Source organism: Coloeus monedula, assembly GCF_965178545.1.
Source record: "Coloeus monedula genome assembly, chromosome: 17".
NCBI lineage: Eukaryota > Metazoa > Chordata > Aves > Passeriformes > Corvidae > Coloeus > Coloeus monedula.
In genome coordinates, this window is record NC_138797.1 from 13,035,884 (window position 1) to 13,107,322 (window position 71,439).

Genomic DNA, 71,439 nt, shown 5'->3' on the forward strand with positions numbered 1-71,439 from the left:
GCTGCCTTTTTGACTTGTGTAGTTTGTAAGGTTCTAAATCTCTCTCAATACCACACGAGGAAAGGTGTTGCTTTTGTACCTCTGCAAGTTCTGTGGGAAAAATAAGGTGCAAATGTGGTTTAATTGCAGCTCCTCTATGCATTCTCAGTCTGACTGTTGCTAAGGCAACTTGTGATTGAGAGACATAAGATAAACAAGAATCTCTCCAAAAAGTGACATGGAATGAGCACAGTAAAGAAACAACACAAGTTCCTCCTGGTGTGGTGCTCTGACCTTCTCTTTAGCAGCACAGATAAACATTGTGCTAAACTAAGGCTGGAACCCGTTACCAAAATGTCCTTAGGACAGTTTTACTAAATGCCAGTTGTGCAAACACAAGCACTTCATTTGTGGACACAGGTACCCAGCTTGGCTGGGAAGCTCCACGTGTGCTCTTGTAAACCCCTTAGCCGTGCTTTGCTTGGTGCTGGAATGGGAACAGGCTTTTGGATATCACAAAACAGCACATGGAATAGAGATGGAAAGGGCTCGTGCTCACAGGAGAGACCTTCCAGCCAATATGGGAGCAACACAGACTATTGGGAGGACCATACCTGGCTCCTGAAGCAGAAGTTTCTGCTGCCAAGAACATTCCTCTGTTTCTACCAGTTGTTCAGCTCTCACTGTTTCAAGTATTTGAGAAAACAAACGATGCCATGGAAGGTAGAAGAAAACACATTACATGTGTTCAGGAGCAGTGACTGCTCTTCACCAATCTCTGCATTTTTGACCTCAGTTGCTAAGTGACAACATTTAAGGCAAGATAAGGCACCCACTCTAGGGGCATTTGCAGCCACAGACAGGGATAATTATAGAAAAGGTGTCAAGTCAGTATGGGGAGAGCATCATGCCCAACAGATTTGTTTTCTTCTTATTACAGGAGGGGACAAACCACATAATCTTCTTTTGGAAATACTTGGCCTGCTGCTTAAGGGAACATTAGTTAAATACTGGAGATATTTCTGTGCTGCCACATTGTCAATTCTCAGCTTCAGTGGCAGCATGGTGGCATTTGGAATACATACACTGTGCTTTTCTGGTCCTGTGTGGCCCAGCATCAGGGAAGCAGGAAAACCAAACCCAGAGTGTCCATTAGCACAGATTTTCAGAGGGAGGAAAAACTGTCACTTCTCTATTGAATTTTGTTGGGGGAAAGAAAAAAGAAAGGTTTTGTGAGCTTCAGTTTCATTTACACCACTGTGGCAGCCTGAACTCCTGGTGATCCACAGGCTGGTGCCAAGGGCTGTTTGACCCTGCCTGGGGATAGGAGCCTTATTTTAATCACTGAGAGGTTGCTGGAGCAATGTCACAGGAGGGCCAAGCAGTACCAAGCTCTGCTGTATATCAGGCTGTGGTGTTTACCAGGAGAAGGAGAACCTTGCAGTGCGAGCAGAGTTTGCACTGAGTAGTTTTTGGGGTTTTTTTTACACTGACTTTCATCCTTCTATTTCTGTTTGGCTTTCTCTATTAAAGAGAGCCGGAATGCATTTGCCAGTTGGCTAGAAATCATTTCAATGACTTCTGCTTCAGTCAGTGGGCTAAATAATCTATTGACCTGCATGGGATAAAGAGGTTGCAAAAGGCTCTTTAAAACAAAAATCCTGTTTAGATATTTGTGACAGCCAGGGGAGAGGAGATGGATGAAGCAAATGGTGAGAGGACCCTCAGCAAGGGGATGCAAACAGCCCTGCAAGCCTCAGGTCACCCAGGCTATCCCAACATGAGGCACATTTTCATTCTCCAGTGAAGCCTTTCCCAGTGCCTCTCTAGGTGAACAAGGATTGATCAAACATTTTGTGTTATCTGCAGCAGAATCTCACAGATGTTTCCTCACAGAAACCTTAAGCAGAACACCAAATGTTTCAACATCACATACAAAGCTGGTCTGGAGCCAACCCTTTACGGTGGTGCTTTGTGTTTGCCTATAGTGTTGCATGTGCCTGTCAAATCCGCTTCCTGTTTTGGATATCAGATCTGGGGATGGAGAGCTTCCAAATGCTGGCCTGGTCCAAAGTAAGCTGTGCTCCACAAAAATAAAAACAATAATATCAGAAGAAGTATTAATACTCGGATGAATAATTGTCTCTCTATTATTTCCTGACTTGCAAGTTTACATGTGTTCCTAGGAGGGGGGCAATTTTAAAAGGCATATGTTCAATTCCTGCTGGCCAAAGAGATTAAAGTCTGTTTCTCTCACAGCCTTTACATCTCACATGTCAAAGTGATATCCAACAAAATACACATTTAAGAACCATCCTCATCCCTTCTGATATTCATACAACAGGCTTCAGATTAGGTTTGTGGGCTTGCCCACTGCTAAGTCTGCTGAAGACAAAGGCAATGCTATTTTGCTATCGTGGAAGGATTTCAGACAAATGGGAAAAGTGGTAAAGTGCTGTGAAACTGCTTGTGAAGGATGGTTCAGGAAGAAGAACCTTGGTGGGATACCCAGTCTTAGGAGAAAGAATGCGACAGCCTGATGGAAAAGAAAGTTGTGAGTGTGGATGCCCATAACAAACAAAAAGCTGGTGTGTGGATGCCCATAACAAACAAAAGGCTGGTGTTCTAAACACCAGGCCTACAGCCAGTGCCTCCTTGGCTTTAGTTTAATCTTACGTCTTCAGGAAAAATATTTCCCAATTTGCAATCTGGATTTATTCATCAGGGCTGATCTGACAGGAAATTTAAAAAAAAACAAAAAACAATAGAATAAAAGTATTTGACTAGTCGAAAAAAGTTTAGACTAAAAAAATGATCGTTTCTCATTTTTAAAATAATTTCTAAATCAAATCTGAGTTTTGTGGTGATTTCTATAACATTGAAGTTACAGGTTTATGTCACGAGGACAGTGTTTGTAAGACACTGAGTTCAGACAATGTGCACACCTAATTTAGAGCAGTCATCACCTTAACTTTGTTTTCAACAAGTTGGATGAAACTAATCAAAATAGGACAGAAAAAAAGTGAGAATCTGAAGCAAACCAAAAGCCCACTGGAGGAAGAGCAGCATCTCCAGGATGCAGGTGAAGCAGCAGCGTCACTCTGTGTCTCTGTCCCTGTTCTCTCCTTGGGCTGTGCAGAAAAATGATGGCAAAAGGAGCCAGTGGCAGCCCTGGCTCAGCTCGGGGCAGAGGGAAGCCAAGGAGCCATTACCAGTAGGAAAGATGACGTGGGGAAGTGGAAACAGCCCACCAGGATGGAGAAGTGTCTCCACAGGCAGACAGGACCTGCAGGAATAAATCTCTCTGCCCTCCAGGAGCTGCCCTTGCCCGAGGGGACTGAGTGTATTTTATCCAGACGTGTACATTTTCCACTCTGTCCCTCCCAAACGCTGCTGTTGCCCAGCACACTTCAATGTACATGGAAAATTATTTTCTTCCCAGATGTTCCTACTTAGAGCTCAGTAACTGCCTTCAACTGTATGAACATCACATAAAAAACACTAATAAAGAGACTACAAACATGAACTTGTGTTCCATTATGCTATGGTCAACTGGTGCTAAAAATCTAAACATGAACTGAGATCAGCACACACAGGACTTACAGGCACAGTTTCCTCAGATTTTGTTTTTCTAAATCATCCACAAAACTCTGAACTCCACTGATTTTTAGATTGTTTTAGTGATTTGACCTGGTGGTTACCATCCTTTTGAGGCTGAGCATGAAGTACAGGTACAATTTGCATGTGATCAGTGCAAAAACCATCTAAAACAATTAATATAGTAACACTTAATAGTTTCTAGTTTTTTTAAGGATTTGAATCATGTGTGGACTAAAAAGGTGGTGTCGGTTGTCCTGAATGAGCACTGCTGCCCTGGCACAGTGTGTGTGTGTGTCTGCCCTCAGAGAAACCCCCTGCCAGGGCTGTCCTCGTGTCATACTCAGGGACAGATGCTCATTTTCACACTGCACATCATCTCTGTGGCCTTTTAGGGAAAATTAAACTCCTGACAAAGTAATCTGGCACCTGTTTGGTGCCCTGTGTGATGGGTAATGTAAACACACCCTGGTATTTCAGAGGGGTTACCAAGCAGGTACAGTTTAGATGATTTAACTCACATCATCCTCTCAGTGCCCATAAATCAGCCCGAGTATCCCAGACTGGGATTATCAGTGACCGAGTCAGCAAAAGCTTTTAGGAAAGGCTTGGTTAACACTCTGTTACCACCTCACACCTGCAGTGGTTAGAAGTTCCATTATCCCATACCCTGGTCTGGTTTATTTATTCATCTGAGCTAAAAATGCTCTTTAGCAATCTCACCCCCTTGTTCCTAGAAAACAGAAATGATTCAGTTGAACTCTTCTTTTTTTTCCTCCCACCCCTGTGGTTCAGAATATTTCATGACAATGAACTCGAGGAGCCAGAGAGGTTTTATCTGTCTGCCTTGTACTTTGCTTTGTGCTGTCCAAGCCAGAAAGACTTTCTATTTCGTGAGCATTCTGAATCACAGGAATTTCTGCTTCAGTTCTCGCTTTGGCTCTGCCCTTTATTCTTTTTTTGTATGTCATTTGATCTGTTCCAAGGCCAACAAAATCCTTCTGGATGACAGATTATTTATCCACAGGTACGTTTTTCTTACTACTGATGAAGTTTTTCTTAGTATTGAAGTGAGTAACCTTGCAAATGAGACATTTTTAAAGTACAATGAATGTCCTTCAGCCCAGTGTTAGAGTGGATTAGCAAGGATATAAGACTTGAAACGTTCTGTTCATGAACTATAGACAATTCATGGACTTGAAAATGAGAACTAAATTGAGTAAAAAGAAAAAAAATATTTATTCATCCTAAAGTTTCACTGGCTTTCAAAGCAAGATTTGCTTCCAGAGTTTCAAGCCATTAAGAATCTGTTGGAACCATCCTCTATACTTAAAAAGTCTGTAGAGTCCTCTGAGAATCATTATAGCCTGAAATTCCAGCTAATTTGGATTCTTCCCCCCCCTAAGTAAGAGTAGCTGTCAAATATTTTCATTATTTGGATTTTTTCCCTGGACCACTAAATTACATTGTGCCTTCAATGCAGGAGAATCATTTGTTCTGCCAAATATTGTTGGGATTGAGGGTGGTTGGCTCAGTGCACTTTGATCTCATCCATTTGCTGCTTCATTACTGCACAGGTCAATCCTGAAGATAAATTTCCATTCATGCAGAGAGGAATGTTTTCCTCTCCAACTGTGATGCATGTTTGCAGTCAAATTAAGTGATGCTGAATCTGGTTGGTCTTAATTTTTGTTATAAATCCAAAACCTACTTTTTTGTTTGTTTGTTTGCTGTAAAGAATATGACCTCAGCATCCAACCTTTGATTTGAAGGTTTCTCTCAGCTTTGTAAAGGCTCAATCACACAGCTCAGGACCATTGTCCTGCTTCTCCTGCCACACCACACAGAGGCCAGAGTAAGAGAGACACTTCGTTGCCTTCAGCTGAGGGCTTTGCTCCACCACTGGAGACATGAAGGGAATTCCCTCTGATCTACGGACATGGATCAGCTGGAGCAAGTCCAGAGGAGGCCATAAGGATGCTCAGAGGGCTGGAGCTCCTCTCCTGTGAAGACAGGCTGAAAGAGCTGCGGTTGTTCAGCCAGGAGAAGAAAAGGCTCCAGAGAGATCTTAGAGCCCCTTCCAGTGCTCAAAGGGGCTCCAAGAGAGCTGGAGAGGGGCTTTGGACAAGAGTGCATAGTGACAGGACAAAGGGCAATGGCTTCAAGCTGAAAAAGGGCAGATTTGATTAGATATTGGGAAGAAATTCTTCTCTATGAGGGGAACAACCTCACACCTGGAGTTGGTTTCCCAAAGAAGCTGTGGCTGCCCCATCCCTGGGAGTGTCCAAGGCCAGATTGGACAGGGCTGGGAGCAGCCTGGGACAGTGGAAGGTGTCCCTGCCCATGGAAGGAGGTTTGGAACTAGACAGTCTTTAAAGTCCCTTCCAACCCAAACCATTCCATGATTCCCCCTTCCTTCATGGAGGACTGGTCCAATCCTAAATAATTCCTCCACAAGTATTTCAGACTCATGGTCTCATTGCTGGCAGCCTCCCCTACACTAAATTCTCTCTGGTGCCTGGAACAGCTGCTTATTCCTCCAGCTTGGGCCTTTGAGATGTAAATAGTGTAATCCGACTTCAAGAGGCAAGGAAATATTAGCAGAATTTAATGTAAATATTGTATAAATCATCCCAAAATAGCACGGCCACGGGATCAGCCAAAGACACTAACTGAAAGTTAAACAGACTAAGTAAATATAGACTAAATATATTCCCCTCCTGGAATTGCCACTGGAATGGATCCAGACAGGAAATAGGTTAAAATGCAGTCTTGTGGCAGTGATATTAAAAAGCCATTGGCCCATTTGGTGACATTTATAATGAATTTTATGTACTCCATACATTTTTAAGGCATGCCGAGTTAAATATTATCAGATCTATAAAAAGATTGTGGAAAAAATGTCTGGTTTCATATGGGTGGACGTTGCCTGGAACTCTCTCTGTGGGTTTTGTGTAAGAGAAGCGTTTGAAAGAAAACATGAAAGGGAAAAAGACAAAATCCCTGCACAGCAGTTTTGGAAAACTATTGCTTTCCCACCCAGAGCCCAGAAGACATCACATACCAAGGCAACAGAATTTCCAAGACACAAATCACAATGGGGCCTGAGGAGTAAGATGTACTAATTCCATCATGACATTACACATCAATTACACATGAAAATGGAGAAAAATCAATTTAATTTCCTCGTGTGCCTTTGTGCAGCTTCAGGGTCAGTGCAGTGTAAGTACAGAAGGAACCTTTGCCTACATGGATGCTTTCCCAGCTGTAGGAAATGTGTTTAGTAGTAGCTTTGTGCACAGGTAACTAGAAAATAAAATGTGCTCTGACTCACCTGGAACAACCTTGGGATACAGGTGATTGTCTTCATGTCCCAAAGACTATTTTCCAAAAAATTACTTTGTCCAAGAGTTTGTCCACATTACAAACAGGCTGGGATGTCCGTGCCTCCTGCTCTCACACTGGTCCCAGGAAAGCAGGGGGTGTTGATCCCTCCACACTCAGCTCAAAACCAGAGGCTACAGATAAGGTCCAACACACCCAAAGGGAACCCAGATCTCTACTGCACCTTCCCGGGGTCAGAACTGCCCAGCAGGAGTTAATCCCTAAGTATTGTTTTGCTCAAGTCCACCTTTCTGGAGCACCAGGTAAAACTCTGGTGATGTTGTCTGCTGCCAGTTCCCAGTTCAGACAAGCACTTGGCAGTACCAAAATGGGATAAAATACACTGCTGGCTTAATTTCCTCCTGGCAAAACACAACAAAGCCAGAAAAGACCTTTCCTGCAGTAAGGTTTACAAGTGGAACACATCACAGACAGGTTTTTCCCTGACTGAGCACCAGCTCCTCTTTACTTTAACAAGCAAACCAGCAGATCAGCCTTGTCCTCCCAAGTCTGCCAGACAGTTCATAGCAAACTGCTGCCCACAGGATGTAGCTGTCACAAGATAAAGAGCAGGGATGGTCTGTACCGTGGCAGAGACACTTCTTAACTCACCTGCTGCCTGTGTCAGCTTCCACTGGGCCATCCTGGTACAGCTCCAAGGAGGAAATGAGAAGGAGATCTCCTGAAGGGGTGCATTACCGTGTGGTTGCCAACCTCCTCTTAGAAGTGCTGGACCCACAGCTGCAGGGATTTAAGCTCTAAGACCTACAAAACAATGCAGAGAGGTACTTCTCTGGCTCTGTGACCCTGCTCTGGCTCCTGTGTGTGCTCAGGAGGCAGCTGAGGAGGGGGACATCTGGGAACCTGGAGTTTGGGGGGTCCCCAAGTTCAGTTCTTTGACACTGAGGTGACCTTCAGTGCCTTTGAAGGGTTGGTCCAGGGCTCCCCACAGTAAGGAGGACTCAGGACCCAGTAGTTTTGCAAAGCTCTGCAGGTGCTCCCTGCCCTGTGTGGGACTGTGTTTAAAGTTGCTTAAGTGGGGCCAGAATACACTTCAAGTGCAGTCACCTAAACCCAGAGGTCGGGCTCTGGTGTCTGGAAGTGTTTCCTGTAAATAACTGCTACTCTGTCACACGGAAGGGCCTGGGGAGCTTTCTATGTCAGTGATGGTGGGACACATGGTCAGGGTGGCTTCTGGAACCTGCTCACCCCAGGGATTAGCAGTGGTGGCAGCCGTAGAGACAAATTCCAGCTCTACTGCTGAACATGTGTTTATTTCTTACTTTGGTAACGACCCCACATATTAATTTCTATGCATTTGCTATTTATAAGGCAGTTTTGGGATCTCCCTTTTCCAGATTGCTTCCAGGTCTCACACCAGGATACCTCAGGGCAAAATCAGGAGTTAAAATTGCCCAGCACCCAGAAGCAGATGAGTAAACTAAAGAACTAAAATTCTACTCATTAGGAGTTAAGAAACACTGTGAGCTTAATGGGAATGATCCTAGTGTGAGCTCTGTGAAACACAGAGGAAAGACAATAATTTGGCAAATAGAGCTCACAAATCACTGTCTTGTGTAGGTCGAAAGCTTGTGCTCTGGAGAATAGACCTTTTATCAAAACAGAAGGAAATAATAATGTACATGAGGAACAGAAAGACATTTTAATACAGATTTGAAAGAAAGAGCCTTGATTTTTATTTTGTATCTCTGATCCAGAGGAAGCATCAGACTTTTTTATTATTAGGTGTTGAATTAATTTATTTTACCGTCCTTTGGCAAACTTCATCTGGTTTTCAGTTTTTGATTTCTCAAACATCCCATTTGCTTTTCAGGTGCTTCTTAATAGATTTCTTTAATATAAGGTACTTAGTTTTAAAAACAGCTTCTACTAAGTGCCTTCCAAATTAAACACAGCAGAATGATATGCCCTGAGACATAGCAAAGTTGAAGAATATGATAATCAGCCATCAAAACCCAACTTCTCTGTTACCATTCAGTGAATAACATCAGAACTGAGCCTCGTGCCACAAAGCCACAGGCTACTTTTTATGTAAAAATCTGGCAAAACGCTACATTTCAAAATTAGAATTTATTAATTTAAAGAATGCTTCTACAAGATGGAGATTGAAGATGATCTCAGAGCACTGAAATTAGAACATGTTGCTATTTGCTTCAATGCTGAGTCTGTAATAAAAATAACTTCATCAACACATTTCCCATGGCAGTTTTTGGTACCAGATCGTGCTTTATACCAAGTGTTAAGAATGACCAAAGGCAGAACTCATTTAGATACAGATTTATTAAAACTCAAGTGGACTGGGGAGCCAGAACAGCAAGGGAGAAACGAATACAGGAAGTAATGAAGTTCTGCGGTTGGTTTTTTTTTGTTACTTTTTGTCTGTCAAATAGGGCCACCCAACCAGAATGAAGTATTTTTTCTCCCTTCTGCATTAAGCTTTCCATGCAGTCTTTAATCAAAAAGACTCTTGGTGTCCCTTGTTGTTGGAACTCCAGCTAAAACCAGCACCAGTTCTCCAGAGATCCCCTCAACAGAGAAAGGGACAATCCCTCACGGCTCAGCTTGACCTGATCTGCAAAGCAGCCACGGGGGTGCTGACGCTGCTGGAGCCCGGAAATGTTTCCAAAGGCTGATGCTGGAGTCCCAGGACAGGGACTTTGGTCTTTCTGTTCCCCACCCTGCCACTGCCATGACATCAGCTGGGCCCAGTCACTTCCCGTGGGTGTCCCAGCCAAAGCAATGCCTGGAAGTTCCTTGTGGCTTGTACAGAAACCCACACTGAGCATCCCTGACTGCTGCTGAATCAAACAAATGAAGTGAATCAGAAGTTCTGCAGAACTGCCCCAAACAACTCAGTGCAAGCTGTTCCTCTCTCAGCTCTGAGTGCTGGGAAAAGGAATGTGAACAGAGTAATGATGTTGTACACGAAGTTTTGGAGCACTCAGGAGTTCTCTGAAATATAAATTACACCACAAACACCACATGGGATATGTAAGCTTCTTTAATAATAATAAATTTATAAAGTGGCAAGAAGCCACTCTGCTTTGTAAACCCATTTTACTCAATCACAGTCCCTCTATTGTTTTCCTCATTTAACATTAATACATTCTGTAATTTGTATGTGAAACAATTACATAGAGATATGTTCTGAACCCTTTTTGCCGATTTTACTGGTCAGAAGAACATTAAAACATGCGTAAACAGCACCTTATTAAAACTATAGGCCTTTTCTTGTTACATCTCCTTTGCTGCTAAGCCAAGCTGTCTCTGAATGAGCCAAGTCTGTCTAAAGAGCTTTTTTACCTTGTCCTGTGTTCTGAGATGTAGTGGGGCCTGCAGAAACGTCTGATAAAACCTCACATATAGTAAGTAATTCAGAAGGCTTTGTAAGCAATAACTGCAGTTGCTTCTTCAGACTAGAGAGAGCTTCTCATGCATGAGTGCACTTAGTTAGGTTTTGTGAGGAGCTCAGAGGAGGACGTGGCCTCTTCCTGATATAGTTAGTTGAGCCTGGACTCTGCACCACTGATATTGTTCAGCAACTGCGTGCACCAATAATTTAAAAAAAAAAACCTAACTAAACAATACATCAGGCTGTTTTTATCAGAAACAAGTAATAAATCTTATCATGATAGTAAAAAAAAAAAAAAAGGCAATTTCTGACATGGGACATTTTCATTGCTTGAGAACAGATCAGTGCAAAGTGAGGTAACCCCACACCTGGCAGGGCTGGGGCTGCGTCAAACCAGGCGCCGTCTCTTGGAGTCCCTCTCCATCTCCTCAGGGGGAGAGTCTCCATTGCACCCAAGAGGAGACACGAGGTTCAGCAAAGGGTCTTCAGAGGCCCCTCCAAACAGGGACAGCAACAAAGCCACGCCATAGCCAGTAGCTCGTTCACCCTAGAACAAAACCGAAACCACACAATTCACACTTCAGATTGTAGGATTTGAATTAGTTTTCATGTGGCTACTCACTCTGTGGTGGTCAACAGCCACAGCCAATCCCTGGCAGGCATGCTCTGTGCTGTTGTATCCTCACTGCCACTGGAATCTGTCCCAGCTGGATTAAACCACCACATGAGAACAGAGCTCCCACTGACTTGTGGGTGGATAGAGGCCAGCATTGTTCAAGGCAGGGGATCTCCCACCCAGCCTGAGCATGGATTTGGAGTAAGAGCTGAATAAACTGTGTTTAAAAAAAAAAGAGGCAGGTGGAGTGAATTGTCTTGGTTTTTAGGAAAAAAAAGAATATACACAGGTTCCACCAAAGGGAGGAAAGGAAATCCCCAAGAGGGAACATATTTTTGGAAGGGTGATCAACTCTGGTCAATCATCCTAAAACAACATGGGTGAGAACGGAAGGCTGGGATTATTGCCATGAACAGAGAGCAGGCAAGTTGTCAATGCTCACAATGATAAAGATGTCACTGATTAAAGTGACTGCTAGAATATTTTAAAACCAAAATGAAAAATACGAAGAGATGAAACTACCAAACCAAGAAACTCGCAACAGAGACGAGTCAGTGCTTTTCTAAAGGACCCCTCTCCACCTATTTCTGTCACTCTGAGCTGGATGGACACAATCCAGAGCCCCTGCAGCCATCAGCAGGCGTGTTTCCCCAGCCTGTGTGCCCAGGGAGGGTCAGGAACACTCACGGCGTGCACGGGAGCAGCGATGTCTATGTGCACCCACACCCCAGGCCAGTCGAAGCCGATGTGAGAGGCAATGAAGAGCCCAGCACAGGAGCTGGGGGTATTGTCCCGGTCCTGCAGGAGCAATAAAAATAGAGTTGGTCTTGCAAGAAAAGATGTCAGTGGTTCATTCTGCCTACAGGAAAGACAGTTACGCAAATCTCAGTCAAAGCTTAAAGAATGGCCCTAAAACAGTCTTACAAACCAACTTTACTGTAAATCCTTGACTTAGTTCCTGGCAGTAGTGTGGCCCTGCTCGATTCCTCTTCTGCCCACACTCCTTTCTGCAGCGTTTTTGGACTCTCACTGCACACTGGAATTCTCAAATGCAGCAAAAGCAGCTGCACCAATTCCAAGGCCTCCGTCCTCAATTTCCTGGTTTCTGCACTCCCAGCCAATAGTCTCTGCTGGTGATGTATGATCTGAGGAATGCCCATCTTGATTCCCTAAAAGGTCTCCGTCCAGGAATTCAGCATTCATGTAGGACCATATTTAAAAGGCAAGCAGCCCAAAGATACCTTTGCAGCAGGTCACCCTGTTTAAAACTGACACTAAATACAGCCTGCAAAGCCCCAGGTGAAAGACCCTGAAGACCAAAACAATATGGGCCATTTCTAAAAGGTTACAGCCCCTATGAAGAGCTTTCAGCCAGCTATGAGCAGGACAGCTCACTGTCTAAAACCACAGGTTTTAATGTAACAGAGAAAATTAAAAGAAAAAATAAATCTTACTGCTACAGAGTTCTTCATATCAGCTACAGCAGAGGTAAATTCACTGAAGTGGAGCTCAGGGCAGTACACCAGAGGATGGACCAAGTCTCCACAGTTCCTGCCAGCTTTAACACAAGCCTTTTCCCACTCTTCATTATTGGTAAGGACAGCAGCATGGTATTTTCCTGTAGCAATTCCCTGGTGAGAAAAAGGACAAAATCAGGAAGAAGTCACCCTCCACTACTGCTCGTCAATAGAACCTTCTAAAAATCAGGAACAGATGCCAGAAAATAATGCTGTTAAATTTGTAGCCTTGTAACACTCTGTGTATGACTTACAATGGAAGCCATTTCATGAACAAGAAAATCCTGATCACTATTAACAAATCAGTTCTGGGAATTATAAATTGAATTGCAAACATGGAGTACCAGCCCACTTACATCAGCTGCTGATGTCATCAGAAGAACACCATTTTAAATTTAAGTATGCAAAAGCAAAAAGTTGCATAAAGAACAGAAAAGAAACTGAGTTATGAATGTAAGACTGTTGTACCTGAGCTCCAGTAAGAGTGGCCATATCCAGAATGATATCAGCTCCAAGGTCTTTGCAGGCGTAAGCGACTCCATCAGCCAGGATCAGGCGACCTTCTGCATCAGTGTTATTGATTTCCACAGTTCTGGGAGGGAGACAGGGCATTTCAGACTGGAGTGCTTAGGGCTGGAAGTCAGGATCACCTGTCTGGACTAGAACACTTTAGAGAGCAGCCTCAAACCTCCAGTGCTTTTCTTTTTTGACTCTGCAAGTCTGTAGGGCTGCTATTCCCCAGCTCCAACCATCCAGACAGAGGACACAAGGAAAAGGGAAATGACACTACTGCCCTCATGGCAGGGTCTGCTTGTTGAGCCTGTGTGATGCCTTGCAGGAATTCTAAAAATTACTGCCAAAGAGGTAACATCTGTCCTTAAAAGAGACTCTGATCCCCTCGTGGCCTGTCTTTGCTGCTGCCACACAATGCAGCAACAGATGGACACAGAAAACTGCCTGTACTACAAAAACCACCTAAATCTGAGTGCTTTAAGGGAAGTTCAGCTTAGGATATACATGTATTTTGATGTGTATTTACATACCCTGCAGGAAACTCTAAGCACACTTAAAACTCACTACTATGGATGTATGAAATACTATTATCAATATTTACAGACAGCTTCACAATCTGCATGGCTCTCAGATGAACAGAAAATGATGTTTGCTCTGTTTATGGGAAGAGAATAGATACAATCTTACTTTCCAGAGTAAAGAACATGAATGTCATCAGGTCTCGTTGCACGTGGTCCCACTGCGTTCTCAGCCAGACAAAAAACAGCGTGAAGATTGTCCTTAAACCCCTGTAACAACCAGAGGGGAGAAATGGCTTTCAATTCACATCAAGCTCATTTATTGGGACTCAAATCAGTGAGGGATTAAGACTACTTGACAGCAATGCTATGATTTTCATAGGAAAACTGGTAGGGTTTTTGGACAGGTGGGTGGGTGTTAGTTGGGTTTTTTTAAATTGTCATCCCTGCTAGGAGGCACACAGCATTTTTAACCTGTTGGGTTTTTTTTCTTTTATTTTTTTTTCTCCTTAGCCTCCTCTCTTCTGGTTTATCTCATAATGTTTTATTTTGGTTTAAAGTCAAGTGCTTATGTGGTTATGGATGGTATTTTAAAATGGATGATGATTCTGTTATTTATACAGCAGTTGTATTGTGTGGAGGGATTCTAGGAACAGACAGGGAGACAGCAGCATTTAACAAATGAAAACATTGTTCCTCCTTAACTGGGATAGTTAACAACACCAAATTCTAGGGGAAAACCTGGGCCAGTTTTGCTCTTAATCTCTTGATAAAAGTCCATGGCTAAAGAAATCTGGGCTTGCTGAATCAGCTCATGTTCTGAAGTCTAAAGGGCAAAGGCATCAATCAAACCCTTTCAAAATAATGGGCAGCACTTAGAAGCCAGAAAGTCATTTCACTTTCTAGCCCAGCTGGTGGGCAGACAGCATTGCAGGGGAGACAACCTTCCATCCATAACCCAACTATTCACAGTATCCCACTGCATTGGATTTTTTTCCTCCAAGAGAGACATGTTGTTAACCTACTGTCAAAAAGTGAAAATCTATTTCCAGTATCAGTTGCCTTTTCCCAACTCTCATTCTGCCTGTAGTTCCTCAAAAGCAGGATTTATTATGCTAATATGCAGGATCATGTTAACAAGAAAGAAATCAAAAATTTAAGTCAATGTTTTTCTCTTCTCCCTTGTGTTGGAAAGCTCACAATGGAGGAAATGCATCTTTCTAGGAAAAATCACTTGTTTAATTTTGCCATCCAAAGCCTTTAAAATCATGTTGTGTAACTGCTGAACAGCAGGCAGGCAGATATTTTATGAAGAAGGAAAATAACCTCTGCCCCTCTTCCCACTGAGCTTTCTATCCAACACACATTTCCCACTTCAGTCTCTATGACGAAGCATAGCTCAGTGAAACCTCTTCAACTTTTTTTTTTTTTTAAAATGCTTTTAAGAATAAAAGAAAAGTCTTGAAACAGTAACAACAAATTCTTCCCACTGTCTCTCTGAACACATTTTCTGCAGAGATGTTATTTACAGGTCTTCTCACACGAGACTGTAAAATTAAGCAGTGAGTTCATTCTTTTGTTTTTACATATAAAGGTATATAAAGATTTCTCCAGGCTCAGTTTGTCCAAACACATCACTGCCAGTTTATTCACTGTTGCAGTAATTGTGTATGAACTGACAGATCACTTGTGCTCACATCTACTGTGACTGTGAATGGAACTTCTCTCAGTGCAGATAATCACACACAGAACTATGCTGGAAACAAGGACTGAGCCACTGAAAGGATGTCCCCCATCCACAGCTATCCCAAAGTCTCCCAAAGCACCGTGTAAGTTCCAGCTCTTGCCCCTTGCAGACCTCTGATCTAACTTTCTGAAGGATTTAGTTATGCAAGGTAGTTGTTCTGCCCGAGATGCAGCTCACAAATCTGTTTTCCATTTTAATTCCCAGAAGGTAACTGTGAAGTTTACAATCTTTCCACATCAAACATGCTGTTAGGGCCAAGGCACAGAGCTACACTACTGAGAAATGGGAATTTGGCACTGATCAGCCCCTGGACAAAGCATCCATCAGATCTATGCATTAATCTGCAGCAGTAAATATTTTTTGAACTTTGGATACTCCTTGGAGGCAACAGCTGCTCTGTCAGCAAGACTCAGTCACTGGATTTGTGGAGAGGGCAGAGTTTTATTGGCAGCAGCCACTTTCCCCCCGTTTGCATTATTAAAAGTGCAAGAGGAGTACTTTTAATTCTTCGTATTTCGATACCTGGCTTCTTCTCAGCTTCCCCACTACTTTCTGACCACAGAGGCAAACCAACAAGCAGCTCCTGATGACACTAGAGCTGCTACTTCCCCACTAGGTTAATATTAGACCTGGCACAGGAATTGGTATCCAGGAAGACTTCATATCCCAGAGTCACTCGTTCCCTTCTTTGCTAAGGTGACAACAGCTGCCCCAAATCCCACAGCTTAAACAAAATCAGCACTGGATAACTCAAGTACAGAGCTGATTCAAGAGACTAGAAACCATTCAGTTCACAGAACAAACTCTGAAATTCAAGGAAGACCCTTAAAAAAAAAAAAAGCACTCAGGGAATTTCTCACAATTCTCAAAATCTCAGTAAAGATGAAAATAATTTCCTGATACAGCAGAAAGAGCAGAGTGGCTCAAGCTCACTAAAGAGCAGTGGCAGGTCAGAACTTCAGGATTAGACAGGCCTCTGTCTCTGGGAATTTATCCAAGCTCCTTGGCAGTGCTGGGATACACGATATCAATTAACACATTTTACTTACTTGCTTTACAGTGGCTTTGAAGGCACCCAAAATAGCAGCTGCTCCACCACAGTCTCGTTTCATTCCAGGCATAGTAGTCTGTTTAAACAGAACCACAGAATTTTTTTTGTCTTTGAAAGAGAATTTCACAGTACTGCCTGCTAGAACCAGGGTTTCTGGTGCTTCTGAGACTCTGGTTTTGACAGTGCTCAGCTGTCAACAACACAAACAAGGAACGTGTGCCTCTGCTTATTGGTGGATCTGGTCTGGGAACTGAAAAGTACTAAACTGGGGCTGCTAAACTGTTAGAAAAGTAAAAAGAAAAATGTTGTTTATAAGTTTCACACTGAGTCTAACTCCAACAGGTTTTCATTCTATCTTTGAAACCAGAAATTAAACATCTTTGTTCCTACTTTCTGCCTTTCAGCAGGCAATATTTAAAGGGTTGCTATTTGCTAATTTTTCTGTAGTGGTCCTTGAATCCCATTTGGTCTTCTCCCCTGATAGTTTGTGTCCACATGGATGACAACAGATCAAGCACTTAACTCAATAAAAAAGTACTTTTGTTTCCTACAGACATTATCTGAATTACTTTCAGCAGAAAACAACAGTGTAAGCAAAGGCAGCAGCAGCAGAAGTGTTTCTGTACCTTTCCCTTGATGCTGAGTCCTCCAGTGTCGTACACAATACCTTTGCCCACCCAGGCAATGGTCTGTGTGGCACCATCTGGAGTGTGACTGAGAACTGCCAGGGCTGGAGGATGTAGAGCTGCCTTTCCAACTCCATAGATCCCTAGAAAACAGAGAATTAAACCACCTGTGGGGAAGAAAGACTGTGGGGAACCCCTGTGGGTCTTTTCTGTAAAACATCTTGGAACACTATGGGCAATAAAACAGTTTCAAAAACGTGCAAATAAAACATTACAACGGAGATGGCAAAACATTCCAGTCATCTGCTAGGAAAAAAATGGAATACTCAACAAGATATACCTCCAAAGCCTCTCTCTTTCAGCTCCTCATCTCGGATAATGGTAGGAGTAATCCGAAGATCCTTGCCAACTTTTTTGATTTCCTTAATAATTAAAAAAAAAAAAAAAGGGACATTGTCAGTCAGTCATTGGGACACATTTGTGCCTTTCCACACTAATGGGTACCCAATTAAGGGGTTTTTGTGATTTTTTCATGTATACACATACAAACATTCACAATTTTGGGAGTGGTGCTGCTTTTCCAATGGCCTAATTCCACCGACACATCCTTGACTTACTATGGCATGAAATATAAATTTGACCTTTAGGCCCTGCCAGTAAAAGAAATCTTCTGAGGTAAAGGACAACTGTTCACTCTGTTGGATCACGATGTAATAGGACAGGAATAATTTCATTCTTAACAGCCTTCCAAATCTCTACGATAAAGCTCATTTGGAAATATGTCAACTGTCCCATAATTTCAGTAACTCTGGTCACCATCAGGTTTAAGACAAAAATCCAGTGCCATGACCAAATGAAGAACTCATGTTTTCAGCTTCCCAGTGCACTACTCCAAGCTGTGAACTCTGCCTCCTTCCAGCTTTGCACAGTTCTAGGAAATGTGAAAGGCCAAAGGAAGAGCCTGAGCACCCCTGGTTTGCTGTGCTGCCCACTGCTGACACACAGTTTTCACTGAGAGACAGCAGCACTCGGGTTTGATTACTGCAGTCCAGACTTCCAGCTAGCAACTCTTCCTCATCAGGGCATCACCAACCTCCAGGAAGTTATCAGTGTTCATCTCATTGCAGGGGGTGTCCACGATGCGTGCAGCCAGCCGGACCCCTTCGGTGGCACTGGCCAGACACTGCAAACACAAGGGAGGACACCTGAGAAGGGCCTGGGCTTTAGCAAAGTTTGCATTTATCCCTCTGCAGCCAACACCAGATGTGTGGTTCCTTTGGAGCATGTTAATGCTTAACTGCCACCACCTCAGGCACTGCACAGTTAAACAGTGTCAGCCAAGCTAACCATTACTTTTTCTATGGGGCCAACTTATTTTTCCACGTGCTCTAATTTCTAAGCAACTGTACTCCTTTACCCAGCAAACTGATATTGCAAAATTAGTATCCTTCCCCATTAACAAAAGGAGACCAAGAAGGCAATGTGAGGTGGAGGAAAGAAAGATAAGAGGCAGCTAATTCAGGAAGTCACAATGAGCTTATGGGCTGCTGGGGTTGGAAACCTGCAGAGATTGTGTAATCTGCAACATGGGAAACTGCACAGTTTGTACAGGACAGGCACAGTGGTACAGGGCAATAAAGATTGCTGCTGTGAGACATTCTATATGGCAGGCCCATGGGGAAACTGCAATATTTCATGTTTATATAAAACATACACTGTTTCCTGATTTCTGTGGTAAAATGGACTGACCCTCACCTGGACTGAGCAAAAACTTATCTAAGCAAGAGTGGACAGAAGCAAAATGGTCAAGCAGCCAAGGCTGTTTCCTTAGAGAAGGATCCTCCTGGCAAAAAAAAAAGACCATGAAGACACCAGACACCAGGCTTCAACTTTTAGCTCCCATGAATTAACAACTTGAAGCTGTAAGACCTGGAGGAAGGAAACTTTGTGCAAGCTTTCCAGTACCCACACTACACTGAGGACCACACACAGCACATGGGTGAGTCAAGATGGGTTTCAAAGGAATCTGAGGTGTTGGACACTCACTCATGCTGAGGTATCTGAAGTTTGGCTTGGCCAGACCAGCCTAAGGACTCCATACATTTGTATCCCAGCACACTTCTAAACCCTGGCTTGCTTTGGAATGGTGCCCGACTCTCTGCAATTACTTCTGATTGCTTTACTGTCCCTAAAGGGATAAGGACCTCGGCAGCCAAGCCCTGTCTGGAGTGATTCCCTGTCAGGGCCATGCAGGTAAAAGGAGGTACTCTAACCCCAAGGCCAAGCCCCAGGGGAGCAGCACGACTTCCAGAAATAAGCTGTGCCTGTATTTGTGTTTCCAGAGTGCTCCAGAGAACCTGGATAATGGCAGCCCTTAATAAGTGCCTTGTAAAACTCTGACAATCCCTGCTAGTCCTCACCGTAAAATACCCTGGACAATGCAGTAGGTGTGAAATACAACATGCCAAGGGAGAGGTTTAGATAAAAATGTCCTACCACATGCCTCTTCCATGCTCTGCATTAGCTGTCTGGTGCTGGTTGAATTTAAGGGGTGCAAACTCAGCTAGGAGGAAGCCAATAATATTTTTGGCATTGACATCAAGGGGAAAAACAGGAGGTAGAAATAATTACAGCTTTGTTTTTAAGTTAAAAATAACCCAAGCGGTTTGGAATCTACCTATCTGAACGAACTATTTTTGACACCAGCTATGCTTTTTCTGATTTGGGGCATGGAAAAATGGAGTGATCAAGAGTTGTACTCTCAGCATGTCTGTCTTTGCCACTTTGCTGAAAACTGGGCTGGCACCATTTTCTGGGGCCAGATCAGTTCACAGAGTAAGGACCAAAACATACTGAAAAAAACCCCATACCCTAATGCTGCAATTCTGTGAATTTCAATTGCAGCAACACCATGTCCTTTGTCAAATCCATTGCCAAAACTTGTAAGGGATTTCTGTAACCTCACTGACTGATCAGCTAAGGGAGTATCCATCTGTACTGAAGCATAGAACTTGGAACACTGAACAGGGAGTTCCTTAACAGATTAACTGCAAACCTTGGAATACCTTTTAAATTTATGGATCTTGAAGAGGAATGACCTGGCATGCCAACAGTTACCTGATGTGGAGTTTCCTCTCTGTAACAGTCAAACAAGGGAAACAGTCTTTGATTTTCTGCCACCGAAAGATGACTTAAACGTATTTCACTGTCATGTACAGCTCATCTCCAAGCTGTTTTGTTTCTTAGGGTCTCGTTTCTGGCCACAGTTCTGCCAGAAAAACTCAGCCAAAGAGGTGCATCAGACAGAAATAGCAGAGGCCATATGTGATCCCTGTTAAGCAACTTTTAGTGACTTCACTGTGATATTCACCTGCACAGTAACAGCTTTTGCCTGGGTAGAAAAAGTGAGAAGCCCACACACTAAAAGCAATGTAGTATTAAAGGCTGAGAATACACTATTTGCATCTGTGATACACATGAGAGAGGAGACATTTTCTTTGTGCTGTTTGTTTGGTGTTTTCCACCCCTGAAATCTAAATTCTGAATAACATCTTCAGCATCTGCTGCAGTAATACGTTCAGTATTTCTACTCAAGAGATGCTGTGAACTGATCAACTTCAAGGAACCTTGAGCTAAGATAATTATACAACACCTATTCCAGAGGCAGCTTCAGACAGACGCATTTGCACATGCAACAAACTGAACAAAAAGATGACAGAAAACCCCCAAAATCTTACTTTAAGTGTTGCCACTTCCATTGGTCCGTTGTTTTGGCCAACCAGGAAGAACTCCACTGTCACAGTTTTCTTCTCTGTGCGTCTGGAGGCGCTGGACCGATGTGTGAACAGGGGGAAGGCCCTGGCCAGGGCACACGCGGAGGCAAAGACTTCGGAGCGCTCACACACCATCTGAAACACCAGCAAGCAGCAAAACTCATCACACAGCACCAGGGTGTGGAAGGATACACTTAAAAGGATCTGTTACCTGGGGTATTACTGGGGAAGAGGGGGAAAAAGGAGGTGGGTGGGAAATAACTGAGCCCTGAGTCAAGACAAGCTCATTCATCATGTTTTGAATGGATGGAGAGGCAGAGTAAAAGTACCACAGTGAAATGGTCCAGTTCATTTCCTGCATGGAAAAGAATTACACTGCTGGAATTAGTTCATCCTTATAAGGGAGCTGGACTGCTTTAATTACACCAGTGCAATTAACACAGGTTAGACTACAGATCAGGACCAAAAAAAGCACAGGAGTCACCAATACGTGCTCAAAACAAATGAAACAAAGACAGAAATTGTATGAGAAAGTGGTGGTAGAAGTTGTATGAGATTGTGGCTAATACTAACCCAAAAGTTTGTTAACAGGTAGATCACTTTTCCGAAGTTCATTACAGAAATTACCAATGGAAAGCAGTTTTAGTTAAACATTTTCAAAGGGTAAAAATTAAGTAGTTATTACTCTTGCAAATAAGTTTTCCAACTGAAGAGTATTAATTTAATTTTGTCACTGACACTGACTGTATGAGTCTACTCTAACAACCCACAAATCTGGTATGATCTGGAAAAGCCATAGAAACAAATAAATTCATCAGGCTCATACAGAAGATGACCAAAGCAGTCCAAGAGCTTGTCCTGCAAAGGACTCACACTGGAGCATTAGTTTGCATCAAGACTTTTGAAACTCACTGAGCAACACAAACAAGGCACCTCTCATGGGTTCTGTGACACAGACATAACACCCTTCACTAAGGCTACAACAATCTCCTGAAGCATGTGCTAACATCCCAAATCCCAGTTTGGAAAAAGCCACTAATAGTTCCTTTTTCATGGGCATTCCTGGTTGAAGACGTTCCATACATATCCAACCTTAATTCCCTCCAGCTGCTTGAGCATGCACAAGCCATTACAGTCAGGTCTTGCCTACATGTCAGTGCAAAACCACTCATGTCAGTATAATTATATCAGTCAAACTTGTCCACCTCCAGTCTCCTTGGAGACACCTACAACCCGGAAAAGTCGAGAAAACAGTCACTAGACATTTCACCAGAAGCAATTCAAGAGCCACTTACAACAATGCATCTGTTGACCCCTCCTGGCAGGCAGTTCCTGACCAGGCGGGTGATGAACTGAGCTGCGGATGGGCTGTTGTGCCGGCTGACCCTGGATGGCAGTGCGGCCACCGTGGCATAGTTCAGGTACAGGGGACAGCTGTCCGTGGGGTTGGGATTCAGAGTGCCCAGAGCAGACTGCCAGATCTGGGGAGAAACGAAGGATTTAAAGACAAAGACCTGTGCCAGGCTTTCCTTTGCACCTCACTCCTGCTGTATTTAGGCACTTTTTAATGACAAGGGTTTAGGTGTTGGAAACAAAGAAATTGTGTACAACAACCTCTGGAGTGAAAAGAACCAGGAAATTTGACAAACCTGTTCATTAACCAGAAAATATAAACGTACTTTCCATGACAAGCATCTCCTTTAAGCCGTATGAATTACAATTTAAAACCACACTGCTTAGTGCACAGGCTGGTTCAGAGCTTTCTTAACTTGAGACAGTTCTCCTAGTGATAAATAGGACGATTGATTTACTAGCTTCGAATTATTATTTCACATAGCAATTTAATTAAAAACAAATAAAACCAAGAAGGGTAAATATTGTCTTAAGAGACTGGGGAGTCCTGTATAAAATCCCCTGCCAAACATCCAGCGACCTAAAAGCCGCAATGCAAAACGTTTATCATTCTACCACAAGCCATCACCACCACTAAACAAACAGGTCCGCAGCTCCCACCGCAGTGGCTGCGGGCGGGGAGGGGGCTCTCAGCGCTCACTGCAGCCGTCCCCCGTCCCCTCAGCGAGTGCAAAGCGGCCTTCCCCCGCCGGGGTGGGCACAGGGGGCGCGGGAGCGGCTGCGGGGCGGCCCCGCCGCAGCAACAGGCTCGGGCCGGCCCGGCTGGGGGGTCCCCGGGGCACAGCGGCGGTCAGGGCCCGGCTCAGGGCCGGGGCGGCCGCCGCACCACGAGGCCGCTGGGCCGGGCGGACACGCGGCGCGGGGGCCCTGCGGGCGCTGCCGGGCTCTGAGGGGGCGCGGACCCGCGGCGCGGCCTCACCTCCTCGGTGACCCGCGGCTGCAGCTTCCCCCGCAGCTGCGCCCAGGGCAGGCGGTGCAGGTTGTGCAGCTGCCCCAGCACGAGCAGCGGGCGGCTCTGCGGGTCCGCCTCGCCCGCGCTGGCCTGGAACTCCAGCTGCACGTTCGCCATCTTCCTGCCCGGCCCGGCCGCGCCGCCCCGCCCCGGGCCCGGCCCCGGCTCCGCGGGGCGGGGACGCGCCGGTGTCGCGGGAGCGCCGGGCACGGCCCCGGGCAGCGCCGGGCACGGCGAGAGCAGGCTGCCGGGCACACCGCTGAGCAAACAGTGCTGTCCGAGCGCCTGCTTTCACCGTACACTTACATGCTGGGTTGGAATATAAGAAGGTGTTTATTCTAATATTTTTGTAGTTGCCAAGCGCAATTAATGTTTGGTCAGCAGACAGTTATCAGAATCTGCTGAGCAGGGAGGACCCCACAGAGATCGAGTCCAACTCCTGTCCTGCACAGACACTCCAACAATCCCACCCTGTCCCTGAGAGCGTTGTCCAAACGCTCCTGGAACTCAGACAGGTTTGGTGCTGTGACCATTCCCTGGGGAACCTGATGCTCATTGATCTGCAGCCAGGGGAGGCCGGCAGGTCTGTGCAATCTTCCACCTATGCGGGAAAAGTGAATGCTGATGCATATAATGGAAATACATCTAAAAGAAAGAAAAAACAAAAAACAAACGAAAAACCAGGCTGAATTCCAGAAAAAAAAACTTCCTTAGAGTAAGGTCTTCGAAGGGACATCACAGAAACTTTATTGAAAATGAAAGTTGTAGGAACATCTGTTGCAGAGGTCGGTCGTGCAGCCTCACAGACGGGACAGTAACTCAATACACAGGCTCCAACTTTAACGAGTCTCTTTACTGAGCCACAAAAAATACACTGCTATGGGGTCCACTGTCATCCCAATACGTAAAATCAGGGTGGGAGTGAGACTCTGCAATTGCTTCAGGATTGAGACATTCCAAAGATTCCTCCAGGCAGTAATCTCCCAATCACTGAGTTCAAAATCTGCTGTTCCTGCTGCTCTAAGAGTCCAAAACCAGCACATTCCCTGAATCCACAGCATCTGAAAAGCAAATAAAATAGTAGGAAACACTCACCTATTGCGATCCTGTTGCTGCAGTTAAGGGCAGCAGAGGAGGGTCCTCCTGAAGGGAATGGAGTGAGGAAATCAATTTTATCTACAGAAACTCCCTGTGAACATCCCACCAGCAACAGCTGCAAACGTTTCTATTTGTCTGAGCTTCAGCAGGAACTGCAGCAAGGACCTGTCTTCCAATTATTAATCCTCTACAAATATTCACAGAATTAAGCCAGTAAAATATAATCTTACACAATCCATTGTAATTAATATGCAAAATTATAATGAATTCCCTGTTTTAATGAATTTTGTTTAAGAAGGCTGTTTGGTTTGGATTTTAATAGTAAACATATATTTTTTCCAACAAAATCAGTTTCACTGTTACCTATCCAAGAACTTAAAATTTGCAAGGCTGTACTCAAAGCAGTTTCCAAACACTTAAGCAAAAGAGTTAAGACTCCTTTGTGTTGTGGTTCATAAAAGCAGACCTTATATCAATGCAATCTAGGCAGTGAACACTACATCAAGTATAGATACTCCAATTTTTAGCACATTCCAAAAATCACCAAGCAGGAAACCAATTCTTCCACATTACTTTTCAGTTTCTAGAGAAAACTCGCAGTAGAAATAAATTTGCCATTACAGTGCTTTTAAGACTGTCCTTTTGGCATATAATTAATTTCTGTTAACAAGTTGCAGCTCATTTTTTGCACGCTTGCATGCATTTTAGTGTGTACAAGCCAACAGCTTTACAGGCCATTCCTACCAGGTGAGGAGACAGAGATGCTCTAGCAATGCTGTTCTGTTCCTTTGTAAGGAATTTGAGTATATTTCCATATAGGCTGAGAAGAATCCAGCAACCATGAAGAAGCCGCAGCCTGAGAGAGGGTCCCAGCTTTGTTTGCAGCAGGGCTGGGCAGAAGTGCAGGCAGGAGGCTCAGGCAGCTCCTGGAATACCTGAGGAGGCAGCAGCTGCTGTGGCTTTTTGGGGCTTTCATTGCCCAAAGGCACAGGCAGCACCCCTTTTGTGGGGATACTCCCACAAAGCACAGCATCAGATCTGATTTAACTGCTGATGCTTATTCAGACTGACTCAGAATAAGCCACACACCTGCAATGATTTAGAAGCCTGTCCTGAGTTTTCTTCCTCAATATAATCAAGCTTCAATAAATTCCAGCTCAAGTTATGCAGGACACTTGACAGCTGAGTTTAACCTCACTAAAAATGCATTTCCTTGTACAGAATTTGGGTAGAAAGTAGGTAGACAGTGGGCATAACTCATGGGAAATAACTTGACAATGCAGATGACATTGTGCTACAGAAGTTTTTTTTTTTAAAAAAGATACTTCACATCGCTGCCACTTTCATTTATTATGAAGAACAGAAATATGTTAACATCACAAAAGTATGCTTCAGTAATTTAAATAAAAAAAGAATAATTGCCCAATTAGGTTGGAAGTGTTTTATTACTTCTTTGAATCCATCTGCCATGATAAAATGTCAAAAGCACCGGTCAAGACAGAAATAAATAACACAATCTCCTGTTAGAGAGAAAGTTGCAAATACAGTATATTAAATTATAGCAATTTGCTGCTTCACAACAAGTGATGCAGACAGCACGAGGGAGACAGTAGTTTTACTCACGATCATTGAAAAATCTATCACCAGAACAGGGGAGCTGCACACCCAACACAAGCCTCATTCTTCCTTTCACCAATTTACACCATTAATTCAATGTAGAGTTTTAACTGGCAGTTTTGGTAGTTCAACATCCCCTTTCTCTAGAGGTAACAAGACTGGTACAAAGCTTTTCATAAGCCCCACAAAAAGCCAAGGCTTTCACGTTTTTGCAGTCTTTGCTTTCAGGTCCATTCCTGAAAAGGGTCAGTTTAAAGCCATGTCTCAGGTCCTCTTTAGCAAAGAGTAAAGAAACTCAGGGTAAGCAACAGATGCAACTTCAATATCATAGTGTTTTGAAACTGCACTTCTGGGGCTTGGAGCAGAGCATCTCTGCAGGTCTATGGGGAGCACTTGTGTAAGTAAAAAAATGAAGGAAGGTACAGTCCCTTTGGGAAAAAAAACCCCCAAACATATAAAAAAGCAGTATTAAAAATATTAAGACAAGGCCTGAATTAAATTAAGAGTGTTCTATTACTTATATGCTGCCCTAATTTCTGTTGTACGGCCTGCAGCAAAGTTTTCCACTGAAAAAATAGTGAAAACCCCAAATTCTCCTCTGAAGGCCTGTAACATGTCACTTGCATGACATCTCTCATGGTCAGTAAAAGACCATGAACACATCCTCTTCCAGGCAGACATTTGAAAGAGAATCTTCTGTCAGGGAAAATGGATGTAATATCTACTGTAGTGAAGCCACTTCTTATACAAAAGACATAACCCATATGGACAAATGCACTGTAAAACAAACAACTTATACAGCAGCTACAGTTTGAAACATCCAAGACCCACTACAGCAGGCCAGAGAGATTCTCTTTTTGGGTTTCTATTCCATTTTTTCAGCTTAACATCACCACTGCTTTAATGTAATGTCTGTACTTTAAACTAAAAAAATTATGCATGAAAAAAAATATATGATCATCCCAATGAAGGAAAATCATTCCCATGATTACTCAAGCTCAGAAAATTTTTTAATTAACTCAACATGTTAAATTATGGCAGTGATTACATCTTGTTATTTACAAGATCAAGTACCACTGATTCTTAGTAATGCTGCAGTATCTAAATTAAGATCACAGGGGTTGGATTACGTTCTGGTTGCTAAAAGCTTTCCTTTTTAGCTATCTATCCAGTTCTTTGGAGTTTTTGAGTCTGGAAGAAAGGGCATTCAATCAAACAGTTTTGTGTCTCAACAAATTTTACATCTAGATCAATTTTTGATATCCAGTCCCACTGACTCGGTAACATTGTTTAAATTTGAAGCCTGTAACAATCATGACATAAGAATATAGAAGACAACACATTTTTGTTCACAGTAACACACTAATTACTGTAGTCACTGGTAAACTTCAATTTTTAATTATTCTTAAGTACTGTGTTTCCAAATACCTCTGCATAGGGCGCCAAATTTTTTTGTGTGGGAGCATCAAATTTCCTGACATTTTCCATATAATCCTTACGAACACCTCACAGGTCACCAAACTTGTACTTTGAAGAATTCTACAGAAACATTGCACAGATGTTGTACCACAAGGGCTCGTACGTTCAAAGGCAGCTTTCTGGAGTGCAGGTCCATCCATTCACATTGGGAAAAAAGTTCACAGAAACTCCAAAAATGAGAAAATGAAGCAAAACCTAGTGTGACTTTACACCAATAAGAACAACAATAAGGACAATTACTATAACAAACAAAATTAAAATAACGAGCATCTTCCGATTCTTCTTTTGATATTGCTCTGCCTATAAAACAGAGAAGAAAGAGTTAATAATTAGATTTCTGCAAGGCTGCAGTACAGACTCTTGTTTAGTGTAAGTGAAGTCCATGTGTTTCAAACTGTTCTTTGATAACCTGACATCTCATACAATGTATACTGCAGGCAATTCCCACACAATAACGCTGCTCTGCACCGTAAGCTCCAGGGAAGGTAAATGTGCACTGAAATCACACCCACCCATGTTAAAGAGAAGACTCAGCTTGCTGAGATAAGATTCCTGGATTGTATTTGAAGGACATTAAAATTCACAACAAAACTTCCTTTTTTAATAGGCATATTTGTTGTACCCGGTCAGCTGTGCATTTTCATTTAATTAGAACTGAAAGCTTTACTTTTGAGTTGGTTCTCAAGTTTTCTGCTTCATTCCTTCTTTCTTCTAACCATATTTTCTGATCCTTCTCCTCCTTTTCCCAGGGGAATTAATAGGACACAACAGAGAGAAAACTCTCCAAAAGCCAAATGGAAGTCTACTAACAGAAGCTAAACAAAACAAAGCTTGTATTTTGTTTTTAATTAATAAAACTTCAAAATAAAACCAAAACAAAATGACCACAAAACTCTGATCTGCTGAGATCAATGCTTTTAAAACTTTTCAGGTGTTCATAGCAAAAGCTTCACATTAAAGTAAGAGGTTGGACCTGACATCTAAGTGTCAGATGGTAAGAGAAAACACTAATAATTATTTTTTCTGCTCACATGATTGAGATAATGTTTTCCAACTAAAATCTGCACTGAGGTACCCAATAACTATCCCTATTCCCAAGTGCCTGGCTCTCCAAACAGAGACGGAATTGCAGACAGGTGCCACCAGGTCAGCAATATAAATATCAAAGCACATTGGTTGGATGCCCAGAAAGTCATTTAAGAAATTAACTTGAGGCATCAAGCATGACATTAACAGAAATTATATGGAAAGCTCCTCCTACAGTACAGCTGGACATTTCATACTCTACAGAAGTAATTTCTAAAAGGGACAATGTACAAATGAAAACTGACTGAATAACTTAATAGCTATTTAATTATAAAAGATTATTAGAGATGCAAAATGGCTTAAGTATTCCATCAGCTTACCTTATGCAGTTGTTTTAGACCGTCTTCAGTTTTCATACATGACTGTTCAATATTATAGTCAATTCTATCTAGAACTGTTCCCTAAGTAAAATGGAGAAAACAAGCACCAAATTGAACCTAAATGAACTTCATAAAGCAACTATTATCATAAGCAGCAGAGTCATTAACAACACCCACAGCAAACAGCTCATGAACTATGTAAACAATGAACTTTTACACAAGAACAGGTTGGGACTTCATTAAGCAACTTCCTTGCTCAGTTCCTAATGGCAGCTCTGTCACCATCTCACATCACATCCCTAAAAATCATCTTAATTCCAGACCAATTTTGGCTGACATATTTAATGTAAACTGAATCTCTGGGAGAAATAAGCAAGAGAACTTTGGCTCCCTATGGCCTTTTTTTTTTTTTTTAAGTCTAACACACATTACCAGTTGAATTATTATTCATTTATTTTCATTAACTCAACTTGTGGCATATTTCAAGCAGAGGAAACCCAAGCATGAAGAAGTAAGTTAGGAAAAGTGAGTCTGGAAGCCTTAACACTATATGGAATGTCCCACTTCTTGTTAACACTGTGCTGTCAATGTACCTGTTCTACTATCATTGCTCCCAGGTCCCTAAATATTTCATTGAGATCGGAGATTGACTGCACAATCTGACGGATTTCTCGTTCCCTCTCTTCCACCATCAGTGTGTTTTGCTCCACCAATGCCAGCTGGTCATCTGTAAAACCCTGTTGAAATACAAGATTTACACTTTGAACTAATATTAACAGTATGAAAAAATTAGAAAGAATTAAAAGGATTACAAGATTTCATAATTCTGACAGATATTTATAACCTGAGAAAATGCAATTCATATTGAATTTGTGTGATAACATCTTAACTTACTCTATCATAAAGTGTATCATCCTCCCCATCATCCATCAGTGGGACTGAGGTGTCAAAGAAGTGTTTGGACCTTTCTTCTCTATTCTTCATACCTGTAAAAGACAAACTATGTTTGAGCATGATATTTATGAACACTATAATCAGAGCTGAGATCTGAAGCACCAGACAGAAAAGCACAAATAAGAAAATCTGTCTAGTAAATTATGTAAATCACAATATTCAAATTTTAACTGTCAGGCTTACTATTTAACAAAAGCATAACAAATTCAACCAGCCTTGCAATACTGATTAAATCAGTGATTTTTAAGTTGTTATGTTCCACAAAGTTAAAAAAATTAGATAAGTTAAGAGTCTTAGAGAGTGATCACTCCAGGCTATTTTGTAACAAATTCTCTTAGGAACACCCCTTGTCTGAACTGTGATCTTCAGTTCCACCTGTGCCATTTATACCACAGGAGGAAGAAATGTCAATGCTAAATTTGAAAACCAAGTTTTTGTGGGCTTCTTTCAAGATTAAAATAATCTGACGCATCTTAAAATAGAATCAAACAAAATTTTAGAGTCTTAAACAGAGGTTGTTCCACTTCCAATTTGTTTATGGATGCAGAATTCTAATTTATCACAGACTAGCTTATAAGCTTTATCTATCACAGCCTGCCATCTGCAGCAGGTGTCATGGCTGAAAACCAGTGGCTGCTTCACCACTGTAACAGAAGCAGCTTTGCAAACCACAACTGGAAAAGCAAAATGCATTAAAAATGTGGATGGATGAAATATTCTGTTTTGTTGATACACTTAACTATGACATTTCTTCTTTAGCAACATGAAAAAGAAATAGATCGAAGCAGTTTGAACATGGGCTGTGAACCAGAAACCCTCAAATTCTAACCTCTCGTTAGTCCTGTGTGTATCACTTAACCCTTCTGTGCTTCAGTTTTCCCAACCAAGAAAATAAGCACACCTCAGTGAGTGGTTTCCAGAGAAGGGGCCCATGCATTACTGTTACATCTCTTATGCTTACGTTTGAGATAGTCAGACTGTGCATGCCTAAAGTTGGTGGAGAGGTCCTGAAGGGACTGTGCTAAGGAAGACACTACATTCCTGAGAACACGTGCTTCTTGTTCTGTACAAGTACGTGACCTGCTCTGCAACACCTGGACTGCTCTCTGACATCTGTGGAATAACTGAGAAAACAATTCCATTAGTGGACAAACATACAGCAGCACACACCTTAAACATCACATTGCAAAAGTGCCACATTGAAGATTAATATTATGGTTTCTCCATTTTTTAAAGGGATTTTTTAATTTGCTCTGTGCAATGTTTAAAAAATATGGAAACAGAACATAAATGAACAAATAACTTCAAGATAACAAGGCAGCAGAGTAACACAACTGCCTCTGACCAAAGACTTTGCTTCATTACAATTAGCTAGACTGCAAGCCTTAGAATAGATATCTGCATTTCTCTGAGGTATCTGTAAATCTGATTTACCTCCCATTCCTATTCCAAGTAGAAAAGCAAACGCGTAAGGGAAAGAACAGGGAGGTTTAAGTGACTCGTTGGGAAGTTCAGAGCAGAGCCCAGGACTTCTGGCTCACTCCAATACTGATCATAAAATAAATCCTTTGCTCAGAGCAAACCACTGCCTGATCCTAATGCATTAAAGATGTGCCAAACTGGAGGTTTAGGATGCAAAGCACTCTGTACCTGTGTGATCTCTTGGGTTGTTATTTCTATTACCCGTTCCTCTTCACTGCTGTCATCCAGTGTGGGTCTGTTTAGATGTTTATCATGAAGACTGGCTAATTCTTTCATCTTCTGTTTAACCCTGGCAATATCATACTGAATCTAAAAAAAAAGCCCAACAGGAAGAAAGGGAAGTAATTCATGCTTCAGGGGAAAAGGTTCTGACAAATGTTAGACTAAAATCACTGAGAGAAATCTGTAACATAAAAGGCAAACCAAATACCATTAAAAGCCACATAAAAAGCTAAGAAACTGAATACTCTTAATAGACTCTGAGTTTGCTACTAAACCTACTTGTTAATCTTAGCCAAGACTGCTGTTTTCAAATATGCTTCATTAAGATGGAATAATATTTTTATAATTATACAGTACCAAAGCAAGAAGATTTAGCCAACTTCCAAAAATATAAATGAAAATTCAGGTCACACCTTCAACTCCATCAAACATTGGATGGCCTCAACTCAACAGGAGAAGTAAAATACCATGCTTTCAACCAAGTAATTAAAGATCTGTAAGGTTGATTATTATAGCAGTAAAAAGGAGCCTAAGCATCTTTTTGCACAATGGGTTCTGTCCACACAAACTGATAAGCCAACATGTGTTCTGAGAGTACATTTAAAAAGGATTTTCTGAAAGTCAAGAATAGCTTCACACTCCAAATACTAGAAAAAGTTTTTAATTGGATGCTTCCAGAATCATTCCTTTGCATTTGCCCAAATATTTCCAGAACTTGCACGGCATCCAGACTGCACAGGCAGGAAAATTCTCCTGCTAGAAAACACTAATATTTCCTGTTTTCGAACACTGAATGCTCATCTCCACCACTTTAGGGTTTATTCAGCTGGACTCCTCCTCAGCCGGTTCAAACAAAAATTCCAACGAAAGCTCTTATTTAAATCTTTCTTGTGATACTATTTCTGTCACACAGCTGACAGAATGTGAGTGAGGACACTAATAAATCCCTCCACGGGAAGTCCAACCATGTGCTGGATGTGCCAGAGCACAGCACTTACTTCGTCTGCGCCATCGACCCATTTGGGAGGCAACCGCTTCGTCACTCCGATGGCTGCCTCGGGATCTAAGCTTATCCCTGACACCAGGGCCATGCGATCATCAGCCAGCTGCAGAGGGAAAAAAAGACAGCAAATTAGCTTTAGTCTAATTAGATCCAAATCCTTGAGCATCAGAAAACCTGCACGTTTGCCTTCCGATAGAAATTAACCTCAGAGATGTGTTTGCTCATGATCAAACATCACATCTTCTGGTTTGTCCCTCTGTGCTAATGACCTACACCCTCCCACTTCCTACAGGATCTGAAAGCTCAGAGTTGCTCTTAGAATAAATACTTAGCAGATTTTCCAGGAGGAAAGATGATATTGCAGTGAGAATTCAAGTAACTCTCATGCTGGTGCAACAATTCACAGCCAATTGCAGCACAGTTCACATTGGGCCTGGCAAATTTGAAAACTGACTTTGGGAAGATCTCAGAAAAAAAGTTTTATTTTAAGTGCTTGTTCTCAAACAATGCTATTTTGAAGAACAAACACTCCTGCAAACTGACATGCAACTCAAGTGGTTAAATTACTTAGTTAATGGAAATTAAAATGTGCTAAACACAAATAGCCAAGGCAATACTGGAGATGATCATCAATGATACCATTTGCAAACATTAACTAATTACTTGGGAAAGGTTTCATACAAACACCCCCTTCCTAGTTTCTCCCAAATTTCTAATTTTCCTTTATCAGGCCTGGAAAGTTTTGTGGTTCCCTACTCCATCTCTTTTTAAAAAACAATCCCCCTTCCTTCCCTAGCAACTCCTTCTTGAAAGCAATTTCTTTATCCCTGACCTTATTTCCTAATCAATAAAGTTTACATAATTCATGCACAGCATGAAGAATAGCTAATGGCTTCACTGTGCAAAGTCACTCTACCCCATGTGTGCACAGTAACTCACACTGGTTCATACATTTATCTGTTCACAATCTAACATATCACAAAATTCTTGATTTCTTTATGCAGCCTGTCCTTCTACTGTGCACAGACACTTCATCCTATATAATGAAATTCTATAAACTAGCAGAATAAAGAAAGAATATTTTAGCTCAGTGATGTAGGCTTGATGTACCATGGCAGAATAAAATGTGAAAAACAATACCTCATCCAGCTCCTGAAGTGATTTGTGGATCCCATCAGCCCCATCCAGTTAGAGACAGCGAAAGACAAAAGGGAAAAAAGAGACATAGGACAGATATAGGGCATGGTCAGTTGAGAAAATACTGATTTATTTTTAAAGCATGATGGTTTACCAAGAACAAACAAACTGGCTTTTAAGACATGGTTAATCAATAAATACATTCTGATATCGCATTTTAAGTCAGCATTTTGCTTAATCCACCAAATTTTAAAAGAAATATTTCAGTTCCTTGGTAAACAGCAAGAACATAAGAGATCAAGAGCAGAGCTTGGTTTGTTCTACAAAGTAATTGCTCAGTGAAGTTTCTAAATACTGAAATGTCAGGTGGAAAACCTGCAATAGAATACAGTGAAGTATGACAGCAAGGGCAGTCTGACTGCAGCACTCAGCATCCACTGGGTTTGATTATGATTGGAGGGGGCACAGAGAACCTTTGTAGGACATTTATTGACAAACACCCCAGTTCTCACAGGATAAAATAGACTGCAAAGGACACAAAGCAAAAGCAAATGTTCAGTCACTTCTGTACACACTTGAGCTGTGCTCTACTTTTAGGGAATATAAACCCTGCAGGGATCCGAAAAAAAATACACAAGGCAACGTATCTGCACCTTCTCTGTTCATCAATCCTTGCACTGTGGAGGGGATGTGTGAGCAAAAGGATCTTTGACTCCAAGATTAACAAAGTCAGACCTAAAATTGGATGAAATACTTGTGGTTTAATAAAGCAGCATCAACTGATGATTTCTTATGAGAATCCCCAGGCTTTTGGAACAGGACTCTACTGTTAAAGATGCTGCTTTGATTATCTGAGTTTAAGAATGCAATTCTTGACAGAGAGTTCTCACAGCAAAGGATTTCTTGAGCAGAAAGGTGGAGATGAACTAAGGGAAGCTGAATACTGTGGGCTAGAATTTGCAACCCTGCCCTGCTGGCACACAGCAGCTCTGCTGTGGGGGTACCACCCAAAGGAAACCTGCAACTCTGACAGCGACAGGCACCTAAAACCATGAAAGACAAACAGCTCACACCAGCAACTTCACACTTCTTGCTAAAACAGTTCACTTGTAACAACTGTGGAACTCTGAAATGCTCACCAGGGCCAAAACTGAGCCCCTGACTCACTTCACCCATTGCACAGATGGACACTTTACAGTCACTGAGAGCCTCCATTGCATTTGAGTGAGCAGCCCAGCAAAAACCTTCAATTAATGTTAACAAACACTGCAAATAAATATTTGATGCAGGTGCTAAGTGTTATTGCACTGGCTGCTGAGTAAAGTGCAGTTTCACTGCTCAGGAGTAGTGAGTTAAAAATATCACTACTTTTTCTAGGTGATACTTAAAAAAAGCCAAGGATCTACAGAAGTGACATTGATATGGCAAAAAAAGAAATTAACAAGGACTAAATGCAGAGCCAAAGTACACATGTATAATACAAATTACTATTGACATTTCCTGTTCTGCAAATGCAATTTAATACACAGCTTATTAGACACAGGTGTAATAAAGCTAGCAATGAACAACGACCACTGACAGCAACAGGAAGCACTGCTTTTCCTAACAAAAATGCATTAATGTAAAGCTATTTAGAATGATGAGATTGCCAGCAGATATTTACTGGTGGCTATGACAAATGAATGATAAGTTTAAACAGAAAGTGTGAAAACCTGAGCAGAGCTGAGCTGCCAAGCAGCCCATCACAGCCTGACTAGCTCAAAAACCTAGAAAAAGCTACTGAAACTGCCTCTGAACCAATAACTTTTGGTAGTTTCTGTAAAGAGGAGTTACACTAGAATCTACTGACTCCTCTCTCTCACAGATATGTTTGAGTATTGTTTGTATTTAGGGATAAATAAAAAGGGCAATGAACATCTGAGCAAGTTATGGAGAAATTTAAGCAATGGGAATAAACTACACCAGTGTATTTAACAGTGCCCACAGTGAGGTGAATAGAAGAGTTCTGCTTTGTGAATTTCTGTTTTTGCAGGTAAGGAGGCATCAAAAACCTCATGTTAATGCTAACATGAAGCTGTTAGAACAGTAACACATTTATTATGCAGGAAGCGAATAGAGATGCGATCAGCACACACAGATCTCTTCTATTCGTTCGACGTGAACGAGTGGGAAAACAGGAATCAACAGGGTAGGGAGGGAGGGAGGGAGGGGCAGAGGGAGGAAGGTCGGGGGACGGAGGGGTTTTGAGGAGAGGGTTCAGAGGAAGGGGTAACCGGGGCGGGCGAGGGCCGGGGCAGGGCGGGGCACGGCACGGCCGCCTGGCAGCCCGGGGCGCGGCGAGTACAGAAGGATGAAGGGAGGAGACTCACCGCAGCAGCCATGCTACGTGAATTCAGAGGGCTGGAGGAGCCGAAACTACTCACTTGCTCGGCCAGCAGTTGCCGGCTCTGCACCGCGTTGTTCCGCAACAACAAGAACGCGTCCGTGAGACGCCGGGTGGCCATGGCCCCCCGCCCCGCCGGGCCCGCGGCCCGAGCCCAGCCCGGGGCCCGCGGCAGACGCGGCGGCCGCCCCTCGGAGGGTCGGGGCGGAGACCCCTCAGAGGGCCGTGACCGGGACCACTCAGAGGGCCGGGGCCGGGACGCCCCTGGCCGGGACCGGGACCCCCCAGCCCGGGCCCCCGCGGCCGCCGGGCGCCGCCATCGCCCCGGCCCGCACCGGCACTTCCGCGTTGTGCAGCGCCCGCCGCCTTCCGGCCCGCCCGCGCCGCTCCGCTCCGCCCGGGACCGCGACCGCGACAACAGAGTTCCGGCCCTCCGGCGGCCGGGCAGCGCCACGCGCGTCCGTGTCCATCCCCATGTCCATCCCCGTGTCCATCCCCGTGTCCATCCCCTGTCCATCCCCATGTCCATCCCCAGTCCATCTCCATCCCCACGTCCATCCCCACGTCCATCTCCAGTCCAGCTCCAGTCCAACCCTGCGTCCATCCTCACGTCTATGCCCACATCCCATTTGGTTTTTTTCTTCTGAATCTCTTCCACCCCTTCCTTGACATTTCCTTTGCTTCCACTCAATTTTCTGTTTTCCAAACAACCACATGGAGCTTTTTTTTTCTGCCCCAACCATTCAAAACCCAGGATGTTCCCTGAAAGTGAGCAAGCCATTTAAAACATCAATATGGGGTTTGACTTTTCAAGAGAGACTTCAAAACGGTGACTAAAATTACTTTTCCCAGCTGCTCTGTCAGTCCCAGTGTGGGGCAGACATGACACGAGGTGGGTTTGGGCTCCCTCCAATGCATCCCATGCATTTATTCCAAGGGACATCCGACAAATCCCCCATGGAAACAGCAGTCAGCAGTGGCCACTGCCCAGCACAGCCAGGGAAGCTGCTGCCCACGGATCATCAGGAGACTCCCTCGCTTAAATCCTCAAAACACCCTCCCATACCAACCAGTATTTACACATATGGCAGGAACAGGGACTATAATCACAACCACATTTTCTGGAAATGTTATCTCGTTTTTATTTAACTGCCTGGGCAAACTTGTACCGTGAAAAATAGAAAAAAAAAAATTCCCTCCGTTATTATAAGATATTTGGGGAGTTTTCTTGAGCAGCCCTTCTGTCTCAGTGGGAGAGACCTGAAACTTGGAATTTAGCAAGGAAATAAGCTCCAGCCATACAAGGCCTAATGCACGCATTTCATTTTTCGTGGTCTGGTGAAATCTGCTTTCACTTTGGCTGCCTGACAAGGCCTTTAAAAATATGTGTGTGTGCTTCATTTCTTCATGCTAATTTTTAATCTACTGTAACAATTTTTATACTATGAGAACAGCTAATGACCTTCCTGCCTTCTCTTGGCACTGCTGCCATGGCTGGAGGTCAAGAGAAATTTCTCCTGGCATCGGTGGTCTCGCCATGATCTTTTAGGAAAAACCATTTGGAATATCTCATTTGGATGGAGATTGAACCCAGTAGGAAGCCCAGTGTGCTGGAAGTTGGTACACAGCAGCAATTAGCAAATTTTGCTTTCTGATTTTTGCCAGCTTAAAAATTTTTGGATGTTGGGCAGGCTTGGAATTTAAGCAGGGGCTATAAAAAGTATTTGGGACTTACACACAGAGGGATAAAACTCTGCAAGGAACGGGTCCAGACTTGGTGAATAACCACTTCAAAGTGGATATTAGGAATAAGCAAAGGGAGTAGAAGGAATGGAAAAAAGGATTAATCAAAGAAAACTACATCTTAGGAAGTGTAGGCATAAAGGGAAATGTGCCAGAAGTAAAGCTAAGGTAGATCTTGCAAAGGAAATTAAAACAAATAGCAAAATGTTCTTCAGGCATTCATAGGAGGAGGGGAAGGAGAGGAGGGGAAGAGGTGGTGAAAGGGAGAGAGGCAGGACAGAAATGAGTGTATAATATGTAGTGGAAATGTACACAGAGGAAATGAATGCATGGAGACAGAAATTGCCTCATCCAAGTGGAACAAATCATCAAGATCATAACGCAACAATGATTTGGGCTAAATGATCATTATAGACACCTTTCAGCTGGAATATTCTAGTTTCTGACTCAGACATCCAAGAGCACTTTATATCTGGCTGGGTAACAGCGTCACTGCATGAGTAGCACAACACAATTTGAGAACAGGAAAAATTCTTCCAGCTTTTAAAAAGAGAAAAAATGATTGAGGTCTGATCCAAGTAAAATACAAAACTTTGGGATAAATTTAGCAAGAAAGAATAATAGCAGACATGATGGCAGAGAGGAACAGGCTAAAATGCAACATGGATTTATTTACTGAAGGTGGACAGTGTTGGACTAACCTGATGACTTTGTAAGGTAGTTGGTTTTCATAGAAGATAAGAGCTGGTAGTTCTATTCTGCCTGGTAATGAATAAATGTAGGTTGGAAATCAGAAGAATATGTTCAACCATCAGAGGAATTGGGTCCAGGTGTGTCCTCCCTACAGGCATGGCAAGGGCAAACAGCCACGTTAGAATGTAGCACTTGATCTGATCGTAGAAAACCCAGGTCATATTTTCCCCTCCCAAGACAGCACATACTCCTAAATACATCTTCCTAAGTGTGTACTGTTAATATTCAGGGCTGCTGCATGTCTGTGCCTAAGCCCACTGCCATAGGTTTGGAGCCTGTGCCTTCCTTTGCCCTTTTATCTGCTTTTTTATTGCCTGTTCTTTCCTGCTGCTCCCAGTGAGCCATGAGATAGCAATGCTGCCTGCACTGGCACATTCCTGCACCCACCTCCTCCCACAGCCAGGGCCTGGTGGGGAACTTCCCAGTTACTACTGTGGCATTTGGATCTGGCTTCTGGTGGAAAAAACCACTCCATATGCAGAAGAACATTCTATTTTGAGGTGAATAGATAAGCATATATATATTTTTTAAAAAATGGCAACTTAATCAGAGACATATTTCAAACTCCAGCTTTTAAACTGCAAACTCCTTTGCTTGTGCTTAAAAACTCCTTTGTTGTGGTCCAGTCCTTGTATCACTGTTTGGGTACCCAGGCCACGTGAAGGGCAAGCAGACCTTATGCTCCAGTGATCAGATGAAAGTCAATCCCCACGATGTTTTATCTTGTGTAATTGAGTAGATACATGGAGGAGGTGAAATATTGCACTCTTTTGAAGCCTGAGCAATCAGCTTGTGCCAAATTCAGGATTAATGGACCGTGAAGTGCATTTTGCCCTGAAAAATCCCACCATCCTTTTGCAGATGGAACACTTCTCTGCCAGAGAAGTTCTTCTGCAGGAAAGTTTTTAAAGAAAAAAACCCAGCAAAGTGTCTGGGTTACCTCTGTCATTGCTAGAGGTGCATTTTCTGAGGGGGTCCTGGGAAAATGGATCATATTCTTGCCTTCACCTTGCTGCAGGAGGATTTCAGTTTTTAGGGCTGTCAAACTCGCAGTTTCCTGAGCAGGTTAAACACTGAGCCAGGGTTTGTTTGTCCAGGGAACTGGAGCTTCCCGAGGTTTGCAGTGGGTGTGATTTTGACAGCATCTCTGTAGATGGTGCTGCAAGGCAGGGAGATGGGAGCATGAACTGCCTGTGCTGCTTTTAAAATTCAGTTCCTTGGTTTCTCAACCAGCTCTTGGTATTCCAGCTTCCTTGCAAGAAAATGAGACATAGTTGCCCATAATGTCTTCATTTTGATGAGCTATAATCCGAATTATTGGAAACATAAATTATTGGAAACATAAACAGAGGAGAACTGTTATCTTCTCTGGGTTCAAACAGCTGACATTCTGTAAATCTGCCTGGAAAACTGCTGTTGAACAAGCTGGCTTTTCATATTGATCTAGCTGTACCAGCATTTCAACAGCAGATTGTGGAATCTAGTGAATTCCAGAAAAACATCTGAAAAAGAATAATAATTTGGTCATGCAGAGACACTAAATAATGGGTGTTTAAATAATAAAGAGAAAGAAATTCACATCTCTAAGGGGCTCTGTCCTTTTTTGCTCAACCTCAAGTGTTGCCTTGCATTTGGCTGGTCTGCACACTGAAAAATGGTAGAATGGATCCTGCAAATGTGTCTGTACTCCTCCCCTGCTACTGAAATGCAGTCAATACAGGTGGAATCAGGTCTTACTTTAAGCTGGCTAGGCAGTGAAGACTGATGTGTCTGCTTGGAGGGCTGGGAGGAATTTTTAAATCAAAATTCAGCTGCATGGATTTGGTGTTTACAGGCAGACATACTTCACATGCATAATTACACAGACAACCTTGTTCAAAGGCAGATGTGAGAGGCACAGGCTATGAGTTTTTACCCCAGTCTCATGAGAGACTAATAATGCCTGTGGTACTTTAACAATGGAACAACTCTGTCATCTAATATTGTGCAAAATGCCTTCCCTCAGCCGGGCACTATATTAAATCTTCTGTGTCACCATGGTGTAAGTCACCTCTGCAGCAATGATAAAAGGTTGCTCATTGTAGACATTTATATCTCTGCTTACCCTAATTCTCTCTCCAGTAGTCACGTGAGGATATTCTGGTTTTAAATTGAGCTATCAAATATAAAAATTTGTTAGTGGTCGCTTCCTTGTAAGGTGTACATAAATTTAGATCCAGGTGGGACTGCTAGCACTCATGGATGTGGTTTTTAGCTGAGCAGAAGTTGTGGGGCTGGAGGTACAGCAGTAATTAGATGTTGATGTGCAGAGATAGTGTGAATTCAAGATGTTCTGTCCCCTAAATATTTGCTACTGACCATAATGATGATGTTACCCTGCAATTTATCTACCACAGTGCACTCCGTGAGTGCTTCCCTCGTGCTTTAGTGCAAGTCAGTCAGTTCTGTTACTGACAGAGTAGCTTCCCCTGAGAGGTCAAACCAGCACAGATAACACAGCAGACATTCAAGGGTCAAACAGTACCATGCCTGCAGTAAGAGAGAAGAGGAATGTGTTGTTTGCATCCTGGGGCAGACTCCCACAGTACTTCAAGTACATCCAAACGTGAACAAAATGTAGTCAAAATAAGTAGACAAGGGAAGTATTATTATTCCCCTTTTAGAGATGAGGAGCCAAGGCATGAGGAGATTCAGTGAGCAGTTCTCCTGCAGATATGTGTAATGTAAGAGCTGGCAATAAAACACAGGATTCATCATTACTGCCATTTTACAGATGGAAAAACTAAGTCACAGAACAACAGCGGCTTGCTCAAGGTCGTACAGGGTATTTATAGCAAACCCAGAACCTGAATCTGGAGCTGCTGAATCCTGGTCAGCATTTTTCCTAAGGGAATCATGGATAAGGAGATTAATGTCAATAATTTCCCTCAAAGCAGCAGAATTTCAGTAAGAGAAGAAAGGCTGTTCCAGAAAAATATGCCTCTTCTTGTGTTGGAAAAAGAAGCTTAGGCTCCAGTATCCCCAGCAACTCATACCTATGTTCTTGTTATCCTAATTAGTGGCAATGTTCCACTTCCAGAAGGTTTTATCTCTTCAAATTAGGTGGGTTTTTTTTCAACTAACAAAATTAGAGAAGGCAATTCAGAAAGATGTATTACAGTAGATTGTAGTCTGACATTTATTCCAGCAATAACAACTGTTATCAAAGAAAGATCTTTTTCATAAATGTAGGAAACAAGTCAGGCTAATAAAGACATGAATAGGTTTTTGCACATTACAATGTAAAAATAATCAATGAAACAGTGAAAAAAATCTAGTCAGAAAGTCTGTGTAATGAGTGTTATCTTACACAGAAGTCTGATTCTGCTTTATAATGATAGCATTTAGCCATAAATCATTCTGAAACAAGAGAGAATTTCAATCCAGTTGGGAGCAGCAGAGGGCATGTGAGAGTGGGGTCCTACTTAACAAATCTTCACCTTTTTTTGGCCTAGATCTTCCTGTAGGGTGAGGAACTGTAAATACTGATTTTCTTAATGAACTGGTGCCCAGTTATTACCAAGTGGGTGTCCTGTGGTGAAGAAATCTTAGATTTCCAAGCTGGTTTTCTGTCACTTAGAACTGCTGCCTACAGCTGATGTGTTATGCCAAGATACTGCTGTATGTGGTGTTTATTGCTATTCTCAGAGGTGCTTGGAAATAGGAAATGATAGAACCTGAGATAAGTACAGAGATGATGTAAGAGATGATATACAAGGAAGGAAACTGGACCAAGCAAAAAAAAAGTTTATTAGACCAAGTGGAGCAAGGCAGGGAAGGGGGCAAGAGCAGCTGGTGAGAATGGCCATGGGGAGATGATGAAATCCCCTTTCTGCCATAAATGGAATCACAGTAGGGAAAAAACCCAAAAAACCCAGAGCAGACCATACATCTGAAATCAAAACAAAGGGATTGCAAGGAACATCAGAACAGCAGCTCCAAGAAATGAACTGCTTTCATTTCTTTCTCTTTTCTTCCTGTTGCCCAGATAAAAGAATTACAGTGTCTCCACCATCTGAGAACTTCCACTCCCCAGAGCCTCATGGGAACATATCCTATTGTCACCAGTTTGAAGAAACTGAGGGAAGGGATTGGGATGTTGATTTGACAATGTCCTGGTTTCAGCTGGAAGCAGGTTATTTTTTCTGCCTAGTAGCTGGTACAGTGCTGTGTTTTGGATTAGGGATGAGAATAATGATGTTTTAGTTGTTGCTGAGCAGTGGCCAAGGACTTTTCATCCTCTCATGCTGCCCTGCCAACAAGGAGGCTGGGGGCACAAGAAACTGGGAGGGGACACAGCCAGGACAGCTGATCCCACAGACCAAAGGGATATTCCAGACCATGTGGCAGCATGCTGGACAAAAAAAATGGGGGAAGTTAACCAGGGGTTGGTGGGTGCTGTTTGGGGACTGACTGGGCATCGCTCAGTGAGTGGTGAGCAATTGCTTTGTGCGTCACTTGTTTTGTGTATTCTTTTATCATTATTATTATTTCCCCTTCATTTTCTCTCCTATTAAACTGTCTTTATCTCAACCCATGGTTTTACCTTTTCTCAATTCTCTTCCCGATCCTACCATGGGGAATTGAGTGAGGGCTGGGAGGTGTTCTGCTCCCTGCTGGGTTTAAACACAACAATTGTTTTTTCTCCAAGCTACCCTCGTTTCATCCCTCTGCAGTCATGGATGCCTGATCTTGGATGACTCACACAGCCCAGACTCCTCTAGTTCACCTCCCACTGATGTCCCCATGCCTGGTTTTCGGCCAAGACCCCTCAGCTGTTGTCTGTGGGCTCCAGCTGCTCTGCAGTGACAGTGAATACCCCCTTCAATGACCCGTGCCCTGAACTCCCTCATCATCCTCCTGGCTGGGAGAGGATCAGGATGTGAATGATGTCAGGATGTGAATGATGTCAGGATGTGAATGATGTCAGCAGTGGGCAGAGGGTTATTTTGACCTCACACCTCCATGCTGCCATGTGTAGGCTGATCTGGGAGGCTCTTTGCTCTCCAGGGTGCATGGCCTCATCTGTGTGCTGTGCTGTGCTTGTTGTATCCCTGCTGGGAAAGGTAGTCCAGTGACTGTTGGCTGTGCTTTGCAGGAGTGGCCACATCTTCCCATGCCTGGAGCACATCTACCATTGACCACAGAGGACTCAGGGTTCTTGAAACCCTGAGCTGGAAAAAACCCAGAGACCCGTGGCTGAATTGTTGCACCCAAGGGAGGGCTGGATCCAGCCTGTGCCAGTTATTCTGACACAGCCACCTCATTTTCCTTGCATGGGAATGTTCACCCTGGCTTCTCTCCACTGTGTCCCTCTTAAAATCCATAGAAGAGGCTGTCAGAATCACTCAGCAGCAGGAAACACTGGGCACAAGGACCGTGGAATCTGGGATCTGCCTGATCCTGCTATTCTTGGTGCTTCAGTGTCCCAGCTCACAGCGGTGGCTTTCCCCACCTTTGAGAACAAGAGCATATGAGAGCCCAGGAGCTGTTCCATAGCAGAGGCCAAGGAAAAGGTCCCAGTGCTGCCCTGCGTTCCCTGCAGCAGAGCTGTGGAAGGTGTTGGGCCGGGAGAAGTTAGCGAGACATAATTTGGCTCCGCATGTTTTCTTGAGGTATTCTGTCTAAGTAGGCTCAGCAGCTTTGCCTATCCCCATCTCAGTTTCCTGACCAAAGATGAGGTGCGAGGAACTGAACCACATTCCCCGGGAAGAGCTGATAGAGCCTCCCCCGCTTCTCCCCCTCCTCTGGTGCTTCGAACCAAAACAGCTGGAAACTTCTTGTGGCTGGAGATGTGCTGAGTGGCCTGGCTGGAGTTCAGGGAGAGGTAAAGCAATCCCACCCACCAGTAGCAAGGGCTCTGTGCCACCACCAGCCTTTGCGTGCCCTAAATCCTGGCTTCCTGGTAACTGCTATCTCCATAAATACCAGTCATCCGGCAAGAGAAGGGACTTGCATCACTGGGCTGTGCTTTATCGTGTGAAATATGAGGTGTGACACAACACACTGGCATGAGGTGAAGCAGTTGTGTGCTGATGTGGTGACACACTTGAGGCAAAACTGGAAAATTTGATCCCTTCCTGCCCGTGGTCTCCCAGGCGCTGTGGTGAGGCCTGACTTGCTTTGCTCGGGACGCCGAGGGAAAATGGGACCCGGGGCCAGCACCAGCTGCAGTTCACGAACTCAGATGTGTCAGGTTGGCAAGTGCCCGCCACGCCGATGGGTTTGCTGGGCTTGGGTCCTGCCACAGCTGGATTATCCAGGCTGAGCACAGCCCAGCCAGGTTTGTCCCTGCTGGAGCTCAGGGGAGGTGAAGAATGCTGAGCTGGTTTTGGCACTGTTCTATCAGAGACGACTTTGGCCAATTGTTAGTCTGGCTCCAGATCCAGCTCAAAAGGTCTCCCTGCTGCACCAGCTACCCCATTCTCCTCCCTGCAGGACCAGGATTCATTCCTATTGAATTGAAAACAACAGAGCTGCTGAAGAGCAACAGAGCAACAGTTGAGTTTGATTCTCCTGAGTGTGCAGTCTGAGAGTGACAGGGACCCGTGAACATGTTTCTGTGCTCCCTGCATTTGCTTCTTCACCTTTCTCTCCCTCATTTCTCTTTCTGGATAACTTTTCTCCATTTTTAAGCATGATGGCAGCTGTGTTACAGAGATCAAACTCCTGGAGAAGGAGAATTTGCCCTCTTCTGCAGTACGGTTGATAGTTTCTTCCTGCTTTTATGGCCCAGGGATAGAATGATGCTGTCCATTAATGACCACGAAACCCTATCACTGTGGTCAGTGCAGTTGTAGAGCCAGAACTGCATATCTCATCTTCATGTGGTCTGACAGCAGAGCAAACACAGGGGGGGTGACAGCAGGCACAAAATGCTGGGGGGTGAGAGGAGGAATCTCCCTCCTGTTATGAACCACACCTTGGTGAGTTGCCTCCTGTAGCTCCAAGCAGTCCTGCAGATACCCACTCATCTCCCTCCAAGTGTGACTCCTGAGAGTGTTCCAGGCAATTATCTTGGGGTTCCCATGTGGATTTTGTAAAACCAATGTCAAAACCTGCCCAACAAAGCCACACAATGAATACTAATTTTTGTCAGTTCTAGCACAGCATTTGCACAGGGAAATGAGGACCAGCTATGCTCCCTTGGGTGAATGTGTACACACAGACACTCATCCAGAAGTGTTTCTGACTTTTTATGTAATATAAGTGTCTTGAAACAGATCTGTTTTCTCTGAAGAGCAAAGGATTAATGAATAATGTGCAATTAAAGCCTGTACAGGAGGTAGCAAGTAGGAACAGCTCCAGCTTTGCTCCCTTCCCAGGATTTGTTTCATGTGCATGTTGAGGAGTGCTTGTTTAAACTAATACCTCTCTTTCTGTTCTTTGGGGCAGGTTTCTGTTGTTGACTGCAGAGAGGAGCAAATCCCAGGAAGTTTGGAGCCTGTTTTTCCAGGTCAGGTCATTGCCCAAATGGTGAGCATGTGGACATGGACTTTGTTTCTGTTTTGCTGGTGGGAAAACCTGGGCACAGGTTTTCCATGCACAGAGCAACGGAGAGGCAAACCTTTGGCTGAGAGTGACACAAATAACACTCGAGTCTGAGCCCTCACCAGCAGATCAAGACCTCCATATCACTAGAAAAATGTGATGAAGTATTCACTGCACATACTGTTCTCCCTCAAAGGAGCAGAAGTGTGCACATCATTAAAAGGAAATATTTTATGCTGATCATTCCCACATGCCTGCTCTGTATCTATCTGGGTTCTTAAGCAGCACCCATTCTGCACATAATGTCATGCATTTACATCTCACAAAGAAGATCAGACCTCCTCAGGCTAAGGAATTGTGTTCTGGGTCCTGATAAAACCATTTTATGGAGATGAATAACTTGTGTGGTTTCATGCTTCCTTTCCCTGAAATGCCATTAGATGAACATCAAGTGTTTTTTGTATTTATTTGAGGGAATTTCCTTTTAGACTCTGCAGGCAGAGAAAAAAATGGGCATGGGAAGGGAGCTGGGACTGAATTATGCCTCTGACTGGCAGTGCCTCAGCGAGAGCCCAGGAGCTCGGCTTGCTGCCTCATTTATATCCATCAGAGGTGCCATGAGCTGCAGACTGGGATAAGTTACCTCTTCTGAAGGACTGAAATACCACATCAAAGCACCACGTGGATCAAAGGTGAAAGCAACAGGCATTCCCGTCTGGCTCATCTTTCAGACCTTTCTCTCTCTTTAGTTTCCACTTTGAATCTGATAATGCGGCCTGAACGCAGCCTTTCATGCTCCTTCATTCCTCAGGGCACAGGTGGGATGGAGCGTGTATTTCCTTGTCAGCAGGCTCCAGGGGGCTTGGGATTTCCAGGGATTAGCTCTCAGGCATCAGTGATGGAAAAGATCTCTCATTATGAACCAGGCAGAGCAAGACTGATGGAGTTGGCGCAGCAGAGCAGAGATCTCCTGCTCCAGGTACACAATGGGATGCAGATCTACAGAGAGCAGCTCAACAGTGAAGCACCAAAATTCATCTGCAGCACATGCCCTCCTAGGGAATCAAACCCATCATTCAAGACTTTATATGAAGAGACACTAAAGCATCCTTGAGCCGTGGAGAGGACACACTCAAGCACATGGGGTAAAACTGAGAAGGCTGCGTCCACTGACGTGCAGGTTCCCGTGGCACTTGGAAGCACAATGAAAATTTTTATGCTAAATGAAGTAAATGTAGATGTAAAGGGCTTCAGAAACTCAGAAAGAAGCCTTTCATGCCCTTTCACTGCTGTGTGATTTCTGTCACAGGAGGCAGATGAAGCTGTGTTGCTCAGTCTCTGTGAAAATCTGGATGTTAGCTCTTCCGTACTGTAGGTTTATCCTGCAGTGTTTCTTGTCAGAGGGGATCAGAGTCATCACAGCATGAAGGAAAGGCCTCGTGACCTGAAAAAATCTTGATTCAGACATTTTCCATCATTCAGACCCTTTCACTTGTCACCAAACTTGTATTGAGTCCCTAGTGGCTCTCTCTGGGTGGAAGTCTCTCTTTGATAGATGTTCTCAGCTGTGGATTCCTGCTGCAGTTTGGTGTCAGAATCAATAGATGTACTTAAGTGGGATTTGTGGAGATGCCTCGTGGATTCAGAGCTTGGTGCTAGTGCATAGGGCCTTAGCAAGTAGCTTTTGAATTCTAGACCCTCCTATATCTGTGGGTTCATGTAAAATGAAATATCACATTATGCTAAAGCTGAGCTGGATTCCTACATGTCAGGTTTGATCCCCAAGGTTTATAAAGCTGTTCAGACTGGCAGCAAGATGAACAAGGCAATTGTATGGTTCTTTCCCCTGCTCCAATCTGCAAAAGGAAAACATTGTGACTCACCAGCCAGAGAAGTTGTACTTTCTTCAGCAGGAAGCTTTGCAGATTCTCTGCTCCCAGATCTCGTTACACTCTTCCATCCCACCACTCTGGAAAAACTCCCATGGAAAGACAGGCAGATATTTTAATCAAAAAATGGCCCTTATTTCCATTAGCAACAGCTGTTTTCCTTTTAATTCAATTCTCCATTCTGCAGTCTGTTTATGAAAGCTGCCATTAATTACGTTTTTCATCAGTCAATGTTCAGAGATGGCTAATGGCCCAGCACACCTAATTAGTCCTTCATGTATGATAATGTTTCATCAAGTCTATAGTTAGTGTGCAGGGCAGATATCCGCTGCACAGTGGAGCAGGGAGTGGGGCTGCCCAGACTCTCCTGGGCTGGGGCAGATCCAGTTACAGCCGCGTTCCTGCTGCTGCCGGCGTGGGGAGCTGGGGCTGTGATAACAGCGACTGCCAGCAGTAGCTTCCGATGTCACTCGGAGCATGCCAGCATCAGGGTGAAGAATTCAAGCTGCCTTTGGAAGCTCTTTGAAGACAGGGAGTGCAGACACTGGAATTACAGCTACTTTTGGTTTTGTTTCTAATGATGCACTCGATAAGTGTTAGTGATGGCTACATCCACTGTGTTAGAGTGCCTTCTTTCAGGTTCTTCCATGCAGAAGTCTTCTGGTCATCCTTGCCTAGGTATTCCCAGCTGATCCATCTGTCTCTAGCCACAAAGCTGGCTGCTTGTGATGCAAAGAGTGTTTGTTGTCTTCTTTAATGTCACTGTGGAGACACTGGCATGACTTAACCTCACTTGCCCAGTGATGCATCTGGGTTTAGGCAGGTCTTTGGTTAGGTATAGCCAAAGGTTTGACATAACTGTCCAGAAACTATGGGAGTGAAAACAACTCATCTTTGTTGAACGAGATGCAGGAGTAGGTTGAATGAATTCTTCACATACCTTAGCGCTGGAGCTGGAGTTTGAACATCACACTCAGCTGGAACTTTGCCTTCATTTTGAAGGTGTTTGCAGCCACAAAGAATAGCAGTAGTTATTGGCAGGTAGCCTCAGGTAAGAAACATTTCAAATCCTCCAGTACAGAGATAGCTTTGACAAATATCCCCACCTGTCACAATTGTGTATTGCAATCCCATCAGCGTGTGTGCAGAGCTGTCTCTGTTCCCTTGCCCAGGCTGTCACCTGCAGAGTTCAGGGCATTGTGGAAAATTGCATCAACTGAGTAGGGACATGTTTTGTTTATCTTGGTAGGAAACTGGCAAACGACCAGGGCAGGATTTGCAGTCGTGTATTGCATAAGGCAGTCACTCACCTTCAGCCTTTCCTGCGCCTGAGGCAGTCTGGACCCACGATCCCTCTTTGCTCACTTCATTTGCCTTTGCTATGAGCCCCACGGGAGGCTGCAGGAAAGTCAAACTGATGCAGCAGCATTTGCTGTATGTGATAAAAACAAGGTTCAGCAATGAAACCACCTCACTGTGTTTGAGTAATGAGAGATGCTCTGATATTCTACCTGATGCTGCAGGTACTTCTCTATCCTGTAGAATCACATCAGGCTTATTCAGAGGTTCTCTGGTGAGCATTAAATTGGCCAGTTTCTGACTGTGTGACCTCACTAAATTAAAGCCCTTTGACTGTTGGAGGAATGAGTCTGCCATGCTGCTAAACAGACAGAAGCTTTTTCATGAGACATCTGCTTCCAAAGCAAATGAAATCTGCTTTGATTTTCATGGCCTGTCGAGGGATGAGAGCAGCACTGCAAGGAATCATACAGGATTGGCTCAGAAACAGTTTAAAGGAGGATACAAGAGCAGCCAAGGTGCTGGCATTTGAGAAGAAAACGAGAAAATGCAAGTGACCTGTTAAAGAATATGTCCTGCTCCCAAAGCCTCCAGGTCTCATGCTGCAAAGGGGTATAGTTGCAGACAAAATAGGTTTAGACACAGAATAACTCTGCATTTAGTATTGCTTTGAGCTAACACGATTTTTTGGCAAGGGAAGGAGGGCGAGTGTCCTACTGCTGTTCATTGTTCAGTCACCTCTTTGCTGGCTGTTTGATCATCTCGACTTTGAGCTCTCCTCTGGAATGTCTCATCTAGAAAGTGCTGGATTTATGGAGCTCTTGCAATGGTGATATAAGAAATATTCTAGCAGGGTGTTATGGTCCTGCTGTCAAGTCCTTCACTGGAATCCCAGAGTAATACCAGTGCAGCTGATGGGTTACTGTCATGTAAGTGAAGGCAGCATTCATCTCTTGGACATCACCTTTTGGCCTCTTCTGTTGGCAAATGAACCTGATGTAATATTGCAAAAACACATCCTTTGAGTGAAAGTGATAAGGAAGACAAATGTTTGACTTTAGCCAGGGAATTTAAAACTCAGAGTCCTTTGAAGATTGCCGAGTTCTGTGCTGTGTTAGTCGTCCATATCTATCTAAGAAAACACTCATTTCATCGCAACTGGTGACATAAATTCAGGCTTGTGAGCAAATGGCTAGGTTGAGTTAAATCACCTCTCTATCTGCTAATGGCATTTTTGCTTTTGCTTCATGATGAAGGTTATCTCCCTGTTTGGAAATTATAACCTACAACTGTTAGACAGCATTATCTGCAGACTTGGGTGAGATAATTTGTATGAAAAATCCAGGGAATCTGGAGCTTATTGGCTTCCATTCGCATGAAGCTGAAACTCTTCAGGACTCCGGCTGCCCTCACATATTCCTGCTGCTATACAATGGGGAAGGAATAGCAGCTGGCAGATGATGGATAGCAATGCTGCAGCCCAAACTAAGGTTCGCAGTGACATCACTGATAGAAAGGGAAGCAGCTTGAGCTGTTTATAAAACTCCAGTTGGGAAGTTTGCCCCAGACTGCATTAGCCTCTGTTCGCTGCCTACCCTGCTTTTCCCCACTCGAATTCCAAGCTCCTTCAAGGGAAACAAACATCTGCAGAGACACAATGTTAATTGTTCTACTTAGGACTGCTGTTTACATTTTTGGTGCAAACAAGTCAAAGCATGTCAAGGCTATCCTGATGGCTAAAACAAGCCAGAAATCTTGTTCCGGCTGAAATAACATGGGGCTGGATCCACATCTCGCCTACCAAACCTTTTGGGATTGGCCATGGAAGGTGGAAATCAGAATCTGTAGAAATCAGAGGGTGCAAAAAAAAGTAGCAGAGAGGCTGGTAAGAGGGGGAATGTGCTGGAGCCACCAGGGAAACATTACAAGGTTAATGCAGTTTTCCATTATCTGAAAACAGGGGGATTACTCTGCATTTGTAAGCTTAAAATTGCCAGCTTCCCCAGGTTCTGCTCCCATCACAGTCCAGCCTAATGGCTCCTTATCAGGAATGATGAATCACTCTTGAGCCTACACTTTGGTCCCTAATTTCCACTTCCCTTGCATCTGCTTAAAGTCCTTTTTAATTTTAACACATACAGCAGCCTCTGAGTCAAGCGTAGCCCTGGTGCTCACAGTCATTCTGGTAATTACCATGCTCACCAGGTCCCTTTAGGATGCAATTTCAATGGGGTGTGACTTTCACAATATTTTTTTTCTTGTTGTTGCTCGAGCCACTCCAGGAAGGAACTGTTAAACACGAGTCTCAGCAGGATCCATCATGACTGAGGACAGAACAGAATGTAATGAAACAGGGTGAATACGTGTCTCACTGAGCAGGATATGTTCTCTTATTTATATGGTTGATAAAGCTTTGGCTGAGGTTCAAAAAGGTGTTCAGCTTTCATCTCTCTGTCTTCCTTCCTCCGCTCCCCTAAATATCAATGCTGCACTCATACCTCCCATATTCATGGCTACTTTAATTGTTTACAGGTTTTTTTTAATAAAGGCTTTGACCTTTTGTCTGTGCAGTTACACAAGCCCTTCTCTGTCCTCACGCCCATGCTCCCTCCATCGCAGTTTGTCCTTGGCTTCCCTGTGGCCCGACTGGCTCAGTCTGAGGTGGTGCAAGGGAACAGACACTGAATCAGTGCAGTCAGGAATCCTGGGGAGCAGTTTCCTTGCTGAGGACAAGGAGGGACCACAGTGTCTCCGCTCGGGCTGTGACCCCGCTTGCACAGGGCCGTGTGTGGGCAGCAGCGTGTTGGTGTCTCCTGTGCCAGGGTGTTTGGCACCCTGGGCTTGTTTGAAATTATGCTTGCCCTGGTCTGCTTCTTTGGCCTTGGGGGAATGTGACGAGGCTGTGTGGGAAGCTGAGGTTGTGCAGAAAGTGTGTGGCAGTGCTGGGAGCTGAAGTCACAGCTCCTGAATCCCACCTAGTCCATTAACCGTAAACCCATTTCCCTCAGTAATTGAGTACAACAGGAACAGTTTCTTTTACATTATTTACATGCTGGGAGAGCAGGGGCAGCTCTGTGAGAAAGTAATGTGGCAAAGAAAGGGCAGCAGGATTGTGAAGTGCCAGGTGAAAGAGGGTGGAAGGTTTTGTGGGGTTGATGTGTGCCTGTTGAACCCCCAGCTTCTCAGTAAGCACCGTTTGACAGCTGGGTTCCCAGGTCAGGAGGAGATGACAGGGCATCCAGCGACTGCCTATCCACATGGATAGCCATGCCAGGAGGAGTGGAAGGATGGTATCTCCTGCAGTGGTGGCTGTTTCTTCCCGGCACCAATTGCTCCCTTCATGGGATCCCATGTCTCGAGACACATTTCACAAAAATTGCAGCAGCTGGGAGTAAATCAATCACACTGCTCTGCTTTGATCATGTGCTCTGCTGTTTCTATATCAGCCAACATACAGATCATGAAATTCTCCTTTATCACCTTTTTGGCTATGTTTACAGTGCAAAATTATGGTACTTGAATTAGGGCCTGTGTTTATGAAAAGAGACAAGAATGATTGATATTTATGTGAGCATGAATTAAAGCAGTATTTTTAAATCTATGGCAATTAATTAAATCAGGGCAGTGACAAATAAGAGCACAGACATCCAATTAGGTGCCATTGCATGGGCACATGAAAAGAAAAAAAAAATAGAAAAAATAGAAATGTTCATCTGACGCAATGTGATTTGGATCAGGCCCTTAAGAAGGAATAGACTTTCTGCTCCAAATAATTATTCCTTTGATTGCTATCAGAACAGGAATTTACTACAGTGTCTCTGGCCAGCCTGTCCTCTCCCTCTGAAGAGGCTTGGGTTCCTCTCCTCCCAGAAAAGACTGTGTATATACTACACAGTAGCAAAAAGCTGTGAATGAAAAGATGTTACAACATCATTAAGAGTTGGTAGCTGGGAAGGAGTGTGTAAGTGACGCAATATAATGTTTATTTTCCCTTAGAGTTGAGCACTTTTAGGGACATCCCCAATGGGCAGGGAGATGAGCTGGCTGATGAGCGGGCCCTGCTTCTGCAAGGGACCAGGCAGCACAGAGAGCTTGTGAGCAGCCTCCTGGTCCCACATCTCAGCTCAGCAGGGATTATTTTGCTTTCCCTTAACCCATCTCGCACCACCCTCTGCGCCCCGGGGGCTGATACGTTCCAGAAGCTGCTCCAGAGGCAGGAGGGCAGGGATGCTCTTGGGGCTGGGGCAGATTTGGGTGAGCGGGGCCGGAGCTGGAGCGCAGGCACCGGGATCGGGGCTGGAGCGCTTTGGGAAGCGGGAGCGCAGGGGCCCCGCGGGGGGACGGAGCGGCGGCTGCCAGGGAGCCGCTGGCAGAGCCCCGGCAGCCGGGCAGAGCTCTGTGCTCCGCATCCCTGCCTGCCCGGATCAGCCCGTGAGCACTGACTGTACCCACAAAGTATTCAGGAAAATAAAAGGAAACCATGCTTACGTTTGGGTTTTCATGGCTGGCTTTTTATGGCTGGCTTTTTACATGTCTCTTTCTTTTTCTTGGTCATGAAAGCAGTCAGGCTGCCCAGCAACCCAGATCTGAATTCCTTAACCAGGGAGGCATTTTGTGCAGTCTAACGTCTACCTGCCTAAGACCAAGTCAAGCATCATGCACCATGTATCTTCACTTTCCAGGCTGGTAATTCTGGCTTTACTGGAATGAAGGATGGAGGCACTGGATAAGTAAAAGAAATAGGGGGGGAAAAATCCATATGGAACAGACACATTGGTTGAAACATCCCATTTCCTGAAAAATTGATTTTGAGGTATCTGTCAAAGCAATCCCTGTATTTCTTATGATTATTATATCACATGGCCTTGGCGTGGATTTCGGGTATTTCGTGAGGACCACCCAGAAGCGGGCCAGGTTTGGTTATTGGATTTACTAAACAGAACAAGAAGCGCAGAGCTCCTGCCTGCTGTTCAAAAATAATATCGCAAGGGAAGCAAACCACAGGGAGACCACAGGGAGGTGAAGCCCATTTTCCACTTGCTGAGGGAACTGCCCTTGCTTGCTGCAGAATGCAGTCTCCATATGCTGGGAATGATTCCCAAAAGTACTCCATCCTTGCCGACTCTGCTTCCTTTCAGAAGCTGCATCCACTGGGATGTGGGGCAAGGAAGTGGCTCTGAACAGGATACTCTGGGGTGTTTTCTCTGTGCAGTGAGGTGGAGAGAACAGCCTGTAAGAGAAAACACCAAATGGTGGTGGAGTGGAACAGAGAAAGCCTGTTTCTCCCTGTCAGTGTTTCTCAGATTCTGGATCCTGGACCACCCGATGGCCGGAGAGAGCTTTCTTGGCATAGCACACAGCAGAAAGGGCTGCTCCTGTGCCAGACATGCCTCAGGGCTCACTTTGCTCTTGGTGCCCTAATTCCCTTCCTGCCTCAGCCAGTGGGATGGGGAAGAGGAAGACGATGTGCCTATGGAGAGAAGGGAGAGAATTTGCCCCTCCCTAAGAATCCATTGAAATGGAACACAAAAAAAATAGGGAAGGGAAAGGATAGGTGACCTGCAGTGACTGGGAATTTAGGATAGCTGTGGAAACCAGGCTTCTCCTTGTGGTCTGTAGGAAGAAACATTATCAGAAGGATAAGCAGTGGTGAAGTAAATATGGCAGACTGTTTCAGGAAACAGATAACTCACTGTTCTGAGTGTATTTGGATCTGTAAAGAGAGATATTGGCTGTGCAGGGAGATGAGCCTTGTAACCCAAGCACAAAGGACACCAGGATTCCCAAGCAATAATGTCTAAACTGTGGCACACAGGTGGATGAGCTGTGTTGGTGGAACAAACCCCAAGGGATCTGGAGGAATCAGTGGGATGTGGAGGATCTGCTGACCACGTCGTATGTGTGCAAGGGTTCACCACACACTCATCTGTGTGGGTCATTACTTAAGGCACCAGCTGAATTAAATCATGCATGGACTGATAGAGGTGCACATTGTGGCTCAGGGGCAGGAGCCAAAACTGTGACCAACAGGCCAGAATATGCCAGAATCTGTGGGCACTGACCCCCGCGGTTCTTGCCTACATGAAGTCTCAACATGTTTTGCAGTATCAGCATTGTTAGGTGCTGGTATGGATGGAAAGGAGAAAGGCAATGGAGATCTTCAGCTCTCTGTGTATTGACTAAGTGACTACTCTTTTCAGCATCTCAGAAGTTAAAGGGTTAATGAGAAAAGCTCCCTCCCCTGACCTCTCTCCTTCAATGTGCTTGTTGATTTCTCATCCTCCTAGGCATGATTTTTGTTTGGGAATGAAATGTGCTTACTCACTCATATGCATTTATTACATGGACACAGTGTTTGGGTGCATCATCCATCAGCACAAATGTCACACTGTGTCCAGAGTGACAGCTGAGTTAGTGCCTGTGCTGTGGAGCAGCCCCGTTGCCAAGATTCTGCAGCTGGATGGTTTTAAACAGAACTCAGTTATGAAAAGATCCACCAGAAAAAGAATCTGTGGTCACATGTTGCTTTTGTGGAAGCTGCCAGCTCCTGTGGGCCACTGGCCTCCTCATGGGGACCCTGAGGTGGCCATGGAAGGGCCACAGGAGGGGTTGTGATCACAAGTGTTCTCAGCTGGTCAGTTTTTGGCTTCTCCTGCAAAATGGCTCATCACTCTCCTTTCTGCTGGATAGATTTGAAAGGTGCTGGTGCTAATTCTGCTGCCGAGCTCAGGGCTGAGGATTTAATTGCACAAAACCTCATCACTGTCACTTCTCTTGCTGGCTGGAGCCCAGTTTGGACGAGCAGCCTTTGGTGCACAGTGGTGATGGCACACTTGCTTAGGCAGATTCATTTCTGTGTGCTACTTGCTACTTCTGCCTTTATTCTGCTGCACAGGCATCTCTTTTTTTTTTTACAATGATTTGGAGTTTTCATGGCAACAGCCGTGAAAGCCAATGGCACTCATACAAGTCAAACTTCAAGCAACACTCTGCAGAATACACAGCCATCTATTCTAGTGCACCACATCATTAATTAGGACAGACAGACTGGGCAGGTTTGGAAAATATGATCTCTAGTGTTCAATTTTTAAATAGGATTTTGAAGTGGCCATTGAGATTCTCTGCAGTTTCTGCACATAGAGGAAAATTTAGCTAGAAAAATTAGGTCATATATTGATTAATCTCAGAACTGAAATAAATTATTTATATTATTACCAGCTGACTCTGTTTGTGATGGTTCTCCTGGCTATGGGCTTATTAACTTAATGTGGTAATAATAGGAGGAGAGAGAGGGATTGATGGTGTAGGAACCCTGAAAATCTGAAGAGTTGCTAAATTTATCCCTGCAATTTTGTGCTTAGAGTAATCAGGAATTTCAATTTTTGTCCATGTAATTTGTAAAATGCAGGTATTGTGCATGACAAGAATAATTTCCTTAACTCATGTGGTGAGACATTCACACTTGAGAGCCCCAGTGTGTCACCAGCCGGTGTCACCAATGACGGAGCTACAGTTGTACAGGTGACAACATGTTGGGCTCAGACATTTAAAGGCTGATGTCTGTTTAAAACCTGTGCTTTTATAAATAAAAGCTAATCCTATAATTATTAGTTTAGAAGCTTATTTTTCTCCAATCATGCTATTTTTTCTAATTTTTTTTTCCCAGGCTGCGTTCTTTTCCTTCTAAAATTTTTAAATGAACATTTTCTGCTTACATTTTTTTCACTTGAAATGTTTGGTGGGTGATTTCTAAAGATAAGCAAGTGTCAACATCATCTCTGCTTCAAGTGAAAATGTAATCAATACAAAAATCTGCAGATTTCTAATATATTTTTTAATATTTAAAAAAATAGCATTTTCCAAAAATTGTATTGGATCCAACTCCCATTTTTTGCTTTGGAAGTGCTTTCAGTGAAAAGATTCTATCCAGCCTGATTTATTTTTAAAGCAGCAATGATCGTTGCAGTAGGGTGTAATTATCTTTAGTTCCAAGATCTTTGATCACAGTGTGTTCACATCTAAATCTGAGTTGGGATCTAAATGTCTCTTTTTTATGCCTTAGGCTATAATTTGTGGGGCTTCTTTGGCAAAAGAATTTCTTTTATGAGATACACACGCACCAGAGCAGCACCATGTTTGCCCTGGCTGTGTGGGAGTATCCAAACTCATAAAAAATGGATTGTGATGCCCTTTAGTGGGAAGGGAGAAGGGAGAAGTCTCATATTCCAGCCGTGGGATTTTGATATACTGGAAGCAGCATCAGGTGAGCATCACATATTTGAGGTTAATGACTGCCTTGCGGAAACCTGTGTGCTACAGGAGTCATTTGATTCTTGCATAAAAGAATAATATAGACATAAAACTGGGAATTCAGAGAGAGCAGTGGTCTGAGAGCAGTGCTCAGGGCTGGCCAGGTGGGATGGATGCCTCATGCATGTGTTTAACCACACTGCAAAACAACGGAGGCTCTACAAGATATAATTGAAAAATACACAGAAAGAATTGCAGAAATAGTCCAGTTGTTCAGCCACTCTTTTGCAAGAAATTTCTGTGTCTGTAGGAGCATTCTCTCCTATTTAGCTTTAATTTGAGTCCCTAAAATAGACAGCTCATCTTTCCAGACTCCCACGGAGGGAGGCTGGGACTCCTCCACAGGCTGAGTCAGGAGGACAGAGCAGTCCCTGCCTGTTGGATCCACAGCATCCACAGCATGTTATGAACAACCTCCATCTCTTCTGTACAGCCCCTCAAAAATGGAAATAACCTTTTTCTCATTTCGACTGGAAAACCCATAAGATTCCCAGTGAAAACTGTTTATTTGAGTGCAACTGGGACTGGGATTGCTGGTCTCAATAAGAATCCCAAATTTCTCTCAACTATCAGGTACATCTGTACTGCCACATGTCAGCTACAGACTGTAACATGAAAACCTTTATTCCCAAATTTGATTATTGGACTTCCATATTAAAACATACTTTTCCAAGTAAATAATTTAAGCATGGCTAATGTGTCCTTTCCTGATCACCATTATCATGATAACGGATGATGAAAGCACCTGTGTTCCTGAATTGCTAGATTTTGGGAAAGAAAGGAAGCAAGTTTTAGCTGTGTGGTGTATTTTCATGTTAAGTCTGTATAATCAAGATCACACAGCCTCAAAGCTTACCATCTTCTACCAGGCAAAATGATTTAATTTCTGCTGAAATCTTAAATCATTGTCTGTTTATAGAAAAATGCCAGATGACAGGAGCAGTGAGAGGTAAATGGGAGGATGCTGGATGCTATCAGTTTTGACTGAGAAGGTACAATAAATCTATTTCGAGCAAGAAGAGAACTGTGCTGCTGGTGAAATGCTATTATCCTGCCTCTTCCAATATGTTTTCACCTGATGGATCAGAGAAGAAAATATAAGTATTAGCACACAACAGATTTCCCCTCTGAGTGAAAGTGACTTTCTATCAGAAACACATGCTAAAGATGTCTTTTGCATTCCTGCTAATTTCTCAGATCCAGCCTTGGGCATATGCTCCTTATCTAATCTTGACTGCTGCATTAAACCAATGTCTGCTGTTCTACTTTATCCTTTGTGTCACTTCAGACATGGTTTCTATTTTCTTTGCACTTCACCAAGGTAACATGTAACTGCTTGGAAAATGTTAACATCTGTGAAGGGAAAAAAAAAATCAAAGGAAAGGAATTAATCAAAGCCTTGAGATTTATGGGCTAAATCCTTGGACTTTGGGCCAGGTAGTAGGTTTGTTTCTCTGCTGAGGCAGCAGAAAGCAGCCAAGGCACTGCCTGTAGTAGAGTGATAGAGGATTCTCCCACACAGGAGCGCCGATGTTGAGCAGAGCCCTCCTGGCTGGTGCTCGGCTGCCTGTCCCCGTCCCTATTTTCACACAGGGGTGACAGCACGGAGGAGGGAGCCAGCTCTGCCAGCCCAGCAGCTGCAGCAGCCCCAATGACAGCCTGAAGCATTCTGGAATCCCCTCTGCTGGAAACTCTTCCAACCCAACCTTTCCTCAGCAGCAGGGGAACAGAAACAGAGTTGACGCGTGGCGCTGGCGCAGCTGAGCCAGGTTTTGTGATGGTGGCTGCTCTTCACCTGCAAGTTTTGATGATCTGAATGTGCCTCCCCCCAGCATGGGAGGGGTCAGTTAGCTTGGTAGGAACATCCTTTTGGTGCGAAAGAAATGGATAAACAGAGATACCCAGAGCAGAATTACTGACCGGCTGAGGCCAGCGTGACTTCAGCCATCCCCATGGCTGTGCTTGGAGAGGCTGGGATGTGGGTCTCATTCACCTTCAGGCAGCTCTGCAGCCAGGCTTTACCCCTGATATGACACCAGCAGAGAGCTGTGGGCCTTGTCATCTGTCTTATCTAAGAAGATAATTAAAGCTGGACTCGTGGCTGACAGCATTGTGGTCCTGACATGCAGGGTGTTTCTCTAAACTGCTCCCCAGGCTTGCAGGGCTCCCTGACAGAGCAGAGCTGTGGGAACCTCATGGGCAGCTGGGATGATTTCCAATTATACTAATTATATAAACAATTAGTAGAGAAAGGATAAAACTTTCTAATGGAGAATGAGGCCTTGGGAAAAGCCAGAATTTGAACAAATCTAAACTTGTGGTTGAGGTGTGAGAGGAGGAGGGGATGGGCCCATCTTCATTTGAACATTTTTTTCTAAATTTCAACAGCTGCATGTTCAACATCTACCCCTCATTTTCTCTTTTACATTTTCAGAGATTAGTCCAGCTGCAGGCAGACCAGGACTTATATGCTTATATGCAGATGCCTGAGCTTTTTCTGGTGAGGTAAAAAGGAGACTGATAAGCCTGATTTGAAACCCTGAAGGCAGGGATTTCTACCAAGGATGGGTCACTTGGGGGGAAGGCAGCAACCTGGTGGCACAGAAAGAAGTGGGAAAGACCTTCAAGAGCTGAAATCAAAATTGCCTTTTGATGGCATCCGTGGTTTAGTCATCGAATCTTTGGTATTTTTAGATAGAATCAGTTGCTGTACCACATACAGAAATGTAGCTGGGCACTGCTGCACTACTGCAAGACATTTCACAGTTACTGTGCCAATGACCATTCCTGTTATTATCATTATGATTATTGTTGTTGTTATTATGTATTTTGGAGGAATAACAAGAAGTGAAGATTTGGAATGGAAAAGTCAAAATTCCTGGAAATGTTTCACTATTCACAGATTACCTTCATAGTTGTGGTTTCACAAGTGCCACTGGTGCTTTGACAGTCATGCTGTTAAAGTCTGCTAGAGACATCCATTCAGAATGAATTCCCATTACTGGGAATGATAGTGGGTGTCTGGAATGGAAATTGTATGTTCTTTTGAAAGTTTCAGTTGTCACTATATGTTACTTGCAGCATTAATATTGCAAATTGCAATCCAATGTAGAAACATAAAGGGATTTACTTCTACAGAGCTGGATGTGTTATGTGATGTAGTGCTGTGATATTAGACAGTGTGACATTTCATGAATAAAACAAAAGATCTTACAGCACTCCTTATTAAGGGGAGAAAGTGCTTGAAGACAGTCACATTTACAGGGCAACTCTCTGAGGACTATTTCAAATGCTAGAAATTTAATGACGGCTCTTAAAAATCTAATTATATACTGATAGAAATTAATAAAATCTGCAGGAGCAAAGATAAGAATTAATGAAATAAGATCAGTGAAGCTATAATGCCGAACAACAGGATTTATGTTAACATCTAAAAATTGTAATGAAACACCATCTAAAGGCACAAAAAACCCGGTGAATGGAAGTTGAAAGAAAAATGTTGCCACAAACTAATAAAGATACTCCTCCTCCTAAGATTAAGCATATTCTATCAGTCCAAACACCTGCTCAGCACAGTGCAGAGAGGGGAGGGAGCAGTAAATACCTACTCTTGACTTTTCAGGATGACTATTTGACCTATAGTGGACTGAGCACCCTCAGGGGTGGTGGCCAGAGGTGAAGCATGGACAGCAGAGCCTCTCTTGGCCACCCTTTTTCTCCCACGTGTCCCAGCCAAGCTGCCTGGATGGTGTTTGGGAATGGTGATGTACAACCCCTCATGTCAACCCTCCCTTCCTTGTGCTCCTGGAGGGCAGGACCTGGCCAGAGTGGCCACCATGATCCATCCTACAGATCTAGACAGAGGAGGTGGCTGTAGCCACCTCAAAATTTAACTGTCTGGTCTGGGATATCCCCTAAATCCCAGAATGGTGCTGATGATGTGGGCCCAGCACCCAGCAGAGAGGGCCCAGGGAAGCTGTGGAGCTGTGATGGAGCTGTGGGCCCCAGTCCAAAGTGTCCCTCTGGAGCTGGAGGGTGGCTCCTCCCAGAGCTGACTCAGGGTGTGACCCAGCAGTGCAGCAGGTTAAAAAGCATGAGCTGCCACCACACTGATGTGTGGAATGCAAGGAGAAAAAGCAAGATGTGCTGCTAAGAATGCATCAGAATGCACGTGGACAAGGGGGATGAACTAAAATTACAAAAAAAAATTTTTCTGGAATCTTCACACTTCAGTTCTTCATGCTGCAATAAAATGTTTCTTAGAAAATGCTTGTGCTTGCTTTCAGATGCAGGTGAGCAGCAGAGCTGGCTTGGAGCCCAGCCTGGGGTTTGTTTTTCTGTAGATGCACTGTCCTCATTTGCCGCTTCCCATGCAGCCCTGGGCAAGTGCAAAGCATTATCCTCCCCATTATTTTATTACCAGAGAGCTGTGGTTCTCCATGGAGGGAACATTCTCATGGCTGAGCTCAGACTCAAGAGGATATTGGCCTTTAAAACTTGCAGTACTGTTGACATAGAATAATTTTCCCCTTATTAATCTCTGGACTTTGTGATTCTGCATGTGGAAAACATTAAACAAGGCAGCCCACCTGTGCTCTCTATTATTTTTTTTTTTTGTTTAGGAAAGTACTTATCCACATTTCTCTGAGGGCACCTGTTCAGTTGTGGACACTGAGGTTGCACATTAAAATTTGTATGGGCTGTCCTGAGGCACAAAAACTTCAGCACACATGCTTTTGCATGACTAGTAGCTCATGGTTGATATTTGATGAATATTATTATTATTGTTATTATTATTATTAACTAAGAAATTATTTATTAATAAGTAACATCATAAATATGACCAGTTTTCAGCACTATCAGCATTGAATGCTAAAAATATCGTGACAATGCTATTCATCTTACAGCTTTCACTTATTTCAACATTTCTTTACTAATTACCTGAAGACTTTCTACACTCAAAATATTTGGCATTACCACAGAGATCATGCCCAATGCAGGCTCTAGCCCCAAATCATGGGCTGTGCTGAGGAGGACACATGTACCAGACCAATTCTTATGCGCACCAATTGCTTGTGCTCAACTGGTAGTTGACATAATTTCATTTTCAAAGACAAAACACATTGTGTTTTCACATCCCTACTTTTATGATCAGCTCATAATCCATGATACTTCAATTCACTGTGCTGTGGTTCTTTGAGAGCATTTGTTGGGACGTGCAGATACTCCTCATGCTTTCACTGCACACCTAAAAACCCACGGTAATGCGAGTTTTCCATCCCAGTGTAAGTGCTGCGAGCATTGGCACTGAGAATATGATTAATGTGGCACATGTTTGCAAAACTGGGATTCCTCCAGTCCCCTCTGCTCTTAGTGAGTTTTGGGGATGGAATGTGTGGAGAGTGACTAAAGTAGCGAGAGCAGAGCTGGAGAAGCCCTCAGGCTTTGGCATCAGGAAAACTCCGTATGGCCACGGGTTCCACTTTGGAAGCTTACAACACATTGAAACATAATTAATGGGACATCTACTCAGTCTTGATCTTGAAGTTCATTTTAACCGTGCTCAGCGTTTAAGAGTTGAGACAATGAACACTTGATGTTGCAGAACGGTGCCAAGAATGTAGGTCTGGAGCATTCCTACTCCTGATTTGTTTTGACAGACATTTCATTTTCTGAAGCTGCAGCTAGAGCAATAAAAACAAAATTCACCACAGAAAAACAAACACCAGCTCCCCTTCCAGAAAAACTGATACATTTCTCAAATCCTGGAAAATTGTGCAGCTAGAGCCCATTGAGTTTCCACAGGAGGTAAAGCTCATTAGCAAACACATGAAAGACAATGAGCAGATTATTGTGAAAAAGATATTTGTACAGTTACTTCAGCAAGACTTTATTTAAAGTTTCTGGTTGCTGGCACTTTGACAGTGTGTGTGACCTTGGTTAGGGAATGCTTATTGCTGAAAAACAGACACTTCAAGCACCCTTACAGACAGCAAGAGTCGGAATTCAGCGAAAAGGAGGTAAAGCTGACATTTCTCTTTTTATTCCACCAACAGATCATCTGTTCAAGGAGGTGTACGGAAGAGGAAAAGCATCCCTGGAGTGGGAAAAGGGGGGATTGAATGGGGAATGCCCAGGATTGTGTGCTGCTGAGGGAGGATCTCCGCTTTGCCCCCAATCAAAGGGGATTTGTGCTAAGCTGAAGGATGCCGGGCGCCGTGAGCCTCTGGAGCACAGAGGAGCTTTCTGTTAGAGCTTCCTGTGCTTTGTTCAACAAAATACATTAACGGGAGGAAGAGAGCTCTCACTACAACCCTGATTACTATTTCCTTTAATTCCTTCAAAATGACTTCTTCTCAGCACAGCCTCCCCAGCCAGATGCTCTCCCGGCCTGTGGAGGGTTCAGGACCTTCATCTGCGCTGCTGGAAATGTTTTGCAGATTTCAGCAGGACTCCTGGGCTGGATGTATGAAAGTACAGCTTAAGCAGTGACAAATAGAAAGCACATGCTTAGTAAAGCTACATTGCACAGCCCCGTCCCACTTCAATGTCATCCAGCCCCAAAACAACAAACCTGTGGGGACTTGTGCCTCCGTGTGTGTCTTGGAAAAGGGAGGTAGGGCTGAGGTTATGGTGGCTTGTGAGGACAAGCTGGTGAAGAGATTTGGGTCCATACAGGACCACCATTAGCTCAAGGACCCTGGAGCCTTGATCACCACCTGATTAACAGACACGAGTAGTTCATACATGCCACACAGCACAGCCCCTGGCTTGTCTAAACACACTACAATGCCTTGCCATGAAAATTGAGGCAGAATTACACAATCAGAGAATCAATAAGCTTGGAAATTACCTCTAAGATCATTGAGTCCAACTGCTAACCCAGCAGCATCACCACTAAACCATAGTCTCAAGTGCCACATCCAACACTTCCAGGGATGGTGACTGCACCACTTCCCTGGGCAGTCTGTTCCAAATCCTGACCATCCTTTCAGTGAAGAAATTTTTCCTAATAACTTGTCTAAACCTCCCCTGGCTCAGTCTGGGGCCACTTCCTCTGGTCTGGTCATCCAGGTCACTGGGCTGGGCTGGGCTGGCGGTGGGTGCCTGAGTGGTTCCTCATGCTGGAGCTCAGGAAGAGCTGGTTCAGATCTGCCACCCCAGCTCTGCAATCAGGTTCACTCTTAATGAGTATTTGCTTTCACAGTGAGCTGTATCCTGCTGGCTGGAGGATCATGCCAGGATCCACTTCCAGTACAGAGTGGGCAGTAGAAATTAACCCCAGGGTAGAAGATCCTCCTCTGCTTTCATCCCAGACATCATCCTCCTTACCCAAGTTTCTCGGTGAATGCCAAGCAGTCCTTGAATCTTTTCATCCATCTGACTTTGTTTTACTCAGTCTGAGCAGCCTTAATAAGTCAAACTTGTAATCCTTCTGATTCGAGTCCCCATGTGCTCAGCAGCCCCAGCAGAGCACTGGTAGCATTTGACTCAGACCAATGTTCTCTATGAATTCAGAGTCTGTGTCTTATTTAATTTTGTCTTTTTCAATTAAGTTTTGCCTGTCCTTCCATTACTGTTTTGAGTCCTGTTTAGCTCTAATGTTTAATATACACACATTTCTAAGTGTTTTATTTATTACAGCTGCGTATCTCACACATTCCTTCAAAGACAAAAATAACATTTGGTTTTTGAGTTTTGAGTTTTTCTGTAACTTTTGTTGCTACAGAAATGTTGATGGTTTGGTTCAATTGTCACCATATCAGTATTTTCATATATTTGGAATGGGAAGGGAGTAGGACAGAAAAACAGGCAGTGAAGGCACTGAACACTGCTACATGTAAAGCTAACAGAAGGAAAGTGAAATAACATGGAATATTATCACAATTTTTTTCAAAAATGCTTTCTGAAGTTATCTGTGTATTTTAAGTTTCCCACAGTGATACACTTCAAGTTTTTAAAACAACACAAACATTTGCCTTGGCTAACAGCCTAGTGCAAAGAATAAAAATTATCAACACAACTGAACGGCTTAAAAAGACAAGGTATTGTCCCTGAGGAAAAGCAGAGAATGTAAAAGTAATCTGTACAGGACCAATGCTATTCTTGTGTGGCCAGCAAAAACAAATGGGCTGAGTCAGTTGTCTCTTTCAAATGAAGATATTTTCTTCTTTGCCTGTCCATCATCTCTCTAGGATGCACATGTACCTTCTGATTGGACTACTTTAAGTACAATTAATATTTGGTCTGTGCCTCATACATGCTTTTTTGGTAATGACATGACATTTATTTATTGCTCTTCATCAAGAGTTAATAAAGAAGCCAGAGGGGCTATAGATCTCATGATTCCCTGGCAGAGAGTTGTGAGCAGGTTGTCTGAACTCTACAACCCCCAAAAGGTCTTTTTTTTTTCATGATTTGGGCCTTACTGCATTCACAAAGGTTATTGAAGTCCATTTTTTCCATCCTTGTTATTTGTTTTTCAGCTTTTTTTCTTGGTGAAAAACAGCAGTGAAGTTCAAACCTCTGCTGTACTGAATTCTTTGGCAGCTTTTTAAAGCTGCCCAGAAACCATTGTGAAAACTTCTATAATCAGATAGTGACTGATACCCAGTGAGTGCCGATAGAAGTGTTTGAAAATAAAATGCAGGGTACTATAAAACAGCTTGACTAGATAGTAAATAACATTTCAAATATGCAAGGCAATCACATTCCAGCCCTGCTTCGTCTCTGCCGCCTTCTTTCCCTCCAGGATCTGTTCTGGCTGTGGGAAGTCCACTCCATATGAGATGCAATTTGGGTGTCCCTGTCGGCTGGCAGGTCTCCCTGCACGGCTTTCACAGGAGATGGGGAGAGATAGAGACTCTCCAAAGCCTGACTCAGGTTCCCATCACCCTCATCGGGGGCTGTCACTGAGGACTGAAAAACCCCCGAAGAGCAGCAGTGTCGTGGGTAGGACAGGGAGCATCCAGTCCCTCATGCCATGCTCTGGCTCAGTGCTTGCTGCTGTCCTCCTCTGTGCACTCACGGCCTAGAAAAGGGGAGAGAGAACCCGGTCTTGGCACAGGGTGCTGGGAGAACCTGGTGCGTGGTGCCCAGACCATGTGATCCTGCTGTACCTCTGCAGCTCTTGGCTTGATAAATACAAAGTGATTTGAGAGAGCTTAGTCCTAATGAAAGATGAGTGTGTGGACTTACTGTCAAAGGTCTTGAGAGAGGCTGCTTTGCTGCCAAAAGGGAAAAAACCCAAACCAATATACGCAATACAAAAGCAATGTCTGACCAAAATGAAGCTGTGAGGGTGACCCTGCTAATGAAAAGAAATTGTTTGCATGGAGTTATAGATGAGTGAATGACCAGTCAGGGGAAAATATTGTTTTCCTGGGAAAGCTTAACATTTGAATAAGGAAAAAAGACTCCTGCTTATCTGTGGCAGATTACTGTGCCCTATTGAAAACACTGCCCTGAATTTTTCTCTCCCTCTTTCTGAAGCTGTTTTTTTTCAGATCAGGCAAAAGGGAAACAAATGTGTAATTGTCTCATACATAATCTCTAATCTCAGTTTTGGCACAAATGTGTAGAAGTCCTTAACAGAGGAAGAGAAAAATGTGCTTGTTTGGAATGAATGTTTGGTTGTCTCTGAGCACAGACACCATGACATACTGTTCACATCTTGGGCAAAGGATCCTTGTGACTTTTAACTTGTTCACAAAACTGACTTTAAATGGGTTTTAGCCAGAAATGAAAATGTATGGGGTCATCTTAGAGACTGGAGCATAATAAAAAGAGAAAAAATGCTGTGGGATTTTTTTCCTGGAGATGCAGGGAACAATTGTTAAGTGCTGGTGTAGGTATGAGTTCATCAAGGTACAGGCACTCATTTCTGTCCATACCACATGAAAAAATCAATTTAATTTAATGAGAATACTCTAAGCTTCAAAATGGAAACATGCCGAAGTACCTTCCAGGGGCATTAAACAGCTGCCCCAATGTTGTCTGTGTCACCAATGTCAAAGTCAGCCTATTTGATGAATTTTGCCCTCTTAGTGTGAAATCACATGTGGTTTGCAGCAGAATTTTGTGAGTGCCTTTGAATGCAAAATCCAGGCTGTAGATGTGTGGATGAAAGGCTCTGTATAAATGTCAGCCTTTATTATTGTTACAAATTTCCGGCTTCTGTTATTAAGACATTTTATATAGATCTTTGCGTGTCTCTGTCTGTGAGTTTGGATTAAATGCCTGCCACAAATCTCCCTGGCATCCTGTGGAGGGGATTGCTTTAACTTGGTGCTCTTCTAACCTTTCCTTCTGTTCAGGGAATAAACCTGCTTTAAAAAAATGACCTCATAAAAATGGAGTAAACTCTGAGCTCTTTGTTTTTCTCAGGTCTAACCTCCAGGAAGACTATAAATTCATTTATTCTATAAAACACAAAGAAGTAAATCTTCAGCATAATGTGTGGGGAATTAGCCACTTAACTCCCATTAACATTAATGGGAACTGAATATTTATTTGCCCCACAGCACATAAATCTTTCCCTTGTAACTTCTACAGTTTCTAACTAAAATGTTTCCATTGTTCTAAGGACCATGGTTATCCTGCTGGAGTGTTTACTGGGTTGTCAGGCTATGGGAGATATATTGGATGTTTCAGTCCTTTTCCTTCAAGTAAGCTGTAAAATGCATTGGGGCTCTGTAACGTGAACTTTCTGAAACCTCTGTGTGATAAGCTCAGATGATTCAAACCTCCTCTGCTTGGTGCTGGTCCCATGGTTCCTGCTGGGAGCTGAAATCATTTGACAGGAGTAAACTGCTGTGACTGATGGACTTTTGGTCTGTGCCTGGGGTGAAGGATGGATGGGGCTGAGGCTCTTGGTGCTCTGCCACGAATCTTCACCTCTTCCACAATCTGTATTTCTTCATTTCTTCCTGCAAGCCTGTGTTCTCGCTGTAAGAGAGTTACACTCTCAGCTCTTTCTTCTCTACTTAAAGTCAAGATCAGGAGAATCAATCAAGCCCCAAATAACCCTGCTTTGAGGAGATCTCTCGTCTCTCCCCTGGAGGGACGTGAGGGGGCCATAGCTCAGTGAGACCCATTGGAGGCTCCACAGTTATGTGTATTTACCTGGAAGACACCGAGTCTCTCTCAGGATGGATGAGCCAGTGGAGCCTTGCAAATGCATGAATATGAAATCTGCCACTCACTGGCTGAAATCCAGGCTCTGTTTTACTCCATGGCAAAACTTCTCATGACTTCAGCACACCAGGTTTAACTAGTGCATGAAACTACTTTTCCCTGAAGCATTCCATAGAAACCTATTGCTCTTCTGTGTGGTTTATCTGAATCACTCCAAGGAAGTTCATAAATCGTCCAAATTTCTGGTTAAAAGTAAATAAGTAACAATGGAAGCAGAAAAGCTCCATCTTACCTCCTATCGATTTATGAAGTATTTTACAAATAAAGCCTTCCTCTGCACCCAAGTGCATTGGACAAAAAGCAAGAGGCTTAAACTAAAGCTGGAGAGTTTTAGGCAAGACATCAGAAAAGGCTTCCCAGGGGTGAGGGTCGGGAAGTACAGCTGCAGACTGTGCAGGCTGCTGTCTCCAGGAGCAGGCTAGACAAATTGTGAGGAGGGACCTAGGTGGTCTCATTGAAGAGGAAAAGAAGGGTTGTTAATTTAGATACTCCCTTTCAGCCCTGTAGCTCTGCTGGAGCAAGAGGGGATCCATTGATTTTTAAGGTTGTTGGATTGAGTCTGTTTAGTTCTGTTAGACTTTTCAATGAACCAAGAATATCAACTTCTGGTCTCACTTGCCCCTGTTCTGTGTCCCTGTGATCCTGGGGAGTTGCAGGTAGTGGAGAACCTGCCTTCCTTCCCGGTTCTCCACCTTTTCCAGGGAGCTGAGCACATGTGATCCCTGCACACTCCAGCAGTGCAGGACACTTCTCTCATGGCAGTGAGACACTCAGACAGTCCTCAGCTGAGCTAAGCATGCAGAAAGCCTTTTTGAGCAGTGCCTGAACCTCTGGCTTTATTATCCAGACCAGCTCTCTCTCTGCACCTGTCAGGTTCCTCCCGAGACTGAAACGAGAGCAGTCTCCACGTCTGTTTTCACAGCTCCAAAGCAGAGACAGGGATTTGTCAGGAAACCATTAAGCAATGCTACACCATTTGTTGTGGATCCATTTTCTTTCCTGAAGCCAAAGTATTTGTTTTCAAGGTTTAGGGAACAGGATTCTGGTGTGACTTAGGCCAATATAAACGCACAGGACCTCTCCAGGCAATGAGTAGGAAGGCTTTTGATTCACACACTTTGCTGCACTCGAGGCACAGGGATGAGAACCACGTCTGGCTCTGGAGCTCTCAAGCTGCAGAGACTGGCTGCAGGGGAAGGCTCAAGGATGGGACACCTATGACATATTAAAACATCAAGTTGTTGCTATTATTATGTTTTTAAAGCACCATAATCACAAACAATGGGCAAACAGGAAACCTCACCTGCAACATGCTACTGGAATGTTGAGCACATCCCTGGAGCTAGCTTTGATTTCAGGTTTAGTTCCTGTGCAAAATATTTAATCAGGAAATCTTTACTCAAACTTTATTAATTTTTTGTTTTCTCGAATGTGGCACTATTCATCAAAATCTTTGAAAACAGCAAATCGATTTTAGCTGTGAACACATAAGATTAATGTAAGCCTCACTGTAGCTCGCACTCAGGATACTCCTTCCTGAATGAGCCATTAGCAGACTCTGCACTGGGTATCAATTACTGAATGTAAATATCTGAAACAAAAGCTGCCTAACAATGTTCAGAATCTCCTCTCAAGAAAGAAGGATAGGAAATGATCAAAGAGAGTGGAAAACTAGAGAGGAAATTGCAATTACACAATCTGTAGTTAAGTGTTTCCTACGGAAAAGAAGGTGGTGCCTTTAATCATGAAAAGATGAGATTCCCATTAACTGTTTTCTGTCACCCACATTATGGTGCCACAAAGACCCACCCAGCACAGCCATCACAGGAGACTCTTCCAGCTGCATTGATCAGGATCCATTGGCACCATCCACGTCCTTGAAGAGACGCATCCTCCAGCTGGACTGGGCCACCAGAGCATCGCCCTGGAGCAGCCAGGCTCACATGGACACGCTGCCGTGGCCAGACCTGGCTTGTACAAGCTGTTTCTGTCCTGGCTGAGGGTGGCATGGCCACACCAGCTCTGTGGCACTGTAGGAACACAGATACAGTGTTGGGCAATGCCACGGACCAGTCAGGATGATTTATGCTCAACCACGTTTGGAGAGACAAATGCACGTATCAGATAAAACCGTATTTATCTTTTTTCCCCCTCTTTTTATTCTAAAGTGCTGGAGGGGTTTCCAGCAATAGATAAAATCATTTTCACAAAACTGAAATGCAGAATTTGTTCCAGAGCTTGTTAGGTCCTGAAATGTGTAGGTGGGGTTGGGAAAATGGCATTCCCAGCTCTTCGCCAACAACAAAGCTATTAGAGCCTTGATAAATGTTATCCAGTTCAGGGCTGCTGTTTGTGCCATATTCCCAACAGCAAATGCAAGCATCTTCAGGATCCAACAGGCTCCCAAGGATAAGCCCAGCAATTCAACTAAAAATAAATATAATTAACCCATAAAAAGAAAAATGTCTGTAAGATTATCATCCTTGCAGCTAGTTGGAATGTGCTTGGGAAATATTTTTGTAGCTAGTTGCAAATCAAATATGTTTTACATGGAGACAGTGTTGCCAAAATAACACAAAGTAGATTTATTAAATCAAAGATGCAAATGGAAAAAAGAAAAAATATAAAAAAATGGAAAAAACCATTTTCACATGTTTAGACAAGTTGCTCATAAATATTCTTTCCTTCTTTTAGCATCAACGAGTTGGTTTCTGGCCTAAGGTTGTGTTTTGTAACCTGTCAGACTGCAACCTGCAAGAGTGGATAGCAAACATCAGATGAGTGATCCAAAGGATTTACTAATTTTTAATGGCTAATCCTTTATTCTTATGAAGTTTTAATCATTCATGACCTTTATCCTAATCCATCCCATCCTAAAA

General features: G+C 43.6%; 2 protein-coding genes across 5 annotated transcripts; both read right to left on the minus strand.

Moving 5' to 3' along the window:
- Positions 1 to 9,248: 9,248 nt before the first annotated feature.
- On the minus strand, positions 9,249 to 23,192 carry NPEPL1 (aminopeptidase like 1). Its single transcript, XM_082293046.1, has 12 exons — positions 23,027 to 23,192; positions 21,990 to 22,175; positions 20,659 to 20,829; positions 18,015 to 18,104; positions 17,262 to 17,343; positions 16,922 to 17,064; positions 16,294 to 16,371; positions 13,667 to 13,767; positions 12,935 to 13,058; positions 12,404 to 12,580; positions 11,637 to 11,747; positions 9,249 to 10,880 (listed from the first exon to the last, which is right to left on the minus strand). The coding sequence occupies exons 1-12, from the start codon at positions 23,174 to 23,176 to the stop codon at positions 10,722 to 10,724; spliced, it is 1,572 nt and encodes a 523-aa protein (XP_082149172.1). The 5' UTR covers positions 23,177 to 23,192; the 3' UTR covers positions 9,249 to 10,721.
- A 602-nt stretch (positions 23,193 to 23,794) lies between these two features.
- Positions 23,795 to 36,179, minus strand: STX16 (syntaxin 16). 4 transcript variants are annotated; one of them, XR_014226891.1, is made up of 10 exons: positions 35,881 to 36,179; positions 32,316 to 32,423; positions 31,264 to 31,404; positions 30,575 to 30,737; positions 29,554 to 29,645; positions 29,253 to 29,396; positions 28,660 to 28,740; positions 27,203 to 27,553; positions 24,902 to 25,092; positions 23,795 to 24,120 (listed from the first exon to the last, which is right to left on the minus strand). XR_014226891.1 is itself a non-coding variant. In XM_082292585.1 (9 exons), the coding sequence occupies exons 1-9, from the start codon at positions 35,959 to 35,961 to the stop codon at positions 27,449 to 27,451; spliced, it is 981 nt and encodes a 326-aa protein (XP_082148711.1). In that variant the 5' UTR covers positions 35,962 to 36,179; the 3' UTR covers positions 25,489 to 27,448. The 4 variants fall into 4 exon arrangements, 2 of the variants coding, with proteins under 2 accessions (XP_082148711.1, XP_082148710.1); XR_014226890.1 differs by lacking the exon at positions 24,902 to 25,092; XM_082292585.1 differs by lacking the exons at positions 23,795 to 24,120; positions 24,902 to 25,092 and adding an exon at positions 33,461 to 33,472 and having other exon boundaries at positions 25,489 to 27,553; positions 35,827 to 36,179.
- Positions 36,180 to 71,439: the final 35,260 nt, after the last annotated feature.

Bases quoted from the DNA above. Each gene is read 5' to 3' on its own strand.
- NPEPL1 (XM_082293046.1), bottom strand. From the start codon at position 23,176: ATGGCGAACGTGCAGCTGGAGTTCCAGGCCAGCGCGGGCGAGGCGGAC. The intron at 22,176-23,026 runs GTGAGGCCGCGC...GTTTCTCCCCAG, and splicing joins AGCCGCGGGTCACCGAGGAG to ATCTGGCAGTCTGCTCTGGG. The intron at 13,059-13,666 runs GTAAGATTGTAT...TCTCCCTCCCAG, and splicing joins CATGTTCTTTACTCTGGAAA to AACTGTGGAAATCAATAACA.
- STX16 (XM_082292585.1), bottom strand. From the start codon at position 35,961: ATGGCCACCCGGCGTCTCACGGACGCGTTCTTGTTGTTGCGGAACAAC. The intron at 29,397-29,553 runs GTAAGTTAAGAT...GTATTTCAACAG, and splicing joins ATGATACACTTTATGATAGA to GGTTTTACAGATGACCAGCT. The intron at 28,741-29,252 runs GTACATTGACAG...CATTTTACTTAG, and splicing joins GAGCAATGATAGTAGAACAG to GGAACAGTTCTAGATAGAAT.